The sequence below is a fragment of the Nycticebus coucang genome, chromosome 2 (genome assembly GCF_027406575.1).
Source record: "Nycticebus coucang isolate mNycCou1 chromosome 2, mNycCou1.pri, whole genome shotgun sequence".
NCBI classification, from domain to species: Eukaryota; Metazoa; Chordata; class Mammalia; order Primates; family Lorisidae; genus Nycticebus; species Nycticebus coucang.
Genome location: NC_069781.1, coordinates 4,611,422 through 4,681,988, shown reverse-complemented (window position 1 = coordinate 4,681,988; position 70,567 = coordinate 4,611,422). Strand labels below are relative to the sequence as shown.

Sequence of the window (70,567 nt, the reverse complement as noted above, 5' to 3'; positions counted from 1 at the left end):
ATGAATCCCCGACAATAAAAAAAAAAAGAAAGAAGGTTGAGAATGGTGGCTCACGCCAGTAATCCTTGTACTCTGAGAGGCCAAGGTGGGAGGATCTCTTAAGAACCAGAGTCTGAAACCAGCCTGAGCAAGAGCGAGACCCCATCTCTACTAAAAATAGAAAAGTCAGACACATGTTGTGGCAGGCATCTGTAGTCCCAGCTGGTTGGGAGGCTGAGGCAGGAAGATCACTTAAACTCAGGAGTCTGAAGTTGCTATGAGCTAGGGTAATGCCATAGCACTCTAGCCTAGGTGACAGAGTGAGACTCTGTCTGAAAAATAAATAAACAAAAATATAAATAAGGGCGGCGCCTGTGGCTCAAGGAGTAGGGCGCCGGTCCCATATGCCGGAGGTGGCGGGTTCAAACTCAGCCCCGGCCAAAAAAAATATATATATAAATAAAAATGGGACAGTATGAAGTACACATAAAAAACTGAAAATGAAAAGTCAAACCAGAAAGCTTTCCCTGCTTGTGAGGGAAGGTACTTCAACCTTCTTGTTACACAGTCTACAATCTGTAGCAAGTCCTTGTTTATGAGCCAACATGAATCTGTAGGATAAAAGTTAAGTCCCTACCTTACTTCACAACTCCTATGACATAGGTGAGGCAGACAGCAACCACTGAGCCATGACACAAGACGCATCAGCTATCCGTGTATACAGACAGTAGATCAAACAACTCCCTCCCTTCCCCATGCCCTTCTTGTACATACACACTTCTACAGGTGGCACTCCTGCTGGCAAACTCGAAATTACAGTTCAGGGATTAGTTAGGTTACTAAGACTAAATTCATTTCCATAGAAATGCCAGGATATTTATGTAAGGTATATTCTGAGACTTTGAGAATCCTTCAATTCCTGAAAGCCATTATAGCATATAATTTATTCTCCAAAACTAATTTTAGACAATTAACAGTTAAAGCCATGTCAAGATGCAGAAGTTCATTTGCTAGATTACAGATTCCCAGCCCAGGGTAATGCCAATGCAGAGCAGGGTAAGGGATAGGATCCAAATACCACGTGTGGTGTGGTGGTTTTTTTTTTTTTTTTTTAATAAACCCGTGTGGATCACTAAGGTGCAGCCAGAGTTAAGAACCTCTGCCCACACACAGACTTGCTAACTTTGCTGCCAGACAGAACTGACTTAAGTAACAGGTCCGCCCAGCACTAGCTATTCACCCTCAGGAAGATTACACTCAGGTCTTGGAGCCTGATTTCTCACCTATAAGATGGGGATACACCAAAGGTGTGGCTGTGAGGAAGAAAACAGGTAACATAGATAATGCACTTAGCACAGTGCCTGGCACTAAATAAGCAATTAAAAATTATCAGTAATCTGATGAATTACTTCATGACATAGACGGTTCAGTTGCTGGCAAATAGCTAAAACCCTAAATGTTACATCTCTTAATGCAAAGAGGCATCTACATACCAGTACAATCACAGACAAAATAACTAATTCCCTCCTATCTTCTCCCAGCCACTGGACTGAGTTTACACCTTACCTGTTCTGGGGACAAATGGTACTTCAGTTTCCAGTGCCGTCAACCTGGTGTCTTTCATGGTCACTGAAAGGAAAAACATAAACAGATACATACAAAAGAATAATCTTACAATGCGCTAGAATCCCAGATGTAATTGGAAGGGGCTTGGGGTCCGTCTGGTACAAGTTCCTTCTACTCTGTCCCCAGCAGGTGTCCACGGTTTTCCACTGGAATGAACACTTGTAATTATCAGAAGCACGTGTCTCTCCCCATCTACATTTCTGAACAGCTGGCTGCTGGAAAATTCTTTATAGCATGCTGAACTTGTAATCTCTGCCTTTGTTAATGTCTATCAGAGCTATAAACGAATGGACAGGACAGGCTCTAGAATTAGAGAGTTCCGGGTTGAAATCCAAGCTCTCACTTACTAGCTGTGTAACATTCAACTATTTAAGTCTCTAGTGCTAACCTCAAATCTCCTCCTCTGTGAAGGGAGAATACTATGGTTATTGACCTCACAAGGCTTTGTGGAGATTAAATGAGCCGATCCACCGGGAGGGCCCTGGGCGCAGTGTGGGCACACAGCAACTGCTGGAGGGGCTCCAGGAGGCAGGGCCCGGCAGCAGGAGGGAGCACTCAGGGCACGAGTGCTGAGTAGGCTGCACCTTCCCTCCACTCACCACCATCCCTGCCTCACACGCCAGCCTTCCATTTCCTCAGCAGGTGGCATAGAAGACTTTAACCTTGTCTCCTCCTCCTATACCTACCCTTCATCCTCAGAATTTCAGCTCAAATACTCTGCTTCCCTCTCACTCCCTAGGTCAAGTCCCCCGTCCCATACTCTTAGCAGCCTATCATTCTTTGTGTCACTTAGCACAACCCAAGTGTGACGGGTTACTAGCTGTCACAGTCGGGCTTACTCAGCACTGCATCTCTAGCAGCTACCAGGGTCTGGCAGCCTGACCGAACTAGCAGTCAAGACATGTTTTAACTAAATGCACAAAGCCTAACTCTGCCGTGAAGCAGCACAACGTAAGTGTAACCCTTCTACATGATAGGCATAAAATACCTGTGAACCTTTTACTCTACTTTCTATCCAAATTAACTCAAATGTCCACGTTTATATATTTACATTCCAACTTGCTTTTCAATACACGCCCTACGAACTATATTTAGGTATGATCCAATTACTAGATTGTAAATTGCATGCGGGCAGGGACCACCTGTCTGGGACACTCAGGGCCTATAGTGGTCCATGGCATACAAGAGGGAAATATATACTATTCAGGTCAGCTAAGACTTTATTATCTTCTGTGATAGTTGTTCCAGGGTTGAATACAGAATATGAAAACTGAGCCTCATTTACATATGCCTAATTACCGTGAGCATGGAACCGCCTGGAAACGAGCTCTGAAACACATAATCTGGTCAAAGTCAAGCAAGAGGATGGCGCGACCTCTTGCTGCAGACGGCAGGGTAATTATATTTCCAGGTGGAGCACACTCCCCACATCAAATTCCAATGGTCCTCAGCAGCGCCTGCAAGCCTGTGAGCCAGCGGGCTGACCCTTCAGAAAGGCGGACCACACCACTGGACGGGGAGTGCTTGCCTGGCCACACACATTCCAATCAGAGAGCTGGAATTAAAATGTAGGAGCTTCTGATCTTCACAATCTTAAAGTCGGCTGTTAGTCCACTGTGTCATATAGACTGCCTTTTGAAATTAATCCTAGTTAGATCTTTTACCTAAAAAGAAATATCTAAGGCAAAGGTAAAATTAGGATATAGGGAGATGAGATCTCGTAGCCTGCCCAGTCGAGATCACGGTCCTAACAAAGAAAGGCACTGCCACGGGAAGCAAGTTGCTTTTCATCTAATGCTCCACGTTGAGACTCTCACCATCTTTATCACTACGCTAAAAGGAAAACAAGGGAATGGTACTAAGCTGGCGTTGTTGGTATGTCAAGGGCTACCTACCATTCTTCATATTTTTAAGTGTCTACCTGTTTATTTGTATCTCGGCCCTGCCCTATAGTGCTGCCACTAGGTACGATGATCCTGGTCAGGGAAGGTGTGGTATGCCTGCCTCCCGACAGGGCTGAGGGCACAGATGCAAAAGCCGGTCAGAGCCTGACAGCAGCTGCAGCGCTTACGCTTACCTTCAAAAGCCAGATTAAAAAATGAATGCACCCCTAGATCTAGATTTTTCCCTCTTTGACATCTGACCCCAAAGTTGTATTCTCTCCTACATCCAACATTGTAACTTCACACGTACAAGCTGTCTTCTTAAATAAAAAAGGTTTGAGGGAGAGGACCAGGGTCCTGCATTTTAGTATTTTGAGATGAAACAAAAGGAACACAGGTCAACTTGTTTTCGCATTTCATCTTACTTTCATTCTTTGGGGGTTTGCATACAGACAGCGTAGAAGCCTGGGATTACATGTGATCTCCAGCCTAACAGCCATGGATAGCTGTCATTAGCAGAGCCTGTAAGCATTTTTTTTTTTTCCCCCACTTATCTCTGCCCTAGCCAAGATGTATTATAAGCTAAGTTATACACATCTTCAGAAAATACTAGTGGTGGGCACCTAAAATGCTTTTAGAAAGTATTTATCTGGGCAGCGCCTGTGGCTCAGTCGGTAAGGCACCGGCCCCATATACTGAGGGTGGCGGGTTCAAACCCGGCCCCAGCCAAACTGCAACCAAAAAATAGCCAGGTGTTGTGGCGGGCGCCTGTAGTCCCAGCTACTCGGGAGGCTGAGGCAAGAGAATCGCATAAGCCCAAGAGTTAGAGGTTGCTGTGAGCTGTGTGATGCCACAGCACTCTACCGAGGGCCATAAAGTGAGACTCTGTCTCCACAAAAAAAAAAAAAAAGTAAGTATTTATCTGAAATTATCAGTCGGATATTCAGACTTCTGGAAAACTAGTGCTATGCTGTGTAGCCTAGAAACCCTTGAGAATGCCTCAGAACTATAAATCACATAAAATAGATAACTGCATATCAAATCATCTAAGATATTTCTGTACACATTTGTCGATGATATAAAAATGCAACTACAAGTAAAAGTGAAGGCAGGTGTCTCTTAATTATAACTTTTCTTCTATATCTAAGTTTTTATTTATAAAAATCCAAAGACAATTCAGACACAGGTTCAGGCATGGATGGATTACTCCCTTTCAAGTGCAGCTGAGACAGAGCAGAAGCGTTACACTGCTATTGAAGTTCGGCTCCAGTTCAGGAACTCTCAGGTGAGTCCTTGGGGTAGCACATCTATTAAATGAACCAAGTCGCCTCCACCACAGATGCATCTAAAAGAGGGAAGATACTTGCTCCAATTCTCTCTTCCTATTGATGCCTGGAAGGAAGGAGAAGGGTAGGAAATACCATGCAGTGAGAGCAAAACAGCTGATGGCACATCCTGCCAACATGCATAGTCACATGTGACTTAAGTGGTGTCAGCAGTTGTAGTCCCTCTCAAGGTCAAACTGGGGCAGGAGAGCTCCAACTTCCCAGACTTCCCATTCAAACCTTCTGCCATTAGGGGCCTTGATGGACAATTTACTAAAGCTTATATTCTATGCCAAAGGTGAAGAATCCTGTAATAAGTTGACTACAGTGCCAGAGCTTGATTTTGGTAAAGCATGTCTCTCCTAAAAATAATGATTGTTTTCTATTAATATGAACAAAATTATTTACCAAGAAAATACAGGCCAAATAGATGCCGTGTATGCTTCAAAGAGCCACTAGAAAAAGCTCCCTTAAAAGAAATATGAGCAAACTGTGGGATTTCTGTAGGTTTCAACTTTATAGGATATGAGAAATACTCTAGGGAACAAAGATACATAGTTTGATAGTCTAGGATAGTGGTTCTCAAAATATGGTCCTCATACCACCAACACAAACATCCCCAGGGAATTTGTTAGAAATACAAACTCTCGGACTTTGCCCCTGATCTCTGAATTAGAAAGTATAGGATGGAGACTTCTAGGTGATTCTGATGCCCACTAAAAGTTTAGAACCACTGGTCTAGGTATGAGAAAAGAGAGATGAAGTCATTTATTCATTTATCTATCTGCTTTGAGGTTTGAAAGGAGGAAAAAAATAGTGCACAAACTTTGGAAAAAGCCCAGTGAAATTGTGCCAAGTGCTAAGGGTACCAACACAGTCTGAATGCCAAGCCTCACAAGAATTTAGCAGGTTACATACCTGAGTTCTCTACTTCTATTTTTTGTTTTAATGTAGCACCTAAGGCTAAATTCCCAGTGAAGTGTACAGAATCTTTCAATATAGAAGTTTAACAATATGATTTATAACACAAATAGTACACGAGTTCATCTTTAAAAGACATGGGCCTTTCCTACCTTCTGGCAGAAGAATAGAAAAGAGAAAAGTTTTTTTTTTTTTTTTGTAGAGACAGAGTCTCACTTTACTGCCCTCGGTAGAGTGCCATGGTGTCACATGGCTCATGGCAACCTCTAGCTCTTGGGCTTATGTGATTCTCTAGCCTCAGCCTCCTAAGTAGCTGGGACTACAGGCGCCCGTCACAACGCCCAGCTATTTTTTTGTTGTTGTTGTTGTTGCAGTTTGGCCGGGGCTGGGTTTGAACCCGCCACCCTTGGCATATGGGGCCGGCGCCCTACTCACTGAGCCACAGGCGCCGCCCGAGAAAAGTTATTTTTAATAAAGCCCAAGTCCATTTGTAAGAGCAGTAATCTATCTAAAACAATCAGCTGAGCTTCAAACATCTGGAGCCATACCCCAAATTTCATATCTGTATGGATTTGGGGGGAAGGGAGACAAGGATCACGCTCTGTCGCCCTAGCTACAGTGCAATGGCATCATCATGGCTCACAGCAACATCAAGCCCCTCCCACATCTGCCTCCCAGAGTGCTGGGATTACAGGCATGAGCCTCTATACCAAACCTTGCATGGATTTTTTTTTTTTTTTTTTTTTTTTGGTGGTGAGGGACATAAAAAAGGAAGGGACATTTGATCCAGTTTCCCACAGATTTTCAGAGGGGAATTTGAGCATCCCCACCACCATGAAAAACCAGTTAAGAACCACTGACCTGTGCATTAGTTTATGACATTAGCAGATCAGGCAGTTTATCACAGTGGAAGATTAAAGGTTTGGGCTTTGGAGTATCCAAGCAGGGTTCATAGCCCAACTTAGCCACTGAACAAATGACCTTAGGCAACTTATTTCAGGTCCCTAAACCTCAGTTTCCTCTTCCTATGCTATTCTGCCTCTTAAGCCTGTGGGAGGAGTTAACAGATGAGACATGTAAAATACTCAGCTCAGGGGTTGGCACATACATACTCAAAACATAAACTTTATTATAACAATGTTACTATTAAACAAATGTACTGCTGGGTACATTATGCTTACTGTTCTATCCATTTAACAACTGGTATTTGAAACATTGATAAAACCATTCTGTAACTTAAAGTGGATACAATTCAAGTTTGTTACTATGCTCTGCTCAAGGTAGCACAGGTCTCAAAGACTGCAGATATTAAAGTCATTACAGCTTTTCTTCCTATCACTCCCTACTATGTCTTTCACATCACCAATAGAAGGGCAAACTGTCCCTTGGCAAAACAAAACAAAACACAACACAACTATCTCCTATTACTCAAACCTTTCACGATCACTATTGCCATTGTATTTACTTGAGAGAGTGGCCTGTAACCACCATGCCTTGTTTGGGATTAAACCTGGATTTTTAAGGCACTTTATTTATTTATTTTTTTTAAGGCACTTTACTCATTAGATGTCAATCTAAATTCATTCAACCTTAAAAAAGTTATCTTTTGCTATTTACCTGTAGGTATCTAATAAAAGTTAGCATTAGATAATAGAAGGGATGGGCGGCACCTGTGGCTCAGTGAGTAGGGTGCCAGCCCTATATACCGAGGGTGGCGAGTTTGAACCCAGCCTTAGCCAAACTGCAACAAAAAAAAAAAGGGAGAGAGAGAAGGGGCAAGAAGAAATTGGCAAGGTCCTATTTTTTTTTTTTTATTGTTGGGGATTCATGGAGGGTACAATAAATCAGATTACACTGATTGCATTTGTTAGGCAAAGTCCCTCTTGCAATCTTGTCTTGCCCCCAAAAGTTGTGGCACATGGTCGTCACTATCTTTTATATACAGTATATGAAATATAAATCTTTATCCACTCTCATGAAAAAGATGTTAAATAAACATTAAATTACTAATGTGCAGCAACCATTAGCTTAAAAAGTAAATCAGAGAAAGAGTAATCTCAAACTGCTGATGGCAGACCTCTTTGAGATCAATTTAAAAGGAAAAAAAGTATTGCATGGAACTCAAATTATATTAAATAGTTAGCAATTGATGATCTGAGGTTAAAAAAACCCTCAGTGTTGAAGTATATGCTACATATATGTGTGTATATATTTAAAGAAAACAGCCACAGATTTGAATGTTATTGAGTATACTTTTCTTTCATGCCTACAGCTATTTAAATGACAAACAAAACTAATACAAATAAAACTAATTTTTCAAAGATCTATGAGAAACTTACAGGGAATTATCTTCTAAAAAATATAAGGAAAGGATAACATGTCTTCACCCAACTGGGCAGGGTAAAAGTCACCAATTTGCTTCCTTATTATAAAACCATTAACACTTTGATTCCATCAATTTAGCCAGAATGTTTGGCTTATGCCCCAGAAGGGCTTTAAATCACAGAAATTTGACTTAGAAATATTATTATTTACAATCCAACTCCTATACTTCACAGATAAAGAAAATGAGGCTGATAACTTAATTGACTAAAGACCATAGTATTTGACTCTTTAGAAAAGCTCAAAGTGGAGGCAGCGCCTGTGGCTCAGTGAGTAGGGTGCCGGCCCCATATACCGAGGGTGGGGGGTTCAAACCCAGCTCTGGCCAAACTGCAACAAAAAAAATAGCCGGGTGTTGTGGCGGGTGCCTGTAGTCCCAGCTACTTGGGAGACTGAGGCAAGAGAATCGCCTAGGCCCAAGAGCTAGAGGTTGCTATGAGCTGTGATGCCATAGCACTCAACCCAGGGCTACAGAGTAAGATTCTGTCTCTAAAAAAGAAAAGAAAAGAAAAGCTCAAAGTGGTTGGTGTACTGCTGCTTAGACTCATTGGCATCTAAGAATATCCAATTAATTCCAGGAGAAGTTAATTTTAGTTCACTATGGCCCTAGAACCCAGAAATGAACACCTGTAGCCTAACAAACTTTGAAAGAAAACAGAGCTATAAGATCAAGGCAGCCCTAAATCAGAGCTCAAGACTCATACAGCACTATTACACCAGAACTTAAAAGCTATTTTAAGAAATGCCTCTGCAATAAATTACAAATTAAAAGAAAATAGCCAGAATGATACTTTAAGCCAGGCGTCCTCAAACTTCTTAAACAGGAGGCCAGTTCACTGTCCCTTAGACCGTTGGAGGGCCAGACTATAGTTTAAAAAAAAAAAAAGTGTACAAATTCCTATGTACACTGCACATAGGAGTATTTTGAAGTAAAAAAACAAAATGGAAACAAATATAATCACACTGCCTCATGTGGCCCACAGGCCAAAGTTTGAGGACCCTGCTTTAAGCCAATGGCCCTCAACCTCTGGTGCATATGAGAAGCAGACTTCTTCCAAAACACACATATAGGGTGTCCTCAAAGCCTGCATATGTAGGTCAGTCTACAATGGGGCCAGGTACCTGTGCATAAACATCGGTTTGAGATCCCTTGTTTCCAGCAATTTTATGATTCTGTACACATTACATATAAGGGTGTATATTAGTTTTGCCTTATTAAGACTGTTCTGTTTTATCTCACAAACAAAACCAGGCTGCACAAAAAGCATCATATTACCCTACAAGTGACCCATCACACTGGGTCTTTGCTCTAAGGAAGACTACAAATGAGTCACAGGATTTGAGACACTCCACTTTAAAGGAAACAAACAAGAGGGCTAGTAGCTACCTTCTTTCTAACTAGGAATTTAGGAATGTACCAACTGTTTATGACACCAGGAATCGCATGAACCAAAGAAAGCTTACATCATCTGCCCTTCTAGGCACGTGACTTAAGATTGCTCTGAATAAGATATTAACTTTAGTAAGAGGATATTTTCCATTTATATCTTCTATAAATACTGCTTAAGTTTACACCAGGTGGTTAGAGGAAGATTCTGCAGTTCCCCCAGAGCAATAGCAAATAAAGTTTCAGTGTTTCTGAGGAGTCTTATTTGCCTGACGCATGACTGTTAAAGGTACATTTCCCCACACAACCCTAAATCGGTTTTCACATTTGCATATTCCAGGTTTACTCAGGAATGCTCAACTTAAGAATCACAGGTGGTTGCTCAGTAAATCAAAGGTTCCCAGAAGATTAGGTTTTATAATGCTTCCTGCAATTTACAGCTCCACTTTGCCAGCGTGTTTGAATTCAGATGACTCCGAGTTGATCTCAAAATTATAAATCAAAGTATCTCAGAAGAGTATTTTTCTATTTTAGTACTTTTACAGCTTACTCTATGTAAAGTGAAATGCTATTTCAATGCTTTCTATTAAAAAAAAAAAATCCAGCAAGGATTTTAACAAGACTTCTTTTCTGCAGAAATCTCATCAGTTTTATTTTAAAAAACAAGTACTTTTCAGCCTAATTTAGACTAACAAATTTACATGCACACCACTGCCATCCCAAACAAAAGCTGAGGGAAATAAGCCAAGTACACCTCCCTTCAAAATTAAACATACACACGTGTACAAACCTTGGCTCACTGACCAATTCTAATTACTCTATGACCGACCAGCTTTGATCAAATAACAGATAAATAAAAGAATAATGTTTTTGCAATCAGACCCCAGATCTAGTCTTGGCTTAGATACTCCTCGGCGTGTGGCCGTAGGCAGATTACCCTACTTTCTCCAGGTCTCAGCTTCTTCCCTCAGATCCGAGCCTCATCTATTTGTCCTGAGGACCAAACGAGATGATGACTGCAGGTGCTCCATAAACGTTAACTGTTGTTATTGGTTAAGAGGACCGAGTCCTCAAGCGCCCCAAATTCAAGACACACTAAGAAAAACTCTTTAACAAAGAAAGAGCTTTAATTTCCCCATAAGGTCTCTCCGCCTGCAGGATCCTCATCCTCCAGTTCCTCAAATGAATGAATGAGCGCCTAGGAGTGGCTCAGCAAATAGCTGTCTCTTAAGAATCACCTCTGCCGGTTCTAGGATAACTGTCCATCACCATCAATTAAACACCCACAGTACACCAGCAGGGAGGCACTCCAGTCGTGCCATTTCAGCGGAGACAGCGAGTCGAGGCGAGTCTTTGATACCCACAGGCTGCCTCCATTCATTCTCACACCACCGCTAACCTCTCTCCCGAAGTCCAGGGACCGCCTCGCCCCACCCCACCCCCGATCCTCCGCCTCCCGCTCCGCGTCTCTCCCCTGCCCTACACGCCCCGCGGGAACCTGTCACCTCCCCCCACCCCCCAAAGTGACTGGCGAAGGGGCCCCCCTCCCCCTGCCCTCGGCACCCAGGCCCGGGGGTGCAGCCTTCCCCTCGGCCGCCGAGCAGGGGCAATGCGCCCGCCCGGCCCGCCTCTGCTCCCCAGGGTCCCGCCAGTCCCGGCTGGGCCCAGCCCGAGATAGCGCGTAAAAAGAGGGAGGGGACAGCTGTCCGGACCCCCTTCCCCGGGGTCCCTACCTAGCAATTGACCCCTTACCCCAGCCCCCCACGGGCCCTGAGACTGGGGTCGCGGTGCCGGCGCTGCCCCGAGAAGCCCCCGTAAAAAGGAGGGGGAGACACCCCCATACTCACCCACCGTCTCCTCCCCCTCAGCTGTTTACCTCACAGTTCCTCCAGCCTACAGGGCGCCGCCATCTTGGACGTACGGCACCTCCCCCCGCGGTGAAGTGACCACGGCCGGCCGCGACGTCCGCCACGAGAAAGAGTCCCCGGCCTTGCCGCACCCATCTCTCGAACCGAAGGGCATGTTACCACGGTCTGCAGCCCCACAGAACGCAAGAAGCCCCGCCCCTCCCATTACTAGCGATGCTGTCGGCCAAAAAGAAAAAAAGAAACGAGGAGAGTGTTTAAAGTAAGGGGGCGGGGACCTGCGGAGGAATCCCGAAAGGAGGCCGCTGAAAGATCTTGTGACTCTGAAGGAGGCAAAAAGAAGGGCCGGCGCGGCGGGAGGAGCCACGCGAGGATCCGAGGGGAGGGGCGGGGCGGGGCGGCCACGTGACCGGGCGGGCGGGGGGCGCTGGGAGAGGCGTAAACAAGCCGGCGGGGCTGGGTGTGGTTGGGGTTCCTCGCAGGCCCTGGGACCCCCCCCCCCGCCTCCCCGGTGTCCCTGTGCGCTGTGCAGAGCTGGGGTCAGTTTCCCGGAGGTCGCCGGGGCCCGCGTGGGTGGTGGCGGCCCACCTCGCAGCCCCCTCCTGCGGAGAATGCTCGGGGACTGCGGAGAGCCGCACCTGCCTCTGCCCTTGAGTGGCTGACGCTTCACCCCTGGCCCTGACCGCGGGAAACCAACTCTGATGAGGAGGGCACCTTCACAATCAGAACATGTATTGCTTTGCTACCTCCTCGCTGTGACAAGGCTTCTAAGCTCTCTAAACCTCAATTTCTTCCTCTCTGAAATGGGCGTCATAAGAGGTGTGGGGTAAGGCATCAGGGAGATAAAGGAAGTTTTCAGCACAGAGCCCCAGGCCTGGTCAGTGCCCCTCCATGGCTTCAGTGGCTCCCGGTTATGACCCCACTAACTCGGGCTGAGGCAGAGGGTCCCTTCAGGCCAGATGTTTGAGACTTGGCAACGTGATGACATCCTGTCTCCAAAAAAAAAAAATAAATAGGTCGGGTGACTTCGCTCACACCTATAATCCTAGCACTCTGGGAGGCCGAGAAGGGTGGATTGCCTGAGCTCGGGAGTTGGAGACCATCCTGAACAAGAGGGAGGCCCCATCTCTAAAAGTAGCTGGGTATTGTGGCGGGCATCTGTAGTCCCAGCTCCTCGGGAGGCTGAGGCAGGAGGGTCCCTTCAGTCCAAGAGTTTGAGGTTGCTGTGAGCTATTGTGTCAGTGCACTGTAGCCTGGGCACAGAGCGAGACTCTTTAAAAGAAGAAAAAAGGGTAGCGGCCCTTATCAAGAGGCAGGAGGTAAGTGTGAGAAAGGGGCCAAAGAGTGGGATGAAGTCTGTGGTGTCTGAAAGGCTTTTGAAAGAGTGGGCATCAGTCTGGACTTGAAAGAAAAGGTAGCTTTTGTGAAATAGAAATGGGAGAGGCAGCTGGGAAGAGAAGACAGTTCCAGGCAGTGGGAACCAAGGAACGAGAGACCAGTGGCAAGGAAATGCTGGGTGAGTTACGGGGTGACAAGCTTTGCCATGGGAACCAATTGGGTCACAATGCAAGGCAGCCTGTGATTAAGGGACAGGGGTGTGAGTGGCCAGGACAGTGGGTTCTGTCAATTCCAAGTTGGCCCAGGATGGTCCGAGGTAGGGCTCCTGCTAGCCAGTATGACTCCTTTAAGAGAACTAGGAAAAAGTACCCCTTTGGGGCCCATAGCACCTGTGAGCTACCTACCTACCCTCAACCCTCATGGGGTCTTTGAGCACTGAACAACCTTTATAACCACAGGTCTTGAACCATGCAGGCTCCTGAGGGAGGGAGGAATTGAGCGGGGGATGTCACTGGTTTAACATGGTCACGGAGGCAGTTGGGGGAAGCCAAGAGTTCTAGATGCAAGCAGGCCAGAGTTTGAATATAGGTTTCTGCCTGGTCTCCTCACCTGCAACATCGGGGTAATAATAATGCCTACCTAATGCGGACGGGGTGGATTCAGGGAGACATTAAGATATAATGGCATAGAGCCTCCTTCAATTAATGTTACCCATAAAGTCACCATAGGTAGGGAAAATGGGAAATGGTAGCTAAATATACTTTATTTACAGAATACAGAGGGTGCCAAACAATGTACACACATCTTAAGAAAGGAAAAAACTATTAAAATTGTCATACTCAATATATACTGGTAACAAAAAACAACTACAAGTCACATGCAAATGGTAATTGCAGAAATCAAACAAACTTGGCACCCTCTGTATTCACTACAAAAGTTTACAAAATGTTCTCTATTGGCCACCTCTTTGTAAAATTTTGTAAAGAATATTTTGTAAATGTACATTTAGCTACAATTTGCCATTTTAGCTACAATTTACTTTAAGTATGTCAACTTTATGGGCAACTTTGGGACACCCTGAGTTAGCAATTTTCAACTCAGCATCTATCACTCCTAGGAGTTGGTCCACTAAATGCTAAATTCTGTATTTAGCGTCTTGGGGTTCAGGGATAGAAAAGTTGAAGGAGAAGGAGAAAGGTCTGGGTTCTCAGTTCCACCAGTTAACAAACCATTTCACAGGACAGACTGTGCCTTTGCATTTGCACCAGGACGGGGACTCAAGTGTGTTCAGAGACTTCTGACACCAGCAGTGACTGGGAGAGTTGAGGAACAGGATGCGAGATGGACCAGCACTGGTCCAGAGCTCCGACCCAGGAACACCCCCGCCCCCTTCCTTGGTTCCATGACCCCATCCTGCCAGAACAGGCTCCTCCAGGGAAGGGAAGTGATAGGCAGAGCTCCTCAGCTGCTGCTCTCTGGGGGGCCATAAGCACATTGTTACTGTTTATACACTGTCTGGAAAAAGAATGGTAATTGTTTTCTCAGTATGGACCACCAGGGGCTTGTGAGAAGAAGCTGAAAACAATAGGCAGACAGCCCTACCACCATCTCTGGCCACTTACCAACCTGGACCACCTAGAAATTTTCTGTTTCTTTAAGGTAGATTTTTTTTTCCTTGCTAAATGTTAATCAGATGACAATCATCAATGCATTACTCTAGAGCAGAGGTTCTCAACCTGTGGGGCGCGACCCCTTTGTAACAATGAAAATACATTGCGGCATTAGGAAGGTTGAGAACCACTGCTCTAGAGCCTCCTTGTGACAGGGGCTTCCTGTCCAGTCTGAGCATGAAAGGGCTGAGCCCACGGGTGGTACTGATTGGATGCATGTGGTAGACATCTATTGATTTGTTTGTGCAGCTCCCCCTCTTCTGAGGGGGCAAACTGCCCTTCCCAAATTCCCCAAGTGCTGGTGTGCCTGACAATTACAGGACCATCCCTAGGCCGTAGAAGGTGGACCAGCGCTAGCCAATCTGAAATTCCCATCATCTACCCAAAATGATAGGCCCATGGTTGGACCTTGAGCTGGGCCAATCAGAGTGCTTCTCTGAGTCTTTATATATGGACATGGAAAAAGACACACTCTCTCCTCACTAAACTGGGATGAGGAAGCTGTGGCCACTCCCCACCCCCTCTGCGGTAGTCAAAAGATGAAAAAGACCCAGAAAGACAGAGATGAAAAGAAAGATGCCAGCTGCTCTCTTCTGCATTTCCAGAGTCCCTGAGACCCACCTCAGCTCCATCTTCCAAGTTCCATGAAGTGATAACTATTTTGGCTAATACTAGTTTCAGTTGAGTTTTTGTTCCTTGCAAACAAAAGGCCTTCTGAATGCAATGGGATTTGAAGGCCTTTAGAAGGACACTACTTGTCAAAAATATTCCTGACTCAGTGCCTGAAGTTCAGCCATTTGAATGGTCCTCTGGCTTCAGCTTTCAGCTGTCGGTGTGGCAACCTTCTGGCCAGGCGCCCTGTCATCAGTAGACACACATCTCGTGCAGGACCGAGGCCAAGTTCCTGGCAGCACCTCCCAAGGCCACGTGTCTGCAGCCCTGGCATTTCTAGGAAGAAATGCCACTGTCTGGCTCCGTGTCACACCTCCTTGCCTTGGCTCAGGCTGGCTCCTCTCCCTCCTAGTAGGTAGCCTCCCAGTCTGTGCTGCTCACTCTGCATTGCCCTTCTCTGTCGGGGCTCCCGTCTACCTGCCGCACCTTCTGAAGCAAGAGAAGCCGAGTCAGGGCAGGGAAGAAGGACCTTCTCACCTGCCCTGGCCATGACCCACACCTCCCGCTGCACCTGCACTGCCTGTCTCACCCTGTGTTGGAAAGACTCTCTGTTGTCACATCTAGACGGGTAACAGCTCCCTATCTCACAACTCTTCTCTTTCTGAAGCTGCTCACACCTGTCTTTTTAATTATCCCTTTGATATGGGATAATTATGCCCACTTCTAAGTGAATCTGCCCCTACCCACTGTGGGCCAACCCAGACGCGCACGCGCGCGCACACACATACACACACACACACACACGTTTGATTAGACCTGGGTCAGGGGTAAAACCCCGCATCAGACTAAGCCATCCATATTCTCCTTCTTGAGAATTTTTTTTTTGGCCGGGGCTGGGTTTGAACCCGCCACCTCCGGCATATGGGACCGGCACCCTACCCGCTGAGCCACAGGTGCCGCCCCTTCTTGAGAATTTTCACTGAGAGACTCCAAGACTGAATGAGATCCCAGGCTTACCTAGCATAACTGCAGGGTCACCGTTCCAACTGCTGTTCCCCCACTGTGCCCTCAGATGTGTGATTGGACAGGATTGCCTTGGTCCCTGGAGGGTCGTGTGGGGTTGGATCCAGCCATGGCCCCCGCAGTACCCTGAACAAAAGAGATTAAGCAGGAAGAGTAACTAGGAGCCTTCCTGGGGGAAACCAGCATACCCAGACCAGAAAGGAGCAGAGGTGGCTTTAGAGACACAGGGCCCTGAGAGGAAGGAGAGCTAGAGGACAGGCATTGCTAGTGAGGCCTGGCTGTACTTCCTGCCTTGGTCTATCGATGCCCCTTTTCTTTTCAATAGATTTCACTTTGATCTGCGCTAATGTAAGTTGACTTCTGTTCCTGAGACCAACTGAGGCCTCGGGTGGCCAAGAATGTTTTCCTTTTTTCTTCACCCAGATCGTATCTGTTCTTTCTCCAAGAATCAACTCCAGTGTGGTCTTCAGGAAGCCTTCTCGGGACCTTCAGTGTGGTGGAAGGGCCTATCCCCCCCACACTAGGTGTGCTCTCCTCTTCCTCCAGTGGAGCTGGCGCTCTGCTGAGGACATGTCTATGGGCCTTTGTCCCCCCAACTCTCAAATGTGCTGCTGCCCCAGGAGCTGGGAGGGGCACCTCCCTGAAAAATCTCTAGTTCAAGGTCAAAAGTCAGGGGCAGGGTGGCGCCTGTGGCTCAAAGGAGTAGGATGCCAGCCTCCCAGCCCTGCCCCCCCGCCAAAAAAAAAACTGCAAAAAAAAAGTCGGGGACATTGGGACCAAATGTAAGAGGGACAGACCTTTCAAGACTTGATAAGAAGAAGCAGAGAGGGGCGGCGCCTGTGGCTCAGTGAGTAGGGTGCCGGCCCCATATGCGGAGGGTGGCGGGTTCAAACCCAGCCCCGGCCAAACTGCAACAAAAAAATAGCCGGGCGTTGTGGCGGGCGCCTGTAGTCCCAGCTGCTCGGGAGGCTGAGGCAAGAGAATCGCGTAAGCCCAAGAGTTAGAGGTTGCTGTGAGCCGTGTGAGGCCACGGCACTCTACCGAGGGTGGTGCAGTGAGACTCTGTCTCTACAAAAAAAAAAAAAAAACAGAAGAAGCAGAGAGTTTTGGGGGGACCCTCTTAAAAGTAGAGGGAGGAAGACTGAGATCAAGGTGTCGGCAGGGAATCTGGCCCGTGCTTCTCCCCAGCTCCTGGAGTTTGCTGGCCACCTCTGGGGGTCCTGGGTCGAGGTGCACCACTCTAATCTGCCTGCATGTTTGCTCCAGTTCTCCCTGTGTGCGTGTCTCTGTGTCCAAAATATCTTCTTTTTATAATGACCCCAGTAATACTGAATTAAGGGCCCACCCTATTCCAGAATGACATCATCTTAACTAATTACATCTGCAATGAGCCGGTACGTAGTCACATAATCTAAGGAACTGTGGATTAGGACTTCAACATAGGGATTTCGAGGGGATAAATTTAGCCTGTAATGGGTGCCAAGGGCTGAGTTATTTACACCATCATTCATGGTTTGTGAAAAGACCCTCTCTGTTGTTTGTTGTTGTTGTTTTAAGAGACAGTCCTTCTTTCTCTCTCTCTTTCTTTCTTTCTTTGACAGAGTCTCACTATGTCACCCTGGTAGAGTGCCCTAGTGTCACAGCTCACAGCACCCTCAAATTCTTGGACTTAAGCGATTCTCTTGCCTCAGCCTCCCTAGTAGCTGAGACTATAGGTCCCTGCCACAGTGCCTGGCTATTTTTTGGTTGCAGTTGTCACTGTTATTTTTAGCAGGCCCAAGCTGGGCTCAAACTCGCCAGCTTTGGTGTATGTGGCCAGCGCCCTACTCACGGAGCTACAGGCACTGAGCCAAGAGACAATCTTTCTATGTCACCCAGCCTGCGTAGAGTGCTGTGGCATGATCAGAGCTCACTGCAGCCTTGAACTCCTGGGCTCAAGCAATCCTCCTGCCTCAGCCTCCTGAGTAGCACACGCACACCCAGCTAATTTTTTTAAAGTTTTTGTAGAGATACAGTCTTGCTGTGTTGCCCAGACTGTTTTTAGACTCCTGGTCTCAGGTGATCCTCCCACCTCAGCATCTCAAAATGTTGGGATTGCAGGCCCGAGCCACCATGCAACAGCTCCTCTTTTAGGCACATTCATTCATTCCTTTTCATCTTCACATCCCACATCTGGTTCCTTCCTCTCATAAGCAACCATTCTAATGTGTGCCATGTGTATCCTTTTGTCTGAGCATGTGTATTTTTAATCTGTGTCAATGGGATTACTTGGATGTTCTAGATGACAATCTGTTTCTTCCCTTTCACTCCTCACTCAGCATTACGTTTTGAAGCTTCATCCAGGTTGGCTGGGATATATCCAGCCAGTAACTTCTAACGGCTGACGCTTCTTCAGTGATGAGGATCTACCCTAATCTACCTTCACTGCCCCAGGGATCACACCCACGGTGCCACCAGAAACAGGACTGTGCTAAATATTGCTGTGTGTGTCCTTACAAATCCAGCTGAGACTTTCTTTTTTTTTTTTGTAGAGACAGAGTCTCACTTTATGACCCTCGGTGGAGTGCCGTGGCCTCACACAGCTCACAGCAACCTCCAACTCCTGGGCTTAAGCGATTCTCTTGCCTCAGCCTCCCGAGTAGCTGGGACTACAGGCGCCCGCCACAACGCCCAGCTATTTTTTGGTTGCAGTTCGGCCGGGGCCGGGTTTGAACCCACCACCCTCGGTATATGGGGCCGGTGCCTTACCGACTGAGCCACAGGCGCCGCCCCCAGCTGAGACTTTCTTTAGGATAAACAAGTAGGAGTAGGCAGGTCGCAGGGTGCATGGAATTCTTAAGATACACCAAACTGTTCTCCAAGACACCTGCCCCAGTCTACACCAACAAGCCCGCGAAGTGCCCCAGCCCTGCGACCCTTCACATTGACTCGCTCTTTAATTTTTCCAGTGTAACAGGGCTAAAATGACATGTTCTTGTTTGATTTCGCCTGTCTGACTGAATGGGACAGAGCCTTTTCATGCTCTTGTTAGTCATTTGGGTTCCTTTCTCTATAAATTGCTGGTTCTTTTGTCCATTTTTCTTTTCTTTTTTTTTTTTTTTTTTTTTTGTAGAGACAGAGTCTCACTGTACCGCCCTTGGGTAGAGTGCCGTGGCATCACACGGCTCACAGCAACCTCTAACTCTTGGGCCTACACGATTCTCTTGCCTCAGCCTCCCAAGCAGCTGGGACTACAGGTGCCCACCACAACGCCCGGCTGTTTTTTTGTTGCAGTTTGGCTGGGGCTGGGTTTGAACCCACCACCCTCGGCATATGGGGCCGGCATCCTACTCACTGAGCCACAGACGCCGCCCTTTTGTCCATTTTTCCAGTAAAGTTAATTTCTTTTCCTTGTTGATTTGTGGGAGTGCCTTGCGAATGCTATAAATCCATCCTTTATTGGCTATAGTATATCAAGTATCATCTCTCAGTCTGTTACCTGCCTATCAACTATCTATATTATACCACACTAGAAAAGACTTGTTCATTTTGATGTTATCAAATTCATCTTTTGCTTTTTGAATTATACTTTGGGTTTTTGAGGTAGTGTTTAAAAATGCCTTTTCTAACCCTTAATCATAAAAAAAAAATTCTCAAGCATTCTTTATATTTGTATTCCTTTGGGAGGCTGGGGCAGGAGAATTGTTTGAAGCCAGGAGTTTAGCAAGAGTAAGACCCCCATCTCTACTAAAAACAGAAAAAATTAGCCAAGCATGGAGACCTGCACTTGTAGTCCCAGCTACTCAGGAGGCAGGAGGATAGCTTGAACCCAGGAGTTTGAAGTGGCAGGGGACTATGATGACACCACTGCATTCTAGCCCAGGCACACAGCAAGATCCTATCTCCAAAATATGTGTATGTATTTGCATTCTGTATGTTTTACATCTGTACATTCATACCTTTGATCTTTATACTTAACATTTAACTTTTTAGGTCTCTGGGAAGGCCTTGAACAATGTGTTGCTCAGATCCACTGCTAACTGATGGAGGCCCCAGCTGCTTCCCCTCTGGATCTGCAGCCCTGTTTGAATTGAGGTCACGCATCCAATCAGCCACTCCCAGCCAGGACTGATCACAACAGGGGTGTGAATGAGGGTAGTTCCCGTGAAGTGGGGGGACATTGGCCTGAGAACTGTTGATCAACCTGGTGGAGCCTCTCTTGGAACCACAAAGCAGCTTGAGACTCCTTCTATTAAATCCTTCTTCCAGCCGCTTCTCCTGACTGGCATCAGATCTGCTCCAAGGTCTGAAGGCTTTCTCTGCCCTCTGCAGCAAATCCTCTCTGAAGGACATTTATTATAGTTTTAAAATGTCTTCTCCAAAGATCTAGTGCATTAGTGATTTATGGTTAGTTTTTTTATAGTTTTTTTTTTTTTTTTTTTGTAGCGACAGAGTCTCACTTTATGGCCCTCGGTAGAGTGCCGTGGCCTCACACAGCTCACAGCAACCTCCAACTCCTGGGCTTAAGTGATTCTCTTGCCTCAGCCTCCCGAGTAGCTGGGACTACAGGCGCCCGCCACAACGCCCAGCTATTTTTTTGTTGCAGTTTGGCTGGGGCCGGGTTTGAACCCGCCACCCTCCGTATATGGGGCCTGCGCCCTACTGACTGAGCCACAGGCGCCGCCCGGTACCTTATAGTTTTTAATATTATGTTGTGTATTGTAAATTTTTAAATTTTCTACGTGTTTTTATTGAAGTAGAAAAATTCTATTGATTTTTATAGGTTTTTAAAAATTCGGTAGATTTTTATAGGTATATCTTATTCCTAGTTGAATTCTCTAATTCTAATACTTTCTCATTTTGTTTTATTTATTTCGTTATTTTTATTTTTTGTAGAAATGGGGTCTTACTATTGTACAGGCTGGTCTCAAACTCCTGGTCTCAAAGGATCCTCACCTTGGCCTCCCAAAGTGCTAGGAGTACAGGTGTATGCTACTGTTCCCAGCCCTAGTTTGTCATTTTATTTTTGATTTTGTTGGTTTTCCTAGGTATGTGATTATATAGCAGGAAATAAAAGAGTTTTGCCTCTTCCTTTTTTTTTGCAGTTTTTGGGTGGGGCTGGGTTTGAACCCACCACCTCCCGTGTATGGGGCCGGCACCCTACTCCTTTGAGCCACAGGCACCACAGTTATCTCTTCCTTTTAAACTCTAACTTTTTTCATCTCCTTTTTCTTTCTCACAGTTCTGACCAGAATGTTGAGTACTGTGTCAACTGGTACTGAAGTTAGACATCAATACATTGCTTAAGGAAATGCATATCTACAGTAGGTATACTGTTTGCTCTAAGACTTTAGTTTTGGCTGGGCATGGTGGCTTATGCCTGTAATCCTAGCACTCTGAGAGGCCAAGGGAGGTGGATCCCTTGAGCTTAGGAGTTCAAGACCAGCCTGAGCAACAGCGAGACCTCATCTCTAAAAAATAGCCAGGCATTGTGGTGGGTGCCTATAGTCCCAGCTACTCGGGAGACTGAGGCAAGAGAATCATTTGAGCCCAAGAGTTTGAGGTTGCTGTGAGCTGTGACATCATAGCACTCTACCAATGGCAACAAAGTAAGACTGTGTCTAAAAAAAAAAAAAAGAAAGAAAGGCTTTGGTCTATGACCTTCACCGAATTGCATATCAATTTTTTTATAATAGGTATACTGTTTGCTCCAAGACTTTGGTCTATGACCTTCACTAAATTAAAGAGCAGATGTTGACCTTATCATATGCTTTTTCTGCATTCATTAAATAATAAAAAATATTTTTATTTTAGTCTATCAATGTGGTGATTTATACAGAAAAGTTTTCCGATGTTAAACTATCCTTGCATTCCTGGGACAAACACTACTAATTGATGATGATGTATTTTTTTAATACATACTTTTTGTATCTAGTTAACATTTTATTTTTTTATAGTATTTTTATTTTTTATTAAATTATAGCTGTGTACATTTCTATGATCATGGGGCATCATACACTAGTTTCATAGACCGGTTGACACATTTTCATCACACTGGTTAACATAGCCTTCCCAGCAATTTCTTAGTTATTGTGCTAAGACATTTACATTCCACATTTACTAAGTTTCACATATACCCTTGTAAGATGCACCTTAATTTTAGGAGGATTTTTGCTTGTATAAGTTTGTGGTTCTAATTAGAATGTATAGACCACTTATATTTAATGTATTAGTGTAGCTGGCTTAAGTCTGCTTACTCAATATTTGCACTTTATTTGGCCTATCTGTTCTTTGTTCTCTTTCTCTTCTTTTTCTACCTGTTTTTGGATGGATTTAGCATTTTTTAGAATTCCTTTTTGCCTCCATTATTGGCTTCTTTGCTAAACCTCTTTGTTTCATGTTTTTAGTGGTTGCCCTGTGGTTTATTACATGCACCTTATCTCGTGACCATCTATATTCCATGACAAGTACACCACTTTAGATATAACTTAGGAACCTTAGAATAGTGTACTTTTCTTTTCTGCCTCCTGTTTTTGGTGCTATTTTTGCCATAGATTTTAATCTTACATAGATTAAACCCCACAAATATGGTTACTGTTTTTGCTTTAAATAATTTTTTAGGTCAATAAATTTTTATTGAAGAATTTCACCTGTGACTCTGTCGACTGTCATCAAGGTAATCTTAGTTCCTCAAAAGCTGGAGTCAAGGGCGGGGCCTGTGGCTCAAGGAGTAGGATGTCGGCCCCATATACCGGAGGTGGTGGGTTCAAACCCAGCCCCAGCCAAAAACTGCAAAAAAAAAAAAAAAAAAGCTGGAGTCAATAGCAATCTTCAAGTTAGTCCTTCTGAATAGAACAGATGCTCCATCCACAAGTTGTCCTGTTAGACTTTTTATCTCCACTCAGATATGGATATACTGATGAAAATGTCACAAATTTCCCCACCACAGTTGGAATCTAATTTCTTTGAGCAATTTAATTGACTTTAGGGTCATTTTTCGAGTAGCTGGATCTGCCTGGTTCTCAATTTGGCACCCTCTCTAAAAATGAATGAGTTAAAATTGTATTAGTCCTAAAGCTATCACATTCAAGAACAGTACAGATAAAAAAGTGAGAATAGTACCGATCACTGAGTTATCCCAACCCCTAAAATAACAAATCAGTAGGTCTTTCTAGCATCTGTCCTGGAGTTCCTCCCCGTAGATCTGACAGATAATCCTGTGATGAAAGTAAACCACGGAGTCGCTGTATGAGGCATTTCCAATGGTGTGCAGCTACAGAGCATGCCCCATTAGGACAGACCTCAACCAGTAAGTTTTTAAAGAAATGAAAAGTTGAGAGACAAATTTTTATATGTGCCTACCTATTTACCATTGCTGGCATTCTTCATTTCTTTGCATAAATCCAAGTTTCCATCTGGTATTATTTCTTTCTGCTGCTTTTAACATTTCTTATGACGTTACGTGAATTCAACAAATTCTCTCAGCTTTTATGTATCTGAAAAAGTGCACTTCATCTTTATTTTTATTTTATATTTATTTATTTATTAGACAAGAGTCTCACTTTGTCACCCTCAGTAGAGTACTGTGGCCTTATAGCTCATGGCAACCTCAAACTCTTGGGCTTAAGCGATTCTCTTGCCTCAGCCTCCCAAGTACCTGGAACTACAGGCACCTGCCACAATGCCTACCTATTTTTTGTTGTTGTTGTTGTTTTTGTCGTTTGTTTGTTTAGCAAGACCAGGCTGGGTTGGAACCTACCAGCCCCGGAGCATGTGTCTGGCACCCTAACCACTGAGCTACAGGCACCCCACCCATCTTTATTTTTAAAAGATATTTTTGCTGGGCATAGAATTCTAGGGTGGTAGTTTCTTTCTTTCACTTTTTAAAGATGCCATTCCATTTTCTCCTAGTCTGCATAATTTCTAAGAAGAAATGTATGGTATTCTTATCTATGGTCCTCTGTCTTTTCTCCTGAAGATCACTGAGGTTTTCACTGTAAGTATTTGTTGACCGGTTGGCTGATTTAACATCATCTTGCGGTGCTGGCTATATACACCAGGGCTGGTGGGGTCAAACCTGACCCAGGCCTGCTAAACAACAATGATAACTTCAACAAGTAAAAAAATAGCCAGGCATTGTGGCGGATGCCTATAGTCCCAGCTACTTGGGAGGCTGAGGCAAGAGAATTCCTTAAGCCCAAGAGTTTGAGGTTGCTGTGAGCTGTGACACCATGGCACTCTACTGAGGATGACATAGTGAGACTATGTCATAATAAATAAATACTTGAGTGTATTAGTAAGAGTTCTCCAGAGAAACAGAATCAGTAGTGTATGTGTGTAAGGAGTTGGCTTACATGATTTTGGAGCCTCACAAGCCTAAAATTTGCAGTGCATGTTGCCAGGGAAGAACTGATGCTGCAGTTCAGATTCAAAGGCTAACTGTAGCCAGAATTCTCTCTTACTTGTGAGAAATCAGTCTTTTGTTCTATTCAGGCCTTGAAATGGATGGATAAGGCCCACATACATAAATGCAGAACAATCTACTTTATGCGAAGTCCATCATTTAAACAGTAATTTTGTCCATGAAACCCTCACAGAAACAATGAGAATAACATTTGACCACATATCTGGCCACCGTGGCCCAGATGAGTGGAGACCTAGTTAATCTTCATATTGGGTATCCAGAAAAGCAACTGTCTTAGCTCCTTAACCTATGATTTTTGTCTTTTAACCCACTAAACATAAAACTTTCTTCTTCCAAAGAAAACCTAATATGATTTCTTTGCCTTTTTTCTTGTTTTGCAAAGAAAAGCATTGAACTAGAGAACTATCATTTCCATGAATTATCTTCTAAAAAGCCTTACTTACAGGTAGACCAGAAAATAAGAAAATCGTGTGTTGGAATAAGATATGAATGGTGACAAGGCGAGCTAGGCTACACAGTAAACCCTGGGAAATGTACTAAAGATACCTGCCCCAGGCAGAGATTCCAGGAAACTGTAATGTTCTTTTGCCCTTCCCTGAGAAGGTATGAAAGTTTGAGTTCTCTAAGTATACCCTTTTAAATGTATCGTCTGTTGCTGAATTCATTTAAAACAGCACATCTATTTCTAGCTTTTTTCTCTTTGGCTTATCACTACCAAAGAATGTAGTTTAACGAGAAGGGAACACTTTTACACTGCTGGTGGGACTGCAAACTAGTACAACCTTTCTGGAAGGAAGTATGGAGAAACCTCAGAGCACTCAAGCTAGACCTCCCATTTGATCCTGCAATCCCATTACTGGGCATCTACCCAGAAGGAAAGAAATCCTTTTATCATAAGGACACTTGTACTAGACTGTTTATTGCAGCTCAGTTTACAATCGCCAAAATGTGGAAACAGCCTAAATGCCCACCAACCCAGGAATGGATTAACAAGCTGTGGTATATGTATACCATGGAATACTATTCAGCTATTAAAAAAAAATGGAGACTTTACATCCTTTGTATTAACCTGGATGGAAGTGGAAGACATTATTCTTAGTAAAGCATCACAAGAATGGAGAAGCATGAATCCTATGTACTCAATTTTGATATGAGGACAATTAATGACAATTAAGGTCATGGGGGGGAGGAAAAGCAGAGAGAGGGAAAGAGGGAGGGGGGTGGGGCCTTGGTGGGTGCCACACCTTCTGGGGGCAAGACATGATTGCAAGAGGGACTTTACCTAACAAATGCAATCAGTGTAACCTGGCTTATTGTACCCTCAATGAATCCCCAACAATAAAAAAAAAAAAAAGAATGTAGTTTAACTCCTCAATTTATGTAATGATCTATGGCTGTGTAACAAATAGTTCTGTAACTCAGTAGCTTAGAACAGTATCAGTATTCCTGACTCACACTTTCTGTGGGTCAGGAATAGGAATGTAGTTTGACTGGGTCCTTGGGCTCAGGGTCCTTCATAGGTTGCAATCCAGGTGTTTGGGGGAGTTACAGTCACCCCAGGGCTCTACAGAGGAAAGGATCAGCCCCCGAGCTCCCACACATGGTTCTTGATAGAATTCAGTTCCTCACTGCTGGACAAGAGGCCTTGATTTCTTGGCCAGAAGCAGCCTCAGTTCTAAGTCACATGTGCCTTTCCACAGAGCAGCTCACAAGGTAGCAGTTGGCTACCATCCGAGAGAGCAAAAAAGAGGGTGCAAGCAAGATGGAAGATACAGTCTACCATCACTTTTCTATCTTGTTCTTAAGAAGTCACTGGAGAGTCTAAGTGAGTGAGTGCCCAAGGGAGTGGCCAGCCACGCTCAGTGGAAGGGCGCTGTGCAGGGCATGACTCTCAGGAGGAAGGAACCGTTGGGGTGATTTGCTTCCCACACTCAGCTTTTGATGTTCATTGCCTAGAAAGCTCCCTCTGCTGTGACTGCCCTGACACCTCCAGATGAATTAGCAGCTCCTTGTCTGGTCCCCCGGCACCCTGTTCACACATCTGTCATTCCAGGAGCCACAATAATACTGTAGCAGTAGCACAAAAGAGGAGTTACTATGAGCCCAGTGTTACTCTGAGCCCTCTGCATGCAGTAAGTGAAAAGTACACAGCTGTCCATGTCTCGAGGCAGAGACCTTCATCTGCGCTTCTCTGCTAAGCATGGCGGAACTCACTAATGAACAAGAGAGAGGCCCAAATTCAAGAACCTTATAGACCAGGTGCAAGGATAATTATATTAACAATACACTCTGAAAAAAAAAAAAAAAAAAAACAATACACTCTGGCACGTGTTGGGATGAGTGTCAGTAACGGACATTTTTGTAGCAGAAACACCCAAGACCATTCTTGGTGGTTGTAATATTTCAGTTCAAATGTGAAGAATAAGTAGTAGTTAGCCAGGAAAAGAGAGGGAGGGTTGAAGGCAGAACCAGCGCACGTGCAATAAAAACAGCAATGAGGAGCCAGGAACAGCGGGGGAGGCGGCCAGCATGGTGGGTGCAAGTCGCGCAGATGAAAGAGAGGGAAGCAGTACCGACGTCAGCCAGCAGGCGGCGTGTGCTGACTGCCAGGCACTGCTCTGTGCTTCTGCGGTTACATTTAACCTTCAGAGTAACCTTATGCAGCAGATGTGATTTTGCAAGTAAGGAGACTGAGTCACAGAGACTTACCTCAGACACCAGCCAATGAGCATCTGAGCGCTTGGAGCCCAGCAGATGAGATGGGAGAGGGACTGATGCTGCTGGAGTCAAAACTGACCTGCAAAGTGCTGCAGGAGAAAGAGTCCAAACCAGAATGATGAGGAGAGGCCACATGGACTGGCAAGATGGGGATTTGAACTTCACTTCTGTTTTCATCACTAACTGGATAAATGGTGGTGGGGCCCAGGCTTTGCGGCAAGAGGACACAGCTTGAGCAAGATCATATAGGGCATGTTGGCTTGAAAGTGGTCAGGTTTAGGAAATAGGATATGGAGAACTCTGGGCTCAAGAAGAGGCTGAGCGACATCTGCGGCAATGAGGAGCCTCTGAAAGCTGGGAGCTGAGGAAAGAAGGAAAGAACATTGTCCATTGAATGGCAGAAAAGGCTTAATCTTGACGTCTCTGCCTGCCCGTTTAACTTTGAAACTCTGGGTGGTGTGTGTCCTTGAGGGAGCCACCTCCTCACTTTCATCCCCAATCTCATCTCGAGACACTCCCTGCAATAAAGCATGTGGGGCCTCACTGCACAGTTCAGTAGATGTTAAGAAGTTTTGGGGTCACCATGAGACCATTTTTCACCTCCCCCGCCACACCAAAGCAGAAGCCTTCATAACTAGAGTTTTTATTTTAGTTGAGCCTCTCCTGAAGCAGGTGCAGTGACCATTTGGAAAAAGATAAACTTAGATCCCTTCTTCACACCCTGCACCAGAATAAACTCCAAATGGATCAGAGCTCTAGGTGTCAAAAGTGAAATCATACAAGTGCTAGAAAAAAACACGGGTGAAGTCTTTGTCATTGGGAGTAAAGGAAACATTTCTAAAAATGGCTAAAAACTCAGAAACAATAAAATACCAATAATTTAGATGAGCTCAAAAAAAAAGCAAAATAAAATAAAACATCTTGCATGCAGAAAGAAAATAAGCAAAGTCAAAAGGTACATGATAAGCTGAAAGAAAATATTTGCAGCTTGTATCATAAAAAGCCTCCTAAATATCAAGGAACTCTTAAAAATCTCAATCTAACAAAGCCAATTATGTGAGAGGAGGAAAAAACAGGCAAAAGACATGAACAGAAAGGTCACAGAAAAAGAAATGTAAGTGGCTGTTCAACATATGAAAAGACTTAGACTAACTCATCAGTAAGGGAAATGCAAATTAAAGCTATCATTTCTATCCTATCAGATTGGCACAAATCCCCAGATTTGACACCTGCTGGTAAAGCTGTGGGGAACAAATACTCTGATTTGGTGGAGATGGAATGACACACCCTCTACTGAGAGGACTTTGGCCTGATGACATTCCACATGCATCATACCCTGATTTTTTTTTTTTTTTTTGCGACAGAGTCTCACTCTGTCACTCTGGGTAAAGTGCTGTGGACTCCTAGCTCACAGCAACCTCAAACTCCTGGGCTAAGGCAATCCTCCTGCCTCAGCCTCCCAAGTAGCTGGGACTATAGGCGCCACTACAAAACCCAGCTAATTTTTCTATTTTTAGTAGAGATGGGGTCTTTTGCTCAGGCTGGACTTGAACTCCTGAGCTCAATCAATCTGCCCTCCTCAGTCTCCCAGAGTGCTGGGATTACAGGCCTGAGCCACTTACCTGGCCTGCATCATCTCTTTGGCACACCATTACCACTTCTTAGCATCACCCCTGAAGACACACTTATGCGCACACACACACACACATACACAAGAGTCTAAGGCATTAGACTGTCTCTACTAAAAAGAGAAAAACTAGCCAGGTGTAGTGGTGGGTGTCTCTAGTCTCAGCTACTCGGGAGGCTGAGGCAAGAGGATTATTTGAGGCCAAGAGTTTGAGGTTACTGTGAGCTATGACACCATGGTACTCTACCCAGGACAACAGATTAAGACTCTGGCTCAAAAAAAAAAAAATAAGCCAAGCAAACAAACAAAAATCTTATAGCACTTAAATTCAAACTGGGAATATTACTGGAAACTTGTAAACCTTGTCAGAATCGGCATGGAGTCACTTGTGTCAAAGCCCCTGACAAACAGAGCCTGGGAAGGCCACAAGGGGGAGCTGCCAGGAACAAGCCTGATACCAAGAACCATCACAAAAGACCCCTCCAAAATCATACCTTGCACAAAGGCCATCACAGCCCCCCACACAGAACATCCTTCTGCAAGGACACCTGCCCAGCCACTGACTATCCAGGCTTGATCCTCACAGCCAAGGAAAATTATCTCAAACATATTATGTTATCGTCCTTACTTGTCCTTTCATTTTTGTTTTTTGTAGAGACAGATTCTTACTTTATGGCCCTTGGTAGAGCGCTGTGGCGTCACACAGCTCACAGCAACCTCCAACTCCTGGGCTTAGGCGATTCTCCTGCCTCAGCCTCCCGAGTAGCTGGGACTACAGGTGCCCGCCAGAACGCCCGGCTATTTTTTGGTTGCAGTTTGGCTGGGGCCGGGTTTGAACCCGCCACCCTCGGTATATGGGGCCGGTGCCCTACCGACTGAGCCACAGGCGCCGCCCTACGTGTCCTTTCAAAACCGCGTCTTCCTTCACCTTCCTGAATAGCTGCATAGTTGAGTATGACGCACATATTTCTGAATAAATATTATTTTCTTTTAGAGAGTCTCCCCCTCTGCTACGGAGCTTGCTTGACAAAGTCGTGCTTAGAACGATAACTAGCAGAATTGACTTCCTAGGTCTGACCACCGCAACAGCTAAGGAGCAGATGACTAGGTGCCCCCAGAGACAGTGGGCCTTGGCTCCTAGACACCAGTCTCACTGACTAGATCTAGGCGCAGAGAAACAGCTGCAGAAGTCCAGCAGAGGGACGAGTGGGCCATCTTGTATCAGAAAGCTCTAGATTGATGGAGAGATGTCGACACCCTCCTGAAAGTGTCTGGCTGTGCTCTCTGTGACAAAACCTGAGGAAACTGACTGTGGTGGGCTGATTAGTTGAATAGTGACCTCCCCACAAAGCTATGCTCACCCACAGTACCTGTGAATATGGCCATATTTGGAGGGAAAAAAGGCCTTGCAGATTAATCCTTAATTAAGTTAAGGATCTCAAAACGAGACCCTCTTGGATTAACCAGTGGTTCTAAAACTGATGAGCCACGTCCTTATAAAAGGCAGACGGAGAAAAGACAGGGCACAGCGGGGAGGCCACGTGAGGATGTGTGGATAGGCAGAGAGTGGGGTGACACTGCTATAAACCCAGGCCCCCACGGAATGATGACGGCCACCAGGCGCTGGACAGTGCGTCCCGCAGGGCCTCCAGGAGGAGCCACTCCGCCTCTGGAACCGAGAGGAGGAATACATTTCTGTTATTTTACAACCCAACTTGTAATTGTCTCAACATCCACAGGAAGCTAGTACACCAACCATTAAAAGGAATTTCTGTAATTTAGTGTAAAACATTGAATAAATAAATAATGAGCTCATAGTGATACTCAGATTTAAGGGAGCAAAAAGAGAGAAGGAAAAACCCCAATTATGTCAGCACTCTGCTGTGTATATCAGTAACTAAAGAGAAAGGATTAATCATGCATGCTCTCATTTTCGGAAAAAACGTGGTTCATCCCCAGTTAATGAGAGAACACTCTTTTTTTAAAAAACTAGACAATAAATGTAGAAAGTAGAATTAGAAGAATCGTCGTTTTACAACCACCAATGAATTACCTGACTCCGTGGAGGATCAAGGATGAAGGCCGCAGCCGGCAGGAGGGCTGCGGAGGGCAGGATGTTTGACGGTCCTAGCCCACAGGTGGCTTCTTAACTCGTCTTTATGACAGAGAGCTGCCTGTCACCTCCTCAACCAGACCCCACATCACTAAGCTAGGACACCCTCGTGTGAGATACCTCTTATTTCAAGGAAGCCCCCAGCATCGCCGGTGAAGTATTTGTGCCTCTAATCAGAATCTAATTCAGCCGAGGACCCAACTTCCAGTATATAGGGTGCTGTGGTGTGAGTGTCCTTTCCAAAACTCAAGTTGAAATTTAATCACCATTGTGAATGGCAATTAAGAGGTGAATTTTTTTTTTTAAGACAGAATCTCACTCTGTGGCCCTGAGTAGAGTGCTGTGGTGTCATAGCTCACAGCAACCTCAAACTCCTAGGTTCAAGCAATCCTCCTGCCTCAGCCTCTTCAGTAGCTGGGATTATAAGTGCCCGCCGCAACACCTGGCTATTTCTTCTATTTTTAGTAGAGTCAGAGTCTCACTTTTGCTCAGGCTGCTATCAATCTCCTGAACTCAAGCCATCCACCCACCTTAGCCTCCTAGAGTGTTGGGATTACAGGCATGAGCCTCCAAGCCTGGCCAAGAGGTGAAATCTTTAAGAGGAGCCTGGTCATGGGAGCTCGGCCCTCATGATATATACTGTTCTGGTGGGAGTGGGTTGGTTATCGTTGGAGGGGGCTCCCAATCAAAGGATCAGTTCAGCCTCCATCCTCATTCTGTCTCAGCTCCCTTGCCCTTCCGCCTTTCTCCCTGGGATCATCTAGCCCCTCTATCTTGGACTTCCCAGCCTCCAGAACTGTAAGCCAAATAAATCTCTTTCTTTATAAATTTCCCAGTCTGTGGTCTTCTGTCATAGCAGCAGAAAATGGACTAAAACAGCAGGTGGAGGACAGGTTGGACAGGCACGGTGAGGAAACAGTCTGACAGATCCCTAATGCAGGGCTGGTGAAGAAACAATCCTTTTCACAAGACATGGGAGGGACGTTATTCCATCATAAAGGAATCTAAAGATACCTTGAACAAATGCAATGCTTGGTGGTTGGCTGTGTGGTGCTCCCGAGTTTCACAAAGACCACACTACCAAACAAGCCAAATTTACAGCAGAGTCCTTTTGTTGAAGAGCCAGCTGGCGACTGCCTCAGTGTCCCAACATGATGGGGTTTCTGAGAGCAGCCCCGAGTGCTTGAGGAGTCAGGTTTTTAAGGCTTGGTCTGCATCCTGGTTGGCACGCAGGCCGTCCAGATGCACTGGGGGGGCGGGGGGGGCAGCAAGTAAGCATTGCACAGAAGCAGAATTTTGCAGTTAGTTAGCCATACATCGTACATCTTGGTTTTAATATTCTCCCACACATTTTAGCTCCAGTACTTTCCCTCCATACATCTTTGTCTCAGTATTCTCTCCACCTGGCTTTGTTTAAAGGTCAGTTTGGGGACAGTCGGTTCATTTCCCAGGCCCAAGAAGTTAGTGAGAACTTTCCCATCTATCCTGGGAGTGAACCAGACTTACTCCATTTTGTTGAGGACTTGCAGCCCAAGAATTTGTCAGGAGTTAACTGGTATTTTTCTTTCTTTTTTTTTTTGTAGAGACAGAGTCTCACTGTACCGCCCTCGGGTAGAGTGCCGTGGCATCACACGGCTCACAGCAACCTCTACTCTTGGGCTTACGCGATTCTCTTGCCTCAGCCTCCCGAGCAGCTGGGACTACAGGCGTCCGCCACAACGCCCGGCTATTTTTTTTTGTTGCAGTTTGGCCAGGGCTGGGTTTGAACCCGCCACCCTCGGCATATGCGGCTGGCACCCTACTCACTGAGCCACAGGAGCCGCCCTAACTGGTATTTTTCTACTTTAGCCTAGGCCTATCAGCTGGATCCTGATTCTAAAAGAGCAGCTATAGAAGAAACCTGGGGGAAACTGCAAAGGTTCAACTGGATATTGGAAGATATTAGGGAATTATGGAGTAATTTGGGAATTATTTCTCAGGGGCCATAATAACATTGCAGTTATGTGACTAAGAAGAAATATATTTCTAGGAGACACATGACCAGTATGGGTGAAGTGTCATGATGTTGGCAATGCATTTTCAAAATGTTCTAGCAAAACAAAACATACTTATTTCGACTTATATAGGCATATGGAGAGAAAAGAAATATTTGGCAATTGCCAAATAGAAACCATTGAATATAGAAGGTAGACACAAAGGTTTTCATTAGATAAGTTTTGTTTGACTTTTTGCTTGAAATTTTTCAAAATAAAAACTTCAAAAAATATTTGAAGATCAAAACGTAATTAGAATATTCCGTAAGGGATGGATAATACTCCATTTTATGCATAGACATGGGTTGTTTACGGGTCGCTTCTATGTCTTGTCTGTGGTGGATGATGCTGCTGTGAGCGTGTGTGTGCAGATCTCTCTTCAAGTACCTGCTTTCAACGCTTTCTGGTCTATACTAAGAAGAGAGATTGCTGGATCTGGGTGGAATGGTATAGAAAGAACTCTCTCCTGCTTTCCAAATGAGCTTATTACAAGTGTCTGCTTAAAACCGCAAACCCTTCGTCTTGTAGAAACGTGTTAATGAAACACTTTCAAGCATGTATGTTTTATGTCACAGGACGACTTGCCCCAGCATCTATTTGGAGTTAAGGGGACCACTCCACACTTTTTGGTAAGAAGTAAACAAGGCCCATCCTTTGAGTTCTTTTTTTTGAAAGAGTCTCACTATGTCACCCTCAGTCGAATGCCAAGGTGGCACAGCTCACAGCAACCTCAAACTCTTGGGCTTAAGCGATTCTCTTGCCTCAGCCTCCCAACTAACCGAGACTACAGGCACCATCACAACGCCCAGCTATTTTTTGGTTGTAGTTGTCATTGTTGTTTGGCGGCCCGGGCTGGATTCGAACCCGCCAGCTCTGGTGTATGTGGCTGGCGCCTTAGCCGCTTGAGCCACAGGAGCCGAGCCACGACTCCTCATTCTTTAACCCTTCTTTTGAAGCTTTGCTTCCCGGGACTGGAGAGTGAAGCTGTGTCCCATACCAAAAGCCCCCTGACCAAGGTAGGTCGTGGAGGAGACAGGCCTCTCCCAGGCAGCCACAGAAAACCCAGGCCAAGGCACCTTCTGGGTGCTACCCAAGGGACTGGGCTGGGGAGGGGACCCATTAGGAGACTTTTGCCTTCCTAAGGCTGGCTGAGATGGGCGCATTCAGCTTGTTGGGAGCACAGACTGGTATCCATGTACTGATCTGTAACATGCAGCCCAGGGTACAGGTAAGCGGGGCAGGTGGTCTGTGTGCTCATGGATGGGGCAGGCCACCCCACTTATGGCTGTGTGAACTTAACTGTGGTGCAGCAGTGCCTGGAGGTTGGTTCTTGGCCCTCCATGATAACGGTCAATAATTCCAACTGGCAAAATGGTCCTGAGGACTAAGAGGTGAGGCCTGTAGAGTCCCTGTGTCCTATCCAGCCCAGGGGAAATGCTCACACAAACTTTCACTCATTCCTTCTCCATCTCTGCAGCCTCAGAGTGGGATTTCTGTGGGTTTCCAGGGAGAAGGTGAAGGTGGAAGCCATTGGGAGTTTGCGGAGCAGTGACCACGCAGCAGGTGCTTCATTAATAATCAAGCTGCCAGGTAAATTTGCACAGCCTCTGATTGTGAGTCAGGGTGACACCACCCTGGTGCATTGCCCCCACAGCTAAGGCTCCTCTTGACCATCCAGTTAAAGAGAAGAAGGGTGGAGTTTTGCTATCAGCTGTTGAATCTTTTTTGCTGAGAATTAACAACTCACACATTTAAAGCATTTTAGTATTTTTAAAATGTTGTTGCCTGTAATGTCTCCTTTGCTACACCAAACAATGCTGATAGCGGCATTGTCCTTCACTGTACAGGTGGAAAGTCTGAGGCCAGGGAGGATAAACGACCTGGCCAAGCTGTGCAGCTGGTGTGTGTCACAGTTGGGCTGCAGCCCCAGGTCTGAGTATGGCAATGCTGCTTCCATTCACCCCCTGACTCTGGAACGCTATGTGTTACCTGGCCTCTTAACTGCCATATGTTTTGTAAAATGAGGTATCTAGATTGGAGGCAATAAACAACGGTGGCTGCTGTGAAGGCCTTAAAAGGGAGTTAGGGAGCCAAAGTCCCAGTCCTAGCCTCAGTTTTCCCTTCTGAAATAACCTCAGGTTGTTTCACCTGTTGTAGGAAGGCCTTGGTGCCTCTACCCTATCCACTCAAGCTGTGACACATGTGTGCCAGTGACTCTTTCTTGGAACAAGGCTGAGGGCCAAGAGGTTCTGGACTTCTCTTCCCTGAGCAGTCACTGGGATCCTAAGGAGTCAGAGGCAGCATCTGAGTGGAGCTCAGTGCCTAAGGCAGAGGGCTTTGCGCCTGGGGCCTGGCAGGTGACTGTGGCAGAGGGAGTACAGGTCCATCCTCCACCGGCTAAAGCCCACGCCCTGCCTTCCCACCCGGAGGACTGAGCTTCCAGACAAACCTGCAGCTGTGGGCCAGAGGGTTTCATTTTTGCTTGAGGAAAACTGCCAGACTTTCTGAAGAGGATTCCTGCTGGGCAGTCATGGTGGGTGAGGAGCAGGCAGACTTCTTGATCCATCATCTTATTTCCTGAATGCAGAGTGTGGTCTGCGTGTGCCCTGTTTGACACTCTGCCGGGTTGCCGGGAGGGGGCAGGCGGGGATGCAGACTGGAACTTGGGTCTGACCCCGCTGCTTGCCTGTGCCCCACCTGTGCCCACAATTTCCATGTGTCCCTCTCCCCTGCCGTGCCCCTCGGAAGCAAACCGGCCACCTCAGACCTACCTATGGTCTGCCACCAGAATATTGCCCATCCCCGTCTGTGGTTCCTGGAGGCAGGAGGATTGGAAGGTTGCACTCACAGCCAGAGCAGATGTCATCTACTGCGTGGTTACCCAAAGCAGAGGGTCAGCAAAGATTAATTTGAATCAGGAAACATTACAAGCTCACAAGAGTGATAGACAGATGGAGAGAGACGAAGACAGAGGGAGAGATAGAAGCAAAGGGAAAGAGAGGAAAGAGAAACTGGAAAAGTATACATCGAAATGCATCTTGAAGCTGAATATGGTAGTGCTTGCCTATACTCCCGGTTACCCGGGAGGCAGAGGAGAAAGGATTGCTTGAAGCCAGGAGTTCAAGACCAGCATGGGTGATAAAATGAGACCCTATCTCTAAGAAAAATATAAAATAAAAAGTTAATGTTGGGGATGGGATGGAGTGGCATGTTCTTTTATTTTCTTATTTCTGCTCTGATCATATATAACTCTTGTAATTTAAACAGCATGTATTTGCAGATAGATAATTTTTACTGTTTTCAGCCTGGTTTCTCTTTGAAGAAAAGGAGGCGGGAGCGCCCCCTCATGGCTATACCTCAAAACACTTCCCCTGGAGCGGGTCTCCTGGGCACAGGGTTTGCAGCAGGAGGGCGGTGCCAGCCCCAGTGGAAGGCAGGGCTTGCAAGCCGGGCTAACGCACCTCCGCTGCAGCAGCCCCTGGCAAGGAGCCTGGGCTTGGAAAGCGCTCCACAATCCCCCAAAGTAGACATTTTCACTTCTCTCCCTGCTGTTGGCTCTGGTCTACTCTTTCACTCGCAGTGGGACAGAGCTAGTAGGAACTTTTCCTGCCACCAAGATGTGCAGAGAGGAGACAGGTCCCAGCACTTACCTGGCTCTCTGGGAACCCCAGAGGGCAGGGACCCCTGGGTCTATCCTCCTGTCCCTGAGGCTGGTAGGCTCAGCTCAGGGCTCTTGCGTTCTGTGGGTATTCTAAGTCTAGGCCCAAAAAATGCCCAAGATCACACAGCCAGTGCCAGGAGTGCTGTGGCCCTGGTGGCCACCACGCATAGCTTATTCACCACCCACCACCCGCCCCCAGCTTTCTGAGCCACCAGCCCTTACCTGAACTGTCTCTTAGCGGGCTCTGCCCACTGCCTGGGCCTCGGCAATAGTAGTTCCCGCAGCCTTGATCATGGCCCTGCAGGCCAGCACTAACTGAAGCCTGGCCAGTGCCCATTGCCTGCTAGAGAGGACCCCACAATGTTCCCACCCTTAAGGAGCTGCTAGTCTCATGGGGGGAGGGGCAAACAAGTGCCAGCAGTGATCGCAAGAGGAACTCAAGGGTTGTTGTGGGTGGGCCGAATCCTTTAGGCCGCAGGTGAGCCCAGGGATTGCGGGGAGTCCAGGAAGTCTTCCTGGAGGAGTTAAGAGCTGAAGCAGGCTGTGAAGGAGGAGTATGAAGAGAAAGAACATTCCAGATGGGTGACGGGAGGGGCAAACATAGATTTGGTCTCCCAAGAAAGAACACAACATATTCATATTCTGCGTTCTCTTAGTCCCTGTGGTTTGACAGCCCTGGCCAATGAGAGGCTCATGTCCCTCCCCGGGCCACGACGATTGCTGCTGGTACGTGCCTGGGAGGAGGTTGGGCCAATCATAACCAACCCCAGGACTCTTACCGAAGCCCTAGAGAATGGAGCTCTCTGTCCCCTGGAGTTTCTAGGCTCATGGACCATAGTCTGGTAATGCTGGTGGATAAAGCCAACACAGAGGAAAGCAACCGAGGAAGGGAGAGAGAGTTGCTCGTTTATTCACTGAGCCATTCATTCTATGAATATATCATTAGTGTCTCTCATACCCTACTCTAAGCTTTGGAGATTCCAACCCTCTGCTCTTGCTGTGCTTACATTCCTTGAGGGAAGTCGGAGCAAAAAATACACTAGATTAAAAGGTAAATAGATAAGCGAGGTATTTTCAGAAAAAAGGGGGGGGGGTGATAGACTGGAAGGTGATTGAGGAAGTCCTACTTTAGTCAATGCCAAGGAGGTCTCTCTGTAGAGGTGACATTTCTGCTAAGTCCTAGATGAGAAGCAGCAGCCAGTCATGGAAAGATCTGGGAGTTAGACCGAATGTCCTAAGGCAGGAACAAATGCAATCTCAGACTACGTCAGCTGATAGTTTTCAGTGACATGAACTAATTGTTTTGTGCTTGTTATTTTTTATTTATTTATTTATTTTTTGAGACACAATCTCACCTTATTGCCCTCAGTAGAGTGCCGAGGCGTCACAGCTCACAGCAACTTCCAGTTCTTGGGCTTAGGTGATTCTCTTGCCTCAGTTTCCTGAGTAGCTGGGACTTTAGGCGCCCACCACAACACCCAGCTATTTTTTGTTGCAGTTTGGCCGGGGCCAGGTTTGAACCCACCACCCTCAGTATATGGGGCCGGCGCCCTACTCACTGAGCCACAGGCGCCGCCCTGTGCTTGTTATTAAATAAGTTTAAATCCAGCATCTGCAACTTGCATCTGAAAAAGCGCTGTCCTTTGGAAGAGAACTGCCATTGTGGAAAGTGTCAAGTACCAATCTCTGAAGCTGAGATTTGTGTCCTAATGGTAGAGAGAAATCATTGACAGTTTGTTTTTTTTTTTTTTTTTTTGGTTGCAGTTTGGCCAGGGCCGGGTTTGAACCCGCCACCCTCGGCATATGGGGCCGGCGCCTTACCGACTGAGCCACAGGCGCCGCCCATCATTGACAGTTTTTATACCAGGGAAGAATCTTCCTGGTCCTGGTTCTGCTTTCTTTCTTGGTTCATCTAGATCTAAGTGTCCTAGCCTTCCCTCTCCTTCCAGTCTCCACACTCTACCCTTGCTGAACGTGGCTGCTGCCAGTTCCCTGAGGGCCTGGCCTCCAGCTATTTTTACACGCTGCTCCTCTTTCTCCCAACTAGCTCAGCCTAGGCATCAACTTCCACTGACCTTCCAAGTCCAAGTTCGTTTCCCAACGTCCCATGCTTCCTTTGCATACCATGTTTATATTGCAGCATTTGTCCCCCCAAATTATAAATTTCAGGTTGTTCTGTCCCATCCACTAGACCAGGAAGGAGCATGTGAAGGTTCCCATCAGGCTCCTGTTTGCAACGCCAGCATCTGGGACTGAATAGGCGCCTGATAAATGTGTAATGGACAAGAGAGGGAGGGAGGTGGGAGGGGAGCAGACCTGACGGTGAATGAACAGGTGAATGAATGAATGAGAAAGGAATGCTGAAGTGACTTAGCCCTTGGAGGAGACTGAATGAAGGTGCTGATTCCAGGGCTGCCCACTAAGGGCAGTGCTGTTGGCCCTGCAGGACACAGAGGACGCTGGGAGGTTCAGTGCTGCATGGGCCTGGATGATGCTGGCCCGTGCTCTGGCATCCGTCAGTGTTCCTGGGGGCTGAGGGCCTGACCGGTGCTCTCCCATTGAGGAGAGCCTAGTGACTCTGCCATCACCTCCAGGCTGGGACCGTGTAGAGGCAGCACCCCTGAGTCTGTAATTCAAGGAGGAAGGCAAGGGCCCTAACGTGGATTCCAGCTGTTGAACTGTGTCTGCCTGACACAGCAGCTTTGTGTAAGAGAACACCCTAAACCATGATATGCCCCAAGTGGAGAAGGCATTGGGTAAGGCAAACTAAGAAGAAATGTGTAACTGGCCTGGGCACGGTGACTCACGTCCATAATCTCAGCACTCTGAGGCAGGCGGATTGCTAGAGCTCGGAGGTTTGAGACCAGCCTGAGCAAGAGTGAGACCCCGTCTCTACTAAAAGTAGAAAAACTAGCTGGGTGCAGTGGCTCGTACCTGTAGTTCCAGCTACTGGGAAGGCTGAGGCAGGAGGATCCCTTGAGCCCGGAGTTTGAGGTTACTGTGAGCTATGATGACACCGCGGCGTTCTACCCTGGGTGACTGAGAGAGAGAGAAGGAAGAAGGAAGGAAGTGAGGGAGGGAGGGAGGCAGGGAGGAAGGAAGGAAGGGCTAGGAAGAGAAAAAAAGTGTGAGACCATTAAAGGTGTTAATAAAGGATACAAAAGAATTTAGGAAGTAGTTAAAAATAACATTCAATGGGAAAAAATAACATGCTGGTTTCCGATAGCAAAATGTGGGTCCATGTACGTAATGAAGTGAGAACATGAAGAAATCTGGGACTTGTGGAGTTAGGGAAAATTGGTTAAGTTTTCTGCATAATGACAGCCAGCTTTGGTCTCTCCCCGGCCAATGCGTAATAGTCAAAGAATACTGGAGATATCTCCTCAAATCTCTCTCCCGCAAGAAGAGAGACCAAGAGAGATGGAGAGGCCTGAACAGCCGTCTGTGTGTGGCCTGTGGTTGGGACCTGCACCCCAGCCCTGAGGCCTCAGTGACCACATGCTCGGTCACCGCCAGGGCCGGGCCCCAGCAGAAAGACCTCACCTGAAAAACCCCTTTCTCTTCACTTCGAACCTTGGACTTGCAGTTTAAGTCGGGACTTCCTGTCGCCAAACTTGTTTTCTTTATGAGGGAAATATAATCTCTTCAGCGCAGGGCTGGAAGAGCATGCAAATCAGCCTAACAGTGCTCTGTTTTGTGGAGTCGCCCCCTCTTATGCAAAACCTCCTGAAATAAATCAGTCATCCCGTAAGCAGGAGGAGGCGGGAGGCGAGAGGAGGAGGGAGAAGGTGGGGAACCTGGGCTGGGGCTCCATGCCAAACATGATACAAGGTCCTAGCCGGCCAGCCAAGCTTTCTCCCTGGGGACCGGTACGCCCATCTCTTCTGCTGCCACCAGATGGCGGCACATTCGGGTCTTGGGACCCAGCGTCCAGTCTACAGGTGGGCTGGGGCCGGCTGAGGGTCTCAACCCCTGTCTCACCACCAAGCCTCCACGGTTCTTTCCTTTCAGTGGTCATGTGGGGTGTGTGTGACGTTTTTTCTGGAACATGACCTGGGCAATGACAAGAGGGGCTTCTGTAAACGTGGTTGGCAGCCACAGGCTCTGCATCTGAGTGCCCCTGGCACTCAGCCTTGGGATGTCAAACTTAGAGCGGGTGGGAAGGAGAGAGAGGGGAAAAAAGAAAGGAAGGAAGATGGGAAGGAAGAAAGAAAAAGGAAGGCAAAAAAGGAAGAAGAAAAAAGTTATGACTTCTCTATGTAAAAATCAGGTTTTATAAGTAAATCCTTTATTTTAACTTTAATTTCTTAAATTTAACTATTTAGCCCTTTCTTTCATCCAGATGTTGTTCACAATTTCCGGAGAGAACCAGTGCTGCTCCCAGAGTGGAGGGTTAGAAATGAGAATTCAGAGTCTTGAGTCCTGGAAAGTTTTGATAAGCAAATACGGCTGAGCTCGAGCACTCTGCCATTGGCCACTTCTTCACCGCCAGATTTTGACACAAATAATCAGATTGAAAATCAGGGAGGGGAACAGAAGAGGAAAAACACACATACACAGAGAAAGAGAGAGAGAGAAAAGGAGAAGTATCTGTTTGTGCAGAGAGTTGTGAAGTTGACACAGTGGGGACCTGCCCAAAGAGAGGCTTTGAGGTTCCCACCTCTGGAAGCGCCATAGGACTCAGGAAGGGGACAGCTCCGTCCAGGTGAGTGCTGGAGAGTGCATTTCTGTGCTTTCTTTTAAAATTTGCATGTTCGACACTGTAGATAGTTTCAAAGCAGGTTGCCTAATTCCTTCTGTGGTTATAGGAAGAGTGGGGGGGGGGGCTGGAGGCATTTCTGCAGGACGCGGCTTTCACCCCTCAGCCAAGGGAGAAGAGGTGGCAGGAGGAGTTGTACTTAGGTGCTTGGCTGGGACCCGTGCCTTCCACTACCCCTTTCAAACTTCGTTTTAGGCTGATTGACATCACCTATGTGCACGAAGCCATTCCTGGACCCAGCTTTACCAGGGACCTGGGCAGTGCACAGGGCAACACATTTCAAGGTGCCTGAGTCTGTGTGGCCCCTCAAGGAGATAGTTCCAGACTGTGGGGGCTCCCATAGCCGCAGGCAAACTTCACAAAAGTTCCCAGGAAACTCAAGAGTCAGGCACCCTCCCCTCACACACTGGCCTGGACTCCAGGATCAAGAGGGCTGGAGGGAGGTGCCGGCTCCACTCTCCTTTCCTCGGGATGGTTGTTAGCCTTTTCAACCTATTTTTGGAGAAAAAGCCAAGTTTGAGTCATTGGGTATATGGGGAGAGACAATCATTCTAAACAGGGCTTGTGATGCCAAGAATCCGTATGGCCGTGTGCTCGTGTTCGTTTTTCTGGGGAGAAAGCCCACAGCTTTCATAAGATCTTCGGGGGCAAATTAATTGCAATCTCTGGGTGTGGGTCTGGTATTAGACAGCTGATGTTGGAAACAAGCTGAGCTGAACTGCCTGCATGTTTCTCAGTGAGCAACAGGTAAGAGCATTTCCAAGTCTAGCAACGTGGTGATTTTCTGGTTCTCAGATGTGTACCAGAAGGAATTCTTTGGACAAGAAGATGCGTGACTCTCCTAACTTTCTGACTCTCGGATTTTGGGGTCAACCTGCTGGTTTCCCTGCAGAAAATTCTTGGGGAACATCAGAGAGCTGTACCAGGTTCGGGTTTGATTGATAGAATCACTCAAAAACCAGTGCAGATCATTCACCCGAAGCTTCCAGAAAGGCAGGGTGCAGTGGGTGATGATTCGCATGGGAGAGTGGAAGGATTTTTCAAAGGCTCTGGGACCAGATCGCCCCAGATCACTTGGAAAATAGGCTGATCACATGCAATTCTTCACCATCTGTGACCAGCATTCGAGACCCTTGCCTTGGCAGAAACAACAGAAAACTATTCCCCTCTTAGTCCAGAAGGATGCTCTTTTTTTCTTTGTTTTTTCAGGAATTCAAACCAATGGGAGTTGCTTTTTTCTCTAATACAGAGATATGCAGAAAGGATTTCATTCACTCACTTTTGTTTTTATTGTGATAGAATACACATAACATAAAATTTACTGTTTTAACCATGTTAAGTATGCAGTTTGGTGATTAAGTACATTCATATTGTAATCAATGGTATAACCATCACCACCGTCCATCCACAGAACTTAGTCTAGAACTTCACACCTATTAAAAAACACTCTCCAATCCCCTCCCTCAGCCTCTGGTAGCCTCTGATCTATTTCAGTTTCCATGAATCTGCCTATCTTAGGCCCCCGTATATGGAATCATACATTATTTGTCCTTCTGCGAGTAGTTTATTTCACTGAGCATAATGTCCTCAGCGTTCATCTTCGCCCATGTCAGAATTTCCTTCTTTTTTAAGGCTGAATAATATTCCACAGCATGGATAAGGGATATTTTCTTTGATGTTCATCTGTTACAGACACTTGGGCTGCTCCCACCTGTTGGTGAACAATGCTGCTATGAACACCAGTGTGCAATGACTTGGGATCTATACCCAGAAGTGGATTTATACACTTTTGACATTGAATTCTCTAAACTATGGAGGAGACATTTGCGATAACTAAATTTCATATAAAAATAACTACTCTCTGCTGGGCCCCCTAAAATAACCTGGCCTAATTTTACCCTGACTCCTATATGGACAAATTTTGTTGTTTTTTTCCTTGAGTCTTTGAATAGAAAGGAAGTCAAAAGAGTCTTAACTGTCTTACCCGATCCTCCCAAAAAGGGAACCCGAGGGACAAGTTCTTTACTCAAGGTGGGTCAGTCCTTCGCCAAAGGTCAATGAATCACACGTGGGATTTTAGAGCAAAAGGGAAGTTTAGAAATCTCTTAGCCCAACCGTCCCTTTCGAGAGATAGGAAAACTAAGCCCCAGGTTGGCAGCTGACACGGCCACAAGCTCAAGGACGCAAATCAGACTCGACCCCGTGGGAGACATAAGGAGCTTCCTTCCTTGCACAAAAACCGCAGCCTGGAAGTCGGGGTGCTGGGCCCCGCCTGGGTGCAGGGCTGTCCCCCTTCGAGAAGCGCTGACTGAGATTCTGACTCAGGATCAGGGGACCCTCTATCGGGATCAGGGGTTTATAAAGAGATGTTAACAGCGGGCCTCCTTCCGGAGGTCCGATACCATCGAGACCTCTGTTTTATGAAGAAATCCTGGCTTCTTTCATAATCTCTGCTCTGAGCTCTTCCTCAGAACTGAGTTCGTGTGAATCAAAACCTAGTGGTTGTTAATTAACTACAGTATAGGTGATTGGTTCCTGTTTTCTTTTTTTTTTTTCAAACTCGCCTAACAGGGGCCAAAGGGAAGTTCACTGGGTCCATTTGTCCCCACTGTGAGCAGGAGGGCTCTGCACTGGATGTGCCATCATCACTTACCACGCTTAGGGGAGACAACCTGGGTGGAGGCCAGGAAAATGGGTATAAGGCTTGGGGGAAGATCATTAGAATAGGCCTGAGAATCACCTTCCTCCAGCTAGGGAAAGCCCCAAACTGGGACCTCCTTGCTCCTTGTGAAAAGTGCCTGGCCTTGCTCATGACCTCTAGAGAGCATCCTTGTGGTGGTGGTGTCCTTGAGTTGAGTCAGTTGACCCGGGGTCTCTTTGGGCTCTGAAGACCAAAGCTTCCGGAAGGGGAGCCTGTTCCTCACCTGCCCACCATGCAAGACTCTTCAAGAACCGAGGCAGGGCCTGTGGGGATGAGAGGAGCTGCATTTTCTACCCTCCTGCCCCTGCACCCAGCCTCCGTGCTGCAGGCTGTGTTCTCGGACAGTGAGCAGCATAGGGGGCGCTGGCTGGAGCAGGCCCCCACTGGCCAGCAGCCTGGGCCTGACTTGGCCACATCCCTCAGTTTTCTAGCCTGCAGGTGTGGAACTGATGATAGAGTCTCCCAGCTTGCCCCAGTCAGTGGGCACTGAACAGATGCCCAGCTGGCGGTCTGACAATCAACAGCTGAGGCCCGGGGGCAGGGCCAGCCTCGGAGCCCACTCTCCTTTATAAGAAAAGAGAGTAGGGGGGACTCTGCTGGGGCCGCTCAGCGTGAGCGGGGTAGGGAGCTGGGAGGCTGCGCAGACCCCGCTGGTGAGCGTTTCCTGGTGTTGTTTTGCTTCTTGTTGATTTCTTCATAAAGTATGTGTGAAAAAAGTGGACCACCGTTTATAGGCAGACTGTGGCCCGGCGCTCAGAGCCTCCCTCCCCCAGGACAAAGTAAATGGGGAACCCAGCCCCCCTCAGCCCTCCCCTGGCCACGGAGGGGTCCCCTCCCCTCCATCTAGGGTCTGGCCTCCCCAGGGGGTTTCCTGAGGTGAAGAAGAGTTAGAAGAGGGAAGGAAGGGGGTGTGGGGTGCTCTGGGGGGGCAGGAGGAGGAAGACGTGTCCCTGAGAGATAAGGCCGTGGGCTGCCCAGCAGCCCCCAGTCCGAGCTTTTGTTCAGAAAGCCAAGAATCTGACAGTGGGAAGGGACCCTAGAGGACTTCAAGCCCCACCCTGGGCCTGGGCTCATGCTGTCCACTGAGCGCACCTTCTGTGGGTGGGCACTGCTTGCCTTCCTGAAGCTCCTCCTCCAGTGGGCAGAGACACCACCCTGCTGCGCCCAGGCACCACTCAACAAGCACCCTTCCTACTGCTCATGAGACATAAGGGTCTTTTCTTGATCCCAGCAGTCTAGTGGTCCCCTTGAGCCTCACAGCAAGAAGGTGCAAGGCCTAAGCTTGTCCTCCCTGCTAGAGCCCCAAATCCTGATGCCCCAGTGGGGCTCTGGGCCATGGGCTAGGCAGCCCTGGGCCCTGTTGGGGTCCATCTTCTAGCTGGGCTGGGTCATCCCCTTGGTAAATGTGAGTCCCAGGCCCTTGCCCAGAGGGCAGAGCTCCAAGCTGCCTTTTCTAATCTCTCACCTCCCAGCCTGCTGCTGGGCCAGGGCCTTATCACCCGGCCCTCATGGCTGTTCAGAGAAGCCGTGATACTTTTCCCGCCTTCTCTAGGCCCTATCGCCCCTGCAGGGTGGGTAGGGGTGGGACTCCTCCCAGGACACAGGAATGGGACTGGCCTTGACTGAATATTTCTTCTGAGCTTCTTCCTGGACACAACATAGGGGGTAGAAGGCGAGAGGACTATAGGAAGAGACTGTCTCCCAGGAACCCTCAGGAGAGCTCACAGGCTGGGTGCAAGGGTGTGAACCATTCTAGGGCCAAGAGAAGCTCTCTGCCCCAAAGGGCTTTGCAGGGGAAGCCAGGGGTCCTGGGGTGGTCAGATGGCCCAGCTCTGCCACTCCCCCACCCCTCTGACCAGGGATCCAGGGGGTAGCCCAGTGTTAGCTCCAGGAGTCTATGGACATTCACAAACCTCAGGCCTCTAGGTACAATGGAGTAGGGGGTCCTCTGGGCCTTGGGCCCCTCTTACAGCAGGCAAGCTGAGATTCTAGCCCGTGAGCTGCGGATTCTAAAACCTAAGCTCAAACTACCTTCTGGTGTGTCCTCTGAAGGTGGATTCCACTGGGACTCAAATTCAGCTTTTCTAAAAGTGGGGTCCACAGTGAGCCACCTGTGGGCACCCTGTCCCTGCCCTCTCTGCTCCAGCACAACTCAGGGCATGCTGGTGGGAGCAGGTGGCCCTGGGGTTGTCTGGAGGGTGCGTGTGGCAGCTTTCTAGCGGGGCAGCAGAGCACTGGGTAGGACCTGCAGTTTCCATAACAAAGCACCACAAGCTAGGAAGCTCAAAAACAGCCGAAACATATTCCCTCAAAGTTCCAGGGTCCAGATGTCCAAAATCAAGGTGTCAGCAAGGTTGGCTCCTTCTGGACACTGCAAGGGTCTGTTTCATGCCTCTGCCAGCGAGCCCTGACGCTCCTTGGCCCATAGGAGCATCCCTCCAGTCTCTCTGCCTTTGTCGTCACAGGATGTTGTCCCGGCTGTGTCTGTGTTTCTGTGTCCAAATTTCCCTCTTCCTTCCAATCCCTCACATGGGATTGGACTCTTCCCCAGTGTGACATCACCTGAGATTGATTCCATCTGCACAAAGATGCTATTTCCTCCAATAACGTCACATTCACAGGTTCTGGGTAGCCGTGAACTCTGGTGGGGGCACGAGTCAACCCAGTGCAGTGTGAGCTCAGGAGGAGGCTCTGCAGAGGTGTGTTGTTCTCCTGCTCTCCTCACCTTCCCTCTGCTCTCCCCTTGTAGGTGTGGGGTGCACACTGAAAATGCCGCGCTCCTTCCTGGTGAAGAGCAAGAAGGCCCACACCTACCACCAGCCCCGTGTGCGGGAGGATGGCCCGCTCTGGCCTCCTGTGCACACCCCTGGTGAGCCGGAGACCGGGGGAGGCTCTCTGCTGCTTGGGGGGGGTGTGTGTGCAGCATCTCCCCCAAGGGAGCCTCCTCTCCCAAGACCGGGAGCGGCTCAGTCTGGCTGGCTGAATGCGTGCATGAGTGAGCGATGCCCCCACCTCTTCTGAGCCCGTGGGGCGGTGAGAGCGCGTGCTGAGTCCCTGACCTGCAGGGCCTAACTAGAAGGCTGGGCTGAGGTTGGGGCGCTGGGAAAAACCCAGACTGGCCCAGGCGTTCTCAGGGTCTCCTCCTGGCCTCCCCCTTCTCCCTACCCTAGGAAAAGCCCCTGGGTGTGAGTGGCCAGAGCAGCGCAACAGAGGGACCCCTGCCTGCTCAGGGCTCGCCCAAAGTGGCAGCTTGTGACTCCAATGGGCTTATCTCCCCACAGAGGCCCGGGAGCAGGTCCTAAGCAGTGGCCCTGTCCTCAGCACCCTCTTCCCAAGCCAGGACCTGGACTGGCCCAACCCCAAGCAGAAGCCAAAGCTGGAGCAGGACCAGAGCTTGGCCAGGGCAGTCGCAGCCCCAGGTAACAGCTCGGGAGCCCAGCCACTCCCAGAAAGTGCCAGGGGACAGGAGGATGAATGGACGTCTGTGGCAGAGCTGCTTGGGGTCACAGAGTTTGGAAGGATCCACAAAGTCACCGGGATGTAATCCGGGCTCTCTGGCTTCTGCCTGGACCTCCCTGGCCGGAATCTAATTCCTGGAGGAGGTTATCCATGTGGGAGCAGTGGGCAGGTCCCTGTGGTGGGTCAGGTGGGCACTCTGGAGTGAGGGCAGGTGAGTTTCTGGGCTGGAAACCTGAAGAGCCACAGTGAACCACAGACTCCCTGCAGTAAATATTTGGGGTCACATGCTGAAACCCACAGGGTCACTAAGGGGGTGGTGTGTGCTGGAGGGAGTGGGGAGCCGGTGACCTATTTTTAAATGAGTCACCAGGCACATGTCCCCTTCTCCACAGAGGACCCCATTGTGATGTCCCGACCCCAGGATGGGGACTCGCCACTCTCCGACTCACCCCCGTTCTACAAGCCCAGCATCTCCTGGGACACCCTGGCCTCGTCCTACAGCCACAGCTACCCACAAGCCCCCTCCACCATGCAGTCCGCCTTCCTGGAGCGCTCTGTCAGTCTGTATGGCAGCCCCCTGGTGCCCAGCACCGAGCCGCCCTTGGACTTCAGCCTCCACTACTCCCCCGGCATGGAGGCATATCACTGCGTCAAGTGCAACAAGGTGGGCAGCGGGTGGTGCACCCTGCCCTGAGCCCTCCAGCACATGGTGGCTGCGGAGGCTCCCAGCAGCTGTTCCCTGCACTGTGAATCTTGGGACCCTGCTGGGATCAAGATTCAAATGTTCTTCCTCATCAGCCCGACTCAGTGCCGAGCATTTGCCATTCATGAGTCCTGGGAGGCAGATAAAGGGCTAAGGTTCAAAACGGTTAAGTCACTTCCCCAAGATCACACAGCAAGTAAATTCCGAACCAGCATTCAAACCTGGCTCTGGCCAATGCCCACATTAGTAACCACTAGGATATTCCCTCCTCTCATCTCCCACTATATAGACAAGAAACAGTCACAGAGAGGGCGCAGGGCCTCTCCAGAACACAGAGTGAGCAGCAGTCCGGAGGTCTTCCCCTATGCCCATCCCTGGCGGGAGACGAGCATGCAAGGGGCTGTGGGCCCCAGGCCTGCCTCCCTCCCTGTCCCTGAGGCCTCACACCCTGCCCCTGCTCCCAGGTGTTCTCCACCCCTCATGGACTCGAGGTGCATGTGCGGCGTGCCCACAGTGGGACCCGGCCCTTTGCCTGTGACATCTGTGGCAAAACCTTCGGCCACGCCGTGAGCCTGGAGCAGCACACGCACGTCCACTCCCAGGTGGGCAGCTGGAGTACAGGGCCCCAGCCCCCACTCCTGCTCTGTGTGTCCCCAGGGAGCCTGGGGACTGCAGTGGGTCTCTCTTCCTGCCCCTGATGGGGAGTCCCCTACTACCTGCCTCCGTAAAAGTCTGGGTCTCCAACCTCTGCCCATAACACACTTCAGCCTCTGGCTTCATGTGCAATTGGAAAAGTGTCTTGCCGTGGTGGACTTTCGGGGGCAGTGATATGTCTGTGATGCTCAGAAGCGACCCTGCCCCCTGGGGGGCCAAGACAGGTGTCTCCAACTTTGAGCCCCTTGGTTTTTTGGAATCTTGGAGTTAGTTTTAAATATTCATCTCATCCTCCTAAGCCTCACCAAAGCAAGATCCCTTCTTTAGTATCCATTCCAGGGAACACGAGGGGCCATTAGCCCTGGATATAAATACCAGGCTCAGCTGAGAAAGGCAGGAAAGGCTCAGAGAGCCTGCCCAGCAGAGCACCGCCCCACATGCCAGGCGCCGCTCAGCCTCACCTCCAGTCCTCCAGCACTGTGAGGTCATTGTTTTTACTGTTCCAGAATACAGATGAGGAAGCTGAGTCCCAGGGAGCTCAAATGACTTGCCTAAAAGCAAAAGGAGGCAGAAGCCAGAATTGAGCCTCAATGATCTGTAGACTTTTTTTTTTTTTTTTTGAGACAGCGTCTCACTTTGTCCACCTGGGTAGAGTGCCGTGGTGTCATAGCTCACGGGTCAAACTCTTGGGTCAAGGGATCCTCTTGCCTTAGCTCCCAAGTAGGTGGGACTAGAGGTGCCTGCCACAATGCCTGGTTATTTTTAGAGATGGCGTCTCACTCTTGCTCAGGGTGGTCTGGAACTCCTGAGCTCAGGCAGTCCCCCCCTGCCCTGGCCTCCTGGGGTGCTAGGATTATAGGTGTGAGCCACCACACCCAGCCCATTCATAGACTCTTAACTAAACCACGGTGTAGTCCGTAGCCATCCCTGCCTCAAGGAGCTCGCTCTGAGAGAGTGGTCCTGAAAGGTGAGCCCCTGAAAAAACTCTCAGATCAGTTGGTCCACCCGCTAGTCGGTAAATCTATACTGAGGCTTGTTTTGAGTAGGTGAAGCACCAAAGTTACAAGGGAAAATGCCACAGGAGGCTGGTGAGGTTCCAAGTCCCATCCAAGAGGCAGGAATGTGAGGGAGGTCCCTGTCCTCGAGGCCGCCCCAACAGAGTGTCCTGTTCCTCAGGGGATCCCGGCCGGGTCCAGTCCTGCACCCAGCCTGGCAGTCCTGGGTGGCGAGGCCCCGCCTGCACCTGACCCCCCAGGGCCTCGTTTCCTCCGGCAGGAGCGCAGCTTCCAGTGCCGCATGTGTGGCAAGTCCTTCAAGCGCTCGTCCACCCTGTCCACCCACCTGCTCATCCACTCGGACACACGGCCCTACCCCTGCCAGTTCTGCGGCAAGCGCTTCCACCAGAAGTCAGACATGAAGAAACATACCTACATCCACACCGGTGAGGGCCCCGCCACTGGACACAGGCTGGGGCGGGGTCTGGTCACAAGGTCACCACTGACGGAGGGCACCTGTTACTTAAGGGACTTAATGCATGGAAAGTGCTGGAGGGAGATAGCAAGCGTCTCTGGGTGGAGGTGGGACTGGCGCGGGCACAGGCCGATTCATTTGCTCATTCATGTATTCACTTGTTCACCTGCTGGTCCATTCTCTCCTCGCTATTAACCGAGGGCTTCGTTTGTGCCGGGCCCCGTGCCAGGCTTGGGGACAGAGAGAGCCCCAGCTGCTGCCCCAGCCAGTATAATAATCCAGTGAGGGTGGGTGTCCGAGTCAGGTCTTTCTTTGTCCCTCTTTTCTGGTTATTTTCTAAGGCGGAGATGGTAAAACATATGGAAGTTTTGGAGAGCAAATTCCATGTGTGTGGGAGGATACCCTGACCCCGCCCTTGCTGTCTGTCCCTCCCCCGCAGGTGAGAAGCCACACAAGTGTCAGGTGTGCGGGAAGGCCTTCAGCCAGAGCTCCAACCTCATCACCCACAGCCGCAAGCACACGGGCTTCAAACCCTTCAGCTGTGAGCTGTGCACAAAGGGCTTCCAGCGCAAGGTGGATCTGCGACGGCACCGCGAGAGCCAGCACAATCTCAAGTGAGGCTGCGCCGGCTCCCTGAGGTCCTGTCACCTGGCTCATGCACCCAGATCCCCAGCCTCCTGGAGGTGGCACGGGGCAGGAGGATTCGAACTTGAGACTCATGAAATTGCTGTGTGACTTTGGACAAGTCACTTTCCCTCTTTGGCTCAACATTTCTCCTGCCACAGAATGCAGGCGCTGGACTGGATCTTCTGAGCTGAAGTTGCTACAGCTTGGTGCCTTCCTCTAGCAGAGCACAGAAAGAGAGAATACCCCTGGGCAAACAGGGATGCGTGAATAGACCAGGGAGCTGGGACTCACAGAGAAACCCTTCCCTCTCTGTCCACCACTGGGCTGGGATCTGGTCACCTGGGATTTTTGTGGGCCTCTTTTTGGCTACAGCAGGACAATGAGAGCTGCCTCCTGCCCAGCAGGAGGTGTGGCATCCCTCTGCTGCAGCCAGATCTGCTGGCTGACCCCCACCTCTGCCCAGCGCTCAGCTGGCCACGGAGACTCCAGTCCTACAATCCTGCCGTGGGGCTGGAGAAATGGGCAGTTACAGCTGTCAAATGCCTATAAATTGCTGTAAATGACAATAAAGACACAGATTTGTTTACATGCAACTAGCATTATTAAGTGCCTACTAGGCCCAGGGTACCAAGGGAAGGTGGGGAGCCTCAAATAGAGAAGGCTGTGGAGGGGCTCCAGGCACAGTGGTACGTGCAAGCAGCCACCACGTCCAGGCTGCTGACAAGTGCTGGTAACAGAGGCCTCAGAAACCCTAAGCAATGAGACCACGGGGACAGGTGAGGCCAGAGAGGCTGGGGACGTACCCATTCCTGTGGCTGCTGTAACAAATGACCACAAACTCAGCTGCTTAAAAAAAACACAGGTGTACTGTCCTATGACTCTGGAGGCCAGAACCCCAGTCTAGTGGCCTTTCTGCCAGGATCTTATGGCTAAAACAAGGCTATCAGCAGGGGTGTGCTCCTTCCAGAGGCTCCAGGAGAGAGTCTCTTTCCTTGTCTTTTTCAGCTTCTGATGCTGTCTGCACTCTTGGGGCCCCTTTATCTTGAAGGCACATCACTCCACCTCGGCTTCTGTCACGCCATCCCTCTCTTCTTGCCTACCTCTTATAAAGACCCTGTGATTATATCAGACCCACCTGGATAATCCAGGATAGTTGTCCCATCTTGAGGTCTTCAATGTAATGACCATAGAGGGCTGAATAATGGCCCCAAAGGTGACATCTACATCCAGTCCTGGGACCTGAGTTACCTTACGTGTCAAAATCGGCTTTACGGCTGCCGCTTTGCCAGCTGTGTGACTTCAGGTGAGTCCCTGAAGCTCTCTAAGGCTCAGCTTCCTCTTCTGTAAAATGATAAACCCACCAGTCCCCTCCACGGACGTGCTGAAACATTGTGTGAAGCTGTGTGCAGGGTTCAGCACGTGGTAAGTGCTGACAAGCCATGGATGTCCCCTTTTGAAGTTCTGTCCTCTGTACAAGGCCCACCCAAACACTGTCTCCTCCATGAAGTCCCCTTTGGTCATCCAGCCAAAAGTTCTCTCTCCTCCAACACCAAGCAGCTTGGGCTCCTTGTTTACAGCTTAGGCACCACTGAACGTGAAATGGCAGTGACCTCTGTATAACTTTCCCCTTAGTAGAAGGCATTCTCTTTGGGCACTAACAACCCTTCCCCCCACCCTCCAACCCCCATAACCCACACCAAGCCTGTGCATGGCCACAGCATGGACACTTCCAGATGAATAACTTGCTGGGACTGAGTGGGGTGGAGGGTTTCCTGTTGTCTCTTACCCACACCACCTTCTGTAAGGGAGGTGTCATTATCCCATTTTACAGATGAGGAAACTGAAGCTCGGAGAAGTCATCCGTGAAAGAAGATAGACCATAGGGCTTTCCCTTTCCCAGAGAAAAGAGGATATTTTTAAGGAAATGCTATTGTCGTTAGGTGGTTCCTTTTCATAATGTCATTTAACTTTGGGGTTAAACTTGACTAAAGTGTGCTGATCACACGGCAGCTCATGAGGTCAATGGTGACACGCCCCAGCAAAGGTCCAGCTCAGGCACAGGTCTGACTAGAAGCTGTTTGCGTTGACCATCTATCTGGGTCTTTCTGACTCAGGGGAGTGAGTGACATGACATGTCCTCACACTCATGCTCCTAGTTGCACAGGGGACCCCAAGCTAGCTGGACGTGCCTCCAACCAGTGCTAGCCTCTAGGTGTGGTCCATATGCCTCTAGAGGTTCATTTGCTTTAAAGAGAGTAAAGATGACACTGGTCAAATAACTTTAGGGGATTCTGGTTTAAAGTCAAGTGAAATTGGCCAAGTGCAGTGGCTCTGGCCTATAATCCCAGCACTCTAGGAAGTTGAGGTGGGTGGATTGCTTGAGCTCATGAGTTCGAAACTAGGCTGAACAAAAGCAAGATCCTGTCTCTACTAAAAATAGGAAAACTAGCCGGGTGTTGTGGTGGGTGCCTATAGTCCAAGCTACTTGGGAGGCTGAGGCAAGAGGATTGCTTGAGCCCAAGAGTCTGTGTTGCTATGAGCTATTTTGACGCTGTGGTGCTCTAGCCAGAATGACAGAGTGAGATTCTGTCTAAAAAAATACAAGTTAAGTAAAATCCTTTACTGTATTGCTTCTTAAAGCCAGTAATGTATAATATACATGTATCCACCTCCAAGGTGAGGATTTGATATTCAGAGTTTTTCTAAGATTTAATTTGGGAAGAGAGAGAAATTGGTTTCCTTGGCCAAAGTCACACAGCAGGCAGAGGCAGAACCCAGCCTCAGCTGTCTTTGGAGCCTCTGTTTACCCTTCCTCCCACTGAGGCCTGAAGGCATGGGTATGGGCTTCGAGGCCACGGCCTACAGCAGACCTGTGGAGAAGGCGAGGCCCAGCCTGCACCCAGGCTCTGCATCTGGCTAGGTAGGACCCGGCCACACATTTCTGTCTAGAGCAGCCAGTTCTCAACCTTCCTAATGCTGCGGCCCTTTAATACAGTTCCTGTGGGTCACTATCCACAGGGTTGAGAACTGCTGGTCTACAGGCCCTTCCTGTTTGCTTTAGCCAGAGTCCCTCTCAGCAGGTGATTGCTGCCCCCTTAGCAGGCTCCCTGCTGCTGTCCTGCTGACCTAGCTCTTAACGTTAGGGGAAAATGGACTCTAGTGGCCAGAGCATCTGAGCCAGCAGAGGCTTGGAGACCACCTGTTCTCACCCTTCTCCCTGCCCACCAGGACAGTGAAGCCCAGAGAGAGGAAGGGACTTGCCCAAGGTCACACTTTTGGGACCAAGCCTGGAATGGGTGCTCAGCTCACTGGACTGGACCTTGCCTTGTGCCACCCAGGTCAGGGCTTGTGGGTACTCAGCGTCTCACACACACACAGAGGGATGGGAGCTGCTTTGCATGTGTCTTGTTTGCTAAACAAATTTAAACCAACACCAGGGATTCAGCCGCTTCTGCCACGGGGCGGGGCAGGGAGTGGAAGCTGAGCTGCCAGGGGAGCCCAGCGGTGCCACTGCTTACCCACCAGTGCTCATTGAGATCAGGTTAAGTTTGTCTGGCTCCTCCGCTGAGTGGCCACGGTGGTGCATGGTGTGTGGGGTGTGTGGTGTATGGGGTGAGGAGGGGGCCACCGCAGCCCCTGGGCAGTGGGGGCTGGAACCCCATTTGCACATTGCGGAGAAAGGGAGCAGGTGGTAGGGAAGGCCAGGAAACCTGGTTCTGAGAAGATTCAGCCCTGGCTGGAAAGGCTTCTTGGGGGTACCATGGCCTTACAGTGGTAGTGGCAGGGGCGTGGGGGTTGCTTGGAGTGGGCCCTGGTCTGTCGCCCTGAGACAGCCCAGCTGCTGCCCACTCCTCAGGATTCCTAACCCCTTGGCTGTGGGACATTCAGGGCTCCCACAGGGTGGGCCCCACGTGCAGAGATGGCACCCCCAGGAGAAAGCAGCCCAAGAAGGCTCGCAGGGTAGTGACCCGTCAGCAGGCAGTGCTCACACCGGTGGGACAGGGTCTTCTGTGGTGTTCTGTCTCCTTCTGTGCACAGAGGCTGAGCTTGTCACCTGGGAGGGGGCTCCGTAGATGCAGTGGGAGCAGACCCACCTGCTGTCTGTGATTTGAGCGTTCCGAGGGCCGCACTGCTCTCCACTGCCCATCAGCTCCCCCAGCTTCCCACTTGGCCTGAAATTTCTGCCACCTGACTCACGTGTGACCTGGAAGGCACTGCCCAACCCTGGGAGGACTGTCCATGGCTGTGCCGCACAGGGGACCAGAGGGCCAGAGAGGGGAGGTGCTAGCCCCAGGCCACACCGGCATTCACACTGGTGACGTCAGGTAGAGTCTGGATTTTCACCCTCAGTCTAGTGGCCCTTCTGCCAGGGCTGCTGGAACTCATGACTCCAGGGGACTCCATCTCATGGGATATGGCTGTGGCACACACAGGGGCTACCAGGCTCCTTAGATGGTGGTGGCTCTGACCCCAGCGGGTGTGGATGGGGCATGTGAGGTTGGCACTAGTGACTCAGCTTGGAGTATCAGTTCAACAGTCAATAACAAAACCAATATTTCAATATTAAAACAAGCCAGCCAGGTGAGGGAAGAAAAGGTGACATCTGAATCAATTTTCAGATAAAATGTCCTGTTAGTGGTGACAGCTTTAGGCTACATTTGCATTTGCTCTTTAGTCCCTCTGCAGGGAATCTATGGGAGAACTGCCCCCCAGGACCCCCCTGAGGGACAGAGCGAGAGGTGCCAGAGAGCTCATGGGTCTCCCAGGGTCGGCCCAGAGCTATATGTGCGTGTGGGGCTGAGCCCCTGCATCCGTCTTCATCTGTCCCTGGGGAGTGTGCTGGCCTGGAGGAGGAGTGGACAGACCCAGGTGCAGAGGCAGAGACCGGGCACTGGGGCAGACTGGGGGGTTTGCATCTTTGCAAACTGTTGGATTCTGTAGGATCTGTGAGTTCCCTGGGGACCGGAGCCCCATCACCTAGAGAGCTGAGACTTAGCTGCTGCTCGCTCTGACCTGGCTCTCGTGGGTGACCCTGGCTGCAGAGCTCCCGCCCCATGTGGTACAGGTGAAGCCCACTTGAGCGGGAAGTGGGCAGAGTGTGCTGTGAGCTGGGTGGTGAGGGGGCTGAGGACTCCTAGGAGCCTCCAGAGGCACCACAGCCACTGACTTTTCCACAGAGACCAGGGAGGAACCAAAGCTTTGGAAAGACGATCCACAGGGGAAGTGCCGCGCAGCCTGGGGGTGTGAGGGGTGGCGGGGGTGGGGCAGGGTCCGTCAGGATCAGGGGCATCCCAGGGATGGCAGACAGGGTGAAGACCCCCAGCCCTGCCTCCCTGGGATTTTGGACAAGCGGCAGGGTTTTTCCTCTCATTCCCCAAAGGCTGTAAGGGAATCCTCCATGCTGTTTCTCACCCTCAAGCCGTTGCCCACCAATACATTTCCTCCTCCTAAAATGCCCTCTTCCTCCTCTGAATTTATATCCCAGCTCAAGTGTCCAGGGAAAGCTTTCAAAATGTGGCGGCCCCAGGACCCTTCATCCCACTCCTGCAAAGACAACTTTTCTTTTCTTTTTTGAGACAGAGTCTCACTTTGTCACCTTGGGTAGAAGTGCTGTGGTGTCATAGTTCACAGCAACCTCAAACTCTTGAGCTCAAGTGATCCTCTTGCCTCAGCCTCCAGAGGAGCTGGGACTATAGGCGTGCACCACCATGCCCAGCTAGCTTTTCTAGTTTTAGTAGAGACAGGGTCTCACTGTTGCTCAGGTTGGTCTCAAACTCCTTAGCTCAAGCAATCCACCCACCTCCGTCTCCCAGAGTGCTGGGATCACATGTGTGAGCCACTGCGGCTGCCAAAGACATGTTAAAAAGATAGTTACGTGCAGGAAGCAAGTGGAGCTGCAAGAGCATCTTTGCAAACTGTTTATAATGGAAAAAAATAAAAGAGTCAGAACCATCCTAAAAGCTCAGAGAGAAGGTTGGTCAAGGTCAAGTAACTGATACTGCCACTTCCACAGCCATGGAAAGGAGCCAGTGTACTACATAAAGACTGACCTGCAAAAGGGTTTGTGAGGCTGGTGGGAAGTAACAGGGCTGGTGGTAGCTGGTGTGTTGGTTCTGTGAAAACAGCACAGTGTGTGTCTATAAGTGCTTAGGGAAATAAATCCAGAGAAAGAACACGAAACCATTGACAGCAATTGTTTCTGGGGGCTGAGAAAGAGGGCTAGAGTTTATTCTCAATGCCACCTATAAAAGCAGCCTGTATTTGTTGTGTATTTTTTATTTTTATTTTATTTATTTATTTTGAGACAGAATCTCAAACTGTTGCCCTGGGTAGAGTGCTGTGGCATCACAGCTCACAGCAACCTCAGACTCTTGAGCTTAAGCAATTCTCTTGCCTCAGCCTACCAAGTAGCTGGGACTACAGGCGCCCGCCACAAGGCCCGACTATTTGTTTGTTTGTTTCAGTTGCCATTGTTGTTTCAGCAGGCCTGGGCCGGGTTTGAATCCGTCAGCCCCGGTATATGTGGCTGGCACCCTACCCACTGACCTATGGGTGCCGTCTGTTGTGTATTTTTTAACAACAACAAAAAAAAAGGGAGAGAGAAAAAAATAGTTTTGCAGAACAAATTTATTGACAGAGGAAGCTATTCATATCTTAAGTGAAAAAGTGGTTTAAAAAAATCAGTATACAGCCCGTGATTCCCTATAGTTGATTCCACACACATGCACGCCAGGAGGAAGTGAGCAAGGATAAAGCGCAGCCGTGGCTGCTGCCAAATGAAGGACTTGGGCGGACTTTTTTATGTTTCTTTTTCAGTGTGTGTTTTATTTTTCTGTAAAAAGCGGGAGGGAAATCTGAGGCAGAGCGTGGTCTGCCTCGGCCATGCGCAGGTTTGGCCTGATAAGTTTATCACCGGTACTGGCTGCCAACCGTTAGCACAGAGCAGGCCCGCGGGCTGCACAGAGTGTGCTCCCGGGCCGATAGTGCCTTCCCAGTGTTATCAGGGACCTGGCGGCCAGAAAGCAGGGGAAGGAGAACTGAAGAGAGAGAGAAGGAGAGACGTCCAGCCACTTTACTCAAGACAAGAGCCAGGGAGGAAGAGGCTGCCAAGGTTCCTCAGAGGCTCTTGACAGCACAGCCTCCAGCAAATACCACTGGAATTTACCCCAGATAGTCTTCCAGGCTGCTGAACGGTGCTGGTTCATCCAGCCCTTCTGCAAGACCCAAAGAAAAAGTCCTCTTTTCTGGAAAGTTCCAGTGCCCCCAGAACACACAAGGAAGAGCACGTGGGGGCCGGAGAGCAGGGCACCCAGGTCTCCTCTCACTTAACCACTTCTCCACCACGTTTCCCACTCAGCCCTTTCTCCCCCTGCCCCCTCACTTCACCTTCCCTGGGTGCCTCCAGGCTGTCCAGCCTGGCCTTGTCTCCCTTGGACACGCAACTTTCCAATAGTATCATCCCTCCAACAAGTGTGGAAACAGAGTCCACGGGTGAGTGCAGGAGAGCAGGGAGGAGGAAGAGCAGGGCGGCAAGCTGAGGTCAGGCGGCCTGAGGGCTTCCAGGTCTATGGGGAAAAGTCCCTTGTGTGGCCATGCTGCTCCTGGCCACGCACAGCGGAGTGTGCTGCCTGATTCGGGGGTGGGGAGGCAGACACCAGTGTCCACAGGGTTATTCTTGGTGGGTGGATTTGCTATTCCCTTCTATACTTTTTTGGATTTTTTCATGGTTCCTCTAATAAAAATGCTTGTTGGCAGGTTGGGGGGACAGGGGAAGAAGAAAGGTGATTTATTCACCTGGCATAAAAGGGAGAGGAGAAAGGGCGGTCCAAGAGCGGAAGGAGAGCCAATACCCCCTGGCCTGCCAGAAAGGGTCAGCGGGGCCTTCCAGCCCTGGCTCAGTCTGCAGGCATCCCCAACTCTGCCCATCCTAGGGCACAAGCAGGACCAAGCCTCCCAGGATCTGGAGTCCCCGGTGAGAGCCCAGGCCCAGGACCCTCACAGAGACACAAAGGCTGATGGGTTGGAGATCATTCATTTGTCAGCTTGTGTTTATTGAGTGCCTGCCGCAAGCCAGACAGACTTCCAGGAGGTGAGGATGGGGTATACTCCGCGGGGAAGCAGAGAAAAGCCAAGCCAGGGGAACCGGGATGTGGGGGAAGGCTGGGGTGCTGATGGCCTGGTGTTCACAAGTTAGATGAGGCCAGGGAGGCCTCTCCCAGAAGCGCTGCGCTCCCTCCCCAAGACAGCAGTGCAGAAGGAGAGCCCTGCTAGGACATTGGGCTGCACGGGTGTCAAGGCCCCTTCTTGGCCAGGAGATTTTGGTCAGACACTGACCTCTGGGCCTAGGTTCCCTCATTTCTGAAATGACATTAGTGGTCTTTAGAAATCTCTAGATGTAGCCTGCATGTTCTGGGGCCCTAAGATTTCCTTTTGTCAATTCTTAGACAAGGAAAGGGAGGTAGGAGGGCAATTGTTAGGGAGAAAACAGAGCCTGTGCCACAGGAACACAGGTGGGGAAACTGGGAAGGAATAAAGTGGCATGTGACACATTTGTGCCCCTTAGACCTCTGCTCGGCATCATCGCTGAACCTAATATTTACTTACACAGTGCCAGGCGATGTTGCAAGCTCTTTATGTCAGTTAACTCTTTGAGGAAGGCATTGTTACCACCCTCATTCTTCTGAAGAGGAAACTGAGGCCACAGATGTTAAATGAGTTGGTAGGTCCACAGACGGCTCACTGTCACCTGCACCTGTCAACACCTGGCCCTAAGCCCCTGCTCTGCGGTCCTCTGTGGTGTCTCCTCCAGCCCTGGCATGCTCAATTCTTCCCCAGCAGGCTTCCCAGGAGGCCTTCTCCCCTCCGTCTATGACATGTGACAGCACTTCTCATGAAGCGATGCTGTCAATGGCCCTGGGCACATGTTAGGCACACATTAGGTACACATTAGACATACATGTGAGCTCAGACCCCCAGGGACCCTGGCTGGGGAGCAGGCGGGAACAGGGGCCCAGCCACCCTATGATGAACAGACTCCAGCCACACTTGCCGGCTGTCCCTGCTTCTGCTGACAGCTGAAGCCACAGATGCCAGGCTGAAGCTCAAAGCTATTTCTGCCAAGGGTAACTTGGAACTTCCTCCCGGATCTCTTAAAAATAGAGGGTTATCGTGGCCGTCAGGCCCCTTCCTCCACATGCACAGCTCCGACATGATTTCTGGGGAAGGCCTGAGCCCTCACCCTCGCTCAGCTCAGCAAACACTTATCTCTGAGCTCAGTTGGGCAGCAGGAAGGGAGCAGAGCGACCACCGTGGGCAGCTCTTCCTGCCCCAGAAGCCCCATTTGGGAGCAGTAGGGGATGTGGCCACTGACTCAGGGATGACAATCACCCCTCTCACCCCGGGCTGTGGCTGCCCGCCAGAGTCGAGGGGAATCAGAAATCAGCTGCATAGGGTGCCCTAGGGAAGCCTCAAGCACCGTCCAGCCTGGCCTTTCTACTCTGGGCCCTCCCTGTGCCCAGCTCAACCCTCATTTCAGTTCCCCTCCATGCAATCTCTGGCGGACATCTGTCTTCATTGCATTGCCAGCCCTTGCAGAGGCTGGAGGATGAGACACCAGGTGGTCAGGCCACTCTGCAGGCCGAGTGCAGGGCATATAGGCTGCAGCTGTGGAAAGGCAGGGCCCCCGGGCTGGGAACCACCTCTCAGCACTAAGTCCACTCTGCAGCAGAGGGGGTGATCTGGGGCCAGCCCACCTCTTCTGGAGATTTCCTCCCAGCTTGCAGACCTCAATCTTGTAGTACCAATAGAAAAAACTGTACTGGGCGTCCAGGTGCGGTGGTTCATGCCTGTAATCCTAGCACTCTGGGAGGCCTAGGCGCGTGGATTGCCTGAGCTCACAGGTTCGAAACCAGCCTGAGCAAGAGTGAGACTCCATCTCTAAAAATAGCTGGGAGTTGTGGTGGGAGCCTGTAGTCCCAGTTACTTAGGAGTCAAGGGAAGAGAATTGCTTGAGCCCACGAGTTTGAGGTTGCCGTAAGCTGTGACGCCATGGCACTCTACCGGGGGTGACAAATAGAGGGTTGGCGTGACTTTGTCTCAAAACAAAAACAAAAACAAAAAAAATCCCTGTTAGGGTCTGGAAAGAGTCCTATGACTGCTCAACAGACATTTGCTGGGTATTCACCCTGGACTGGGCCCTGGCGGGGCGGGACCCAGGAGAGGAGATACCCAGGGGACTCTGGGAGCCTAAGGGGGTCATGAAGCCAGACTCTGGGAATCAGGGGATTCTTCCTTTTGAATTTGATCAAAAAGGAATTTGATCTGTGCTAAGTGGAGAGGGGGCCCTAAGCTAAGAAAGCAGCAAGTGCGAAGCTCTGGGGACACAAGAGGCCTCTGATAGCTGAGGGGCCAGGGCCCAGCCAGTACCAGTCTCAGGCCCTCAGGAGCCCACGTGCAAAACAAGAATGACCTGGAGGGGTCTTGGGAGCTGTGCTGTGGGGGCTTAGTGGCCAGCCACATTCACCCAGCTGCTGTCACCACCCCTGCCTTCCAGTCCCTGCAGGCTGTGGGATGCCTGTGGAACATCCCTGGCACCGAGGTCCCTCCTCTGGGCTCTTCCCCCAGGCTCAGCCTCCTCCAGGAACCTGCAGTTTTGGCTGGAAACCGTCACATTTGGGGTTTGCTCTGGGCCTGAGACTTATCCCTGTCCTCCAGCTGTCTTGCCCCCAGACCCCCCACCCCATGATTCAGCTAATCTTCCCTCCCCAGAGGAAAAACAAGGGTGAAAAAAATCACAATGTCAGATTACAAAGCCCCAACTGTAGGGCAGGCCCCAGGCAGGGAGATAAGGGTCATGTTCCCCACCCTCAAAGCCCTTCTGGCAGATAAACCTTTCAAAGCAGGGGCTGCAGCAGGTGCTGGTAGGGAACTAGGGAAGTTGGGCCAGGGGAGACAGGGCCCTGCTAGGGGTGAGGACCCAGGGCTGGGCCACTGTGCAGCTAGCTGGGCAAAGAGGAAGCACCGCGGCTAGCCTAGCCTTGGTGTTGCCATCCCGCCCCAACCTCAGAACGAGAAGGAGAAGGGCGGGGGCCTTCTCAGAAAGTTGGGTGGGAGGGTGCCCCACAAATGTCCTCCACCCTGGAGGTGTCCCTCTGCCAGCTCAGCCTGCAAACCAGGCTGCCCTGCAGGGCAGAGCTGCACTCACTCTGGGCAGCCCAGCTGCCCTCTGAGCTGGGGAAGTACCCCTGCCCTCAGCCCTCCAGGGCCAGGAGGAGAAGGGAGGAGCTGAGAGTGCCATTCCCTGGCAGGGGCCTCCTTTGGGGAGGCCTGGAAGGAGTCCCGGCCTTATCACCCCTGGAAACCTTTCTGGGAGATCCTTGGCCAGAGCCAACCAAACTTGGAAATCTCCCCTGGGAAAGTGACTTGTCCCTAGAGACCGTCTGCTCATGGGGAGGATGTTGGGGAAAGCCAGGTCACTGGGCTTTCTCTGCCCGTGGAGCTGGGCTGTGTGCTGGGCTCTGTCACCCTAAGCAAGTCATTGCCCTGCTCTTAGGTCCATTTGCTGTCTGTAAGATGAGTGTGACAATAAAACCCAGGGCTGGCAAAACTGTCCCAGTAAGTCAAGGTGCACATGTCGAGATTCACAGTCTCTGATCTCTGTTTCCAGGCTGGGGACCAGCATCGGGCTGGAATGGAGTGGCTTGGGGACAAGTGCCCACACAGCACTTGGCGTACAAGGTCAAGGGTTGGGCTGCCCAGTGTTCTAAAGCTTTCTGATATCATTTCCCAGAAAACCACAGGATGACTCGAGTGGGAGAGGTAACAGAGAGTGTGCACCGGGCAGTGGCCTTGGTCCCCATGGCCTTCTGCATGTTGAAATCCTCTGAGCAGACTCAGAGCTCCTCAAACTCCTGCCTTGATTTTGAGGAGGTCCCTTGCTTCCACTGGGCCTTGGCTTCTCAAGCTGCAAATGAAAGAGAACTGGTCGAGATGAGGTGAGGTCTGCAGTCTCGTCAATGTAGAGTTTGCAAAATACAAACTGCTCAGTGGGCATATAGATGGCCCAAGGACTACAAGCTGGTGGGCTTTATAGCAGCATCCTCTCCAACAGCCAGGATGTGGGTACCCCAAGCGTCCGTCTATAAATGATAAATAAGCAAAACGTTATCTCTCCACACAGTGGAATATTATTCAACATTGAAAAGGATGGTCTGGGGTGGCACCTGTGGCTCAGGGAGTAGGGCACCGGCCCCATATACCGAGGGTGGTGGGTTCAAACCTGGCCCCGGCTGAACTGCAACCAAAAAATAGCCGGGCGTTGTGGTGGGCGCCTGTAGTCCCAGCTGCTTGGGAGGCTGAGGCAGGAGAATCGGGGAAGCCCAAGAGGTAGAGGTTGCTGTGAGTCCTGTGACATCATGGCACTCTACCGAGGGCAGTAAAGTGAGACTCTGTCTCTACAAAAAAAAAAAAAGAAAAAAGGAAGGTCTGACTATGCTACACGTGCGGCACGAACCTTGAGGACATCATGCTGAATGAAATGAGCCAGGCACACAGAGACAGACACTACGATTCCACTTACATGAGGTATCTAAAGTAGTCAAATCCGCTGAAGGCAGAATGGAGTTTCCAGGGCTTAGGGGAAGGGCAGGCAAGTCAGTGTTTCATGGAGACAGTTTCAAATTGGGGAGATAATAGAGCTCTGGAGAGGGATGGAGGTGAGGGTTGCACGACAGTACGAATGTGCTTCTTGCCACTGGACTGTGTGCTTAACGAAAAGTTAAGATGGTAAAATTCGGGTGGCACCTGTGGCTTAGTGGGTAGGGCGCCAGCCCCATATACTGAGGGTGGCAGGTTCAAACCTGGCCCCGGCCAAACTGCAACAAAAAAATAGCCACGCTTGGGTGGTGCCTGTGGCTCAAAGGAGTAGGGCTCCGGCCCCATATGCCGGAGGTGGTAGGTTCAAGCCCAGCCCTGGCCAAAAAAAAAAAAAACTGCAAAAAAAATAACCAGGCATCATGGCGGATGCCTGTAGTCCCAGCTACTCAGGAGGCTGAGGCAAGAGAATTGCCTAAGCCCAGGAGATGGAGGTTGCTGTGAGCAGTGAAGTCATGGCACTCCACCCAGGGCGACAAAGTGAGACTCTGTCTCTTAAAAAAAAAAGGTAAAATTCATTATATATATTTTACCACAGAAAGAAAGGAAGGAAGGAAGGAAAAAAGAAAGAAAGAAAGAAAGAAAGAAAGAAAGAAAGAAAGAAAGAAAGAAAGAAAGAAAGAAAGAAAGAAAGAAAGAAAGAAAGAATGAATCCAGTGGGCATAATGTGGCCTTGGTGTCTGCTGAGTAAAGGCTTGTGTACAAGAGCCCAGCCCCAGATGCCAGGGAGCCCTGCTCTGGGCTGGAGCAGGGAGGCAGCTCCAGGCTGAGGGAGAGCTGCAGGGAGAGCTGCTTCTCTCCAGGGGTGAGTGTCTGAGCACCCACAAGGCAGCATGGCTCTCTTCCCCTTCTTCCACCCAGCCTGGCTCTGTCCACCTCTGAGCCTCCGGGATTGCTGTGTCCTGTGCTTGGAAGGCAGTTCCTCAGTTCTTCACTTCTTCATTCCAACCCACATGTGCTCCACTAGGAAGCTTTCCCTGCCCAGCTGTAGACTCTCCTGCCCCCCAGGAACTCTCTCTTCTGGTGCTATCATAATAACCATGGAATAGCCATCTATGTCACACTGCAAACACACTCTGTGAAGATCTCCACAGCTTCCCCACCCAGTAAGGAAATACTTTCCCATGGAAGGATAGCTGGGTGGGTGGGCAAGCAAACTATTGGGTCTTCCCAAAGAGCCAGTGCATGGTGAGGGCCTAGGGCTGGCCCACAGTGCAGGAATCTGGGCGGCAAGGGGGCTGATTTCTAGCCTTTTGCCTGGGACTAGGAGTTGGAGTTCAGAAACGACTGTCATTCCTACCGGAGACCAGTGGGTGTGGACCTGTTTAGAACTGCTTCCAGGGACCAGAGCTGCACCGGGAGGACAGTCCCCAAGCTGCTCTGCTCTGATGTCTTGGCGGGCCCACCCCAGATGGCACCACCCACCGTGCTGAGGCTTCCTGGGGCATGGCCTGGCACTAGAGCAGCTCTTCCCGTGGAAACAGCAGGAGCTATTTACCCTCGCTTTACAGACATGGAAATTGAAGCACAGGCTTGCTCAAGGTTTGAATTTTAAGGGATCTCTGCCCAAACGCTTTTTAATCCTAAGGCAAGGATTTAAACCCTGCCCAAGGGACCACTCTTCAGACCCCCCAAATAACCAAGTGCACTCGGTGCAGAGCGCTGGAAGGGGTCAGGACGGGATGCGCCTGGAGGGAGATGCCAGCCCCAGCTCCTTTCCTTCCCTACCTGTTCCTTCGTCCCTTCCCTTTTCTTCTCCTCCCCTCCTCCCCTCCGTCTCTTCTCCCTCTCTTTCCAGCAGCCGTTTCTGAATGGTGTGACTACCCCCGCTGGAGCTCGCGGGGCCCCTTGCCCTGCAGGTGCACCCCGCCCCAGCTCCACACCCACCGGCCTCGGTCCCGACCCCGCGAGGGAGGGGCGCGCCCTTGTGGCCGCGCAGGGCGCTGCAGGGGTGCGCGGGACCTCCCCGGTACTCCGCTCTCTCCTGGCATCGCGGATTCAGGTGCGTTTGGTGAGGACCTGGTGCCTGATCTGTGGCCAAGCGCTGAGGAAACGGGGCCCCCAAAGATCCCGCCGCCAGAAACGGGAGTGGGGGCGCATTGTACTGCGGGGAGGGCCCTCTTCAAAGTTGGGGGGCAGGAGCCCTTTCCCAGAGGTTGCCCCAGCTGGAAGTAGTGGAGGGCAGGGGTCCGGCGGAGTTAGAGTAGGGGGCTAGTGGGTGTGACTAGGGGCCGGTGGAGGAGGGGACAGCACCCCACGGAGTCTCTGGTGAGGGTTTGGGTTCAGTCCCAGAACCCTGAAGAGCCCAGATTTGGGGTTTTGGGAGACACACGCCCCCCTCCTCGCTTTGTGGCAGGAAGGGAGCCCCTGGAGGCCAAGGAAGCCCTAAAATTGAGGGGGGCCAGTCAGGCAGCCCCATCCTGATGAAAAAGCTCCCGGGTCCGGAGAGCCATTGTGGGCCCTGAGGACTGCGGCCTGCAGCCTGGAGGCCCCTGCGACCCGGACACAGGCCTGCCGCATGGGGGGAGAGAAATGGTTGTGGCTCCAATGGGGAAAATACAGTAATGATAAAAAATAAAAAAAAATCACAGAGGCACACACCCTCTGGCCCAGCAATGTCCTCCAGATACCCAGCCCAAGGGTGAAACGACAAAGTACAGCGATTCACGGCAACTGTGTTTGCGTTTCGCAAAGATTGGAAACAACCTAAGTACCCGTCAAAGAGGGCTGGTCAAACCTGCCTCGGCCCCGCCATGCAGGGGAATAGTCTGTTCACAGAAAGGAGGAAGTGCTCTGCGAATGATGGGGAGTAATTCCCACGATTTACTGCCAGGTGAAACAAGGCGGGCAGGAAGGGACGGACAGTCAGCCCCTGTTTGTGGTCAGCTAATTGACAGGTGACTTTAATAGATCAAGGAGTTGTCTTAGCACCGTAATAATACATACAGTTACTTTTCACGGGGCAAACCAAATAATAAAAGCCATTTGTGGGTTAGATGTTTGCTTCCTTAAAGAGGATAGAGAAAAAATATATATATATACACACACACACACACACACACACACATATACACAATTTTGGATATAACTCTGTAGATTGTCCTCAGAGAGATAAACAAGGACATGATAATATTAGTCGCCTCCGGAGAAAAGATGATCTGTGTCTGGGGAAAGGGGTGGGAGAGAGGCTTTTTACCAAGTACCTTCTGGTGTTTCTGGAACCACATGTATGTAGTTACCCTTCCCCCAAGGAGAGCTGTAAGTGCAGGTGGGAGCACCTGGGGAGGCTGTTCCGGGATGAAGTTAGCTGAATGTGGGTGATTGACAGAGGGGGAGTAAGCGGGTACAAGACGGATTCCTGAGGCATTTAGGAGACAGAGCAGACTGACCTGGCAGCAGATGGAGAGGGAGTGGGGGCACCCAAGTTTCTGTGTTGCCGATTTTGAGAGAGAGGACTCTGGAGGCGGGGCTGGGGCAAGAGGTCCGTGATGATACAGGAGTTCCATTGGAGTATCATTTGTCTCTTTCCCTTGTGACTATCCAGGATTCCCTCATCTTCCCTTTGAATAAATTTCCCCTTGTGGGAGCAGAACATGGTCCGAGTGAGTTCCAGGCTCAGATGCTTCCTCTTCATCTTCTAGCAGGAGAAGCATGATTTAAGCCAGCGGTTCTCAACTTCCCAATGCTGCGATGTATTTTCATTGTTACAAAGGGGTTGTGACCCACAGGTTGAGAACCGCTGATCTAAGGCCTGCCCTTCAAATGATTGCCCCATTTTAGGAGTTTTGGTGTTCAGTAAGTGATGCCAAGAACCGACTCACCCTCCAGAGCCTGTGGGTCCCCTGTCTGCTAGATTGGTGGGGTGACTCACTACAAGGGAACCATGGAATCTTTAGGGTGATTGAAATCGTCTGTATCATGATTAATGCGGTAACTACATTTATATAGTTGTAAACTCATAAAACTATACACTTAAGCTGGGTATATTTTATTGCATGTAAATTATACATCAATAAAATTGGTTTAAAAGTATTCACACACATATGTGTATAATATAACTAGTACAAAAAGCCAGAGGCATCTAAATGTGTCTTTACATTATATGGAAGTGGTAAAAGTACTAATTTGTATTTGACTGTAGATCAAGGAGTCATATCATAATCTCTAGAGTAACCAGTGGAAGTATACACAGCTATTTTATTAGAGGGAAAATAGGGTAATAAAATATAATTAGTATAAAAGGAAAGAATGGGGATAAAAGAACACAGGATGGTTAGAACAACTAGAAATAGGAAAAGTTTAAACCCAAATATACCAGTATTACATTAGATATAAAGAGATTAAATAGCCCAGCTAAAAGACAAAGAATCTTAGAAGAGAAAAACAACTACACGCTGCTTAAAAGACATAGACTTAAAATATAAGGACACAGAAAGATCAAAGATGAAAAAAATGGGAAAATATTGTGTGGCATCTGTGGCTCAGTGGGTAGGGCGCCAGTCCCATATACTGAGGGTGACGGGTTCAAACCTGGCCCTGGCCAAATTGCAACAACAACAGAAAAAATAGCTGGGCATTGTGGCAGGCACCTGTAGTCGCAGCTACTTGGGAGGCTGAGGCAAGAGAATAGCCTAAGCCCAGGAGTTGGAGGTTGCTGTGAGCTGTGTGATGCCATGGCACTCTACCAACGGTGATAAAGTGAGACTCTATCGCTACAAAAAAAGAAGGGAAATATATATACCATGGAAATACTAACCACAGCAGATTTCTCACAGCTGTATTAATATCATACAATTTAGACTTTCCTAGAGATAGAGAGGAATATTTTATGACCATTAAAAGGGCCAGTTACCAGGAATATCAAACATTTCTAAATTTATATGTACATAATAACATGACCTCATATATAGACAGATAACATACATACATGTCTATACATACATATCCACATCCACACACATATATGAAACAAATTTGATGAAACTAAAAGGAAAAAATAGGATTCATAATCACAATGGGGAATTTTAACACATCTCTCATAGAACAAACAGACCAAAAAAAAAAAGCAAAAATAATATAGAAGACTGCACCTGATGCTTTCAAATGTATCTGGAACACTCATCCAGACTGGCCACATCCAAGTCCCCAACAAATTTTAAAGGTTTGAATCTTGCAGAATATGACCAATGGCCAGCAGTAGGGAAACAGATGTTATAGACTCCACATTTGTGTCCCTCAAGAAACACATGTTGAAACCAAACCCCAAGTGATGGTATTAGGAGGTGGGACTGTGGGGAGTTTCTGAGGTCGTGAGGGTGGAGCTCTCATGAGATCAGCCTATGTAAGGAGAGACCCAGAGGAGCGTCTTCTCTCTTTGCCACGTGAGGATGAAATGAGAAGACAGCTGTCTGCAAACCAGGAAAAACACCCTCCCTGGACACTGGTTCTGCTGGCAAAACATGAATTCAAACATGGTCTGGCATGAGTCTCAGACTCAGATGCTTTCTCCTCATCCTCTGGCAGGTTCCTTTGTAGTGAGTCGCCCCACCAATCTAGCAAACAGGGGACCCAAGGGCTCTCGAGGGTGAGTGGGTTCTTGGTATCACTTACTGAACACCAAAACTCCTGAAATGGGCCAATCATTTGAAGGGCAGGGATTCAGATTATGATTCTCCTGCTAGAAGATGAGGAGGAAGCATCTGAATAGTGGCTGGTGGGAGCAATGAGGGGTTCTCATTTGTTTTGCTGTTTGTGAGATCAGCTATTGCTGTGTTGCCCAGGCTGGTCTTGAACTCTGGGCCTCATGCAATCCTCCTGCCTCCTGAGTAGCTGGGACTGTGGGTGTGAGTCACTGTGTCTGGCACAGTGAGACACTGCCTGGAAAGGGGCTTGAGGAGGCATTCTGAGATGATGGCATTATTTTATTTCTTGATCTGGGCAGTGGCCCCACATGGATTTACACAGGCAAAAATGCATGAAGCCATATACTCAAGATTTGTGCATCTTACTGTAAGTAAACCATATTTCAATAAAGTACTATAAAGTCATTAGGAAATATTATGGACAATTTTATGTCAATAGATTTGAAAACTTAGATGAAACAGACTAACTCCTAATAAAACATAACTTATCTAAACAGACACAATAAGAAATGGAAAATCAGAGTCGTCCTTTATTTGAACCCGTGACTTAAAACCTTGTCACAAACCTCCCCCTGTCTTTCCAAACATTTAAAGAAGAAATCATATACAAATTTGCACAAACTCTTGAGAAAATGGAAAAAGAGGGAACGCTTTTCAATTTATTTTATACAGCTACCATAACTTGACAAGGACCTTACAAGAAAGGAAACTTAGCCGGATGTGGTGGCTCACCCGTCATCCCAGCACTCTGGAAGGTGAGCTTGAGCTCGTGCTTGAGCTCATGAGTTTGAGACCAGCCTGAACCAAAGCGAAACCCCCATCTCTACTAAAAATAGAAAAACTGAGGCAAGAAGATCACTTGAGCCCAAGAGTTGGAGGTCGCTGTGAGCTATGATGCCACAGCACTCTACCCAGCGTGACAGCTTGAGATTGTCTCAAAAAAAAGGAAACTGAAATGCCAATCTCTTTGGAGAACCTCCAAGAGCTAACTACAGATGCTCTCTTTCTGCTGTGCTTCACAGATGCCACATTGTTTTACAAATTGAAGGTTCATGACAACCCTGCACCAAGCAAGTCTATCCGTGCCACTTTTCCAACAGCACGTGCTCACTTCATGTGTCTGTGTCACCATTGCGGATTTCTCACAATGTTTCAAACTTTTTCTTTTTCTTTTTTTTTTTTTTTTTGTAGAGACAGAGTCTCACTTTATGGCCCTTGGTAGAGTGCCGTGGCCTCACACAGCTCACAGCAACCTCCAACTCCTGGGCTTAAGCGATTCTCTTGCCTCAGCCTCCCGAGTAGCTGGGACTACAGGCGCCCGCCACAACGCCTGG

At 49.0% G+C, this 70,567-nt stretch overlaps 2 protein-coding genes and 1 non-coding gene across 7 annotated transcripts in view; 1 reads left to right on the top strand and 2 right to left on the bottom strand.

Moving 5' to 3' along the window:
* The window catches only part of TSC1 (TSC complex subunit 1), a 51,378-nt gene extending 39,890 nt beyond the window's left edge, over positions 1-11,488 (bottom strand). For 2 of the 5 annotated variants that reach the window (XM_053559021.1, XM_053559044.1), the window contains exons 1-2: positions 11,380-11,488; positions 1,546-1,608 (exon numbers count right to left, since the gene is read on the bottom strand). The gene's annotated coding sequence lies outside the window, so the exon portion shown is untranslated. Of the gene's footprint in view, positions 1-1,545; positions 1,609-4,734; positions 4,873-11,350 lie in introns of those variants that run through there. The other 3 variants (XM_053559012.1, XM_053559034.1, XM_053559026.1) reach the window with 2 other exon arrangements.
* Positions 11,489-23,166: 11,678 nt separating this feature from the next.
* On the bottom strand, positions 23,167-23,297 carry LOC128580308 (small nucleolar RNA SNORA18). The gene has a single exon (XR_008378607.1). It is a non-coding gene; the product is annotated as a small nucleolar RNA SNORA18 (small nucleolar RNA).
* A 17,878-nt stretch (positions 23,298-41,175) lies between these two features.
* Positions 41,176-51,187, top strand: GFI1B (growth factor independent 1B transcriptional repressor). Its single transcript, XM_053568017.1, has 7 exons — positions 41,176-41,272; positions 46,777-46,896; positions 47,309-47,446; positions 47,879-48,150; positions 48,654-48,791; positions 50,119-50,284; positions 50,753-51,187. Exons 2-7 carry the CDS (start codon positions 46,797-46,799, stop codon positions 50,929-50,931), a joined length of 993 nt encoding a protein of 330 aa, XP_053423992.1. The 5' UTR covers positions 41,176-41,272; positions 46,777-46,796; the 3' UTR covers positions 50,932-51,187.
* Positions 51,188-70,567: the final 19,380 nt, after the last annotated feature.

Coding starts and splice junctions, on each gene's coding strand:
- GFI1B (XM_053568017.1), top strand. CDS start 46,797: ATGCCGCGCTCCTTCCTGGTGAAGAGCAAGAAGGCCCACACCTACCAC. Junction 46,897..47,308: donor GCCTCCTGTGCACACCCCTG/GTGAGCCGGAGA, acceptor ATCTCCCCACAG/AGGCCCGGGAGCAGGTCCTA. Junction 50,285..50,752: donor ACATACCTACATCCACACCG/GTGAGGGCCCCG, acceptor CCTCCCCCGCAG/GTGAGAAGCCACACAAGTGT.